This window comes from Hemitrygon akajei, chromosome 4 (assembly GCF_048418815.1).
Source record: "Hemitrygon akajei chromosome 4, sHemAka1.3, whole genome shotgun sequence".
Lineage (NCBI taxonomy): Eukaryota > Metazoa > Chordata > Chondrichthyes > Myliobatiformes > Dasyatidae > Hemitrygon > Hemitrygon akajei.
This window is the reverse complement of record NC_133127.1, coordinates 103,452,708-103,513,655: the sequence shown is the minus strand read 5'-3', so window position 1 is coordinate 103,513,655 and position 60,948 is coordinate 103,452,708. Positions and strand designations below refer to the sequence as shown.

The 60,948-nt window shown below is 43.7% G+C and overlaps 1 protein-coding gene across 1 annotated transcript; it reads right to left on the bottom strand.

Annotated features, from left to right (window-relative positions):
- Positions 1-541: 541 nt before the first annotated feature.
- On the bottom strand, positions 542-32,138 carry fgg (fibrinogen gamma chain). Its single transcript, XM_073043141.1, has 9 exons — positions 31,980-32,138; positions 31,838-31,879; positions 31,553-31,736; positions 31,366-31,450; positions 19,881-20,011; positions 10,499-10,632; positions 10,236-10,420; positions 2,523-2,803; positions 542-1,101 (listed from the first exon to the last, which is right to left on the bottom strand). The coding sequence occupies exons 1-9, from the start codon at positions 32,049-32,051 to the stop codon at positions 923-925; spliced, it is 1,293 nt and encodes a 430-aa protein (XP_072899242.1). The 5' UTR covers positions 32,052-32,138; the 3' UTR covers positions 542-922.
- Between the last annotated feature and the right edge of the window lie 28,810 nt (positions 32,139-60,948).

Here is a 60,948-nt window from a genome sequence, read left to right as displayed (position 1 = left end):
CCAGCCATTGCTTTCTTTAGACAGAACTCACGGACCTAACAAAGGGTGATTATCAAGGTATGAGGGAGGTAACACTGAACATTTCAAGATCTGTTCAACATTGTGTGCAGATTGTTTTGTTTAGTGCTATGTTCTCTGACTGAGTATATAAGCTAAGAGACAAGTGTCAAATATTCAAATCATCTGGCCTATAGTGCTCAGCAAGGGTTGATCCCAATCACAAAGAGGGATTCCATGAAAAAGAGGTACAATCTGTGGTTAACAAATGAAGTAAAGAATAATGTCAAATTGAAAACTAGGGCAGATACAGTGGCAAGACTAGAAGACTAGTAGGTCCATAAGCGAGAAAATTAACTTTGAGAGAAATATTAATATAATATGAAATCAGGCAATAGAAGTTTCTATGGACATATAAATAGGAAGAGGGTAGCTAGGGTAAATGTGGGGTTTCTAAGGAATGAGACTGCAAATAAAAGCAAACAAACAAATGGGAAAAATGATGAATAAACTTTTGCATCAGTCATCCCAATCAAGGGCAAGATTTACAATTGAGTCTTTTATTTCTGAAGAAGTTACAAAATGAAGAATGTATCATTAAAGACAGCTAAAGGTTGTCAATAGTAAGAAAAGTGGCAGTGAGTTGCATGAGATATAATCGCATGATTTATTACTTTGCTTCAAAAAGTTGTCAAATCAGTGAAAGATGATAGATTCCCGAAATGTACAAAAACAAAGTTATTAACAACCCAGAGTAAAGATTTTGAATTGGAATCCAATTTGTTCGTTATTCTACCTTCAGTCAGAATAATGATTACCACAGTATATCTTTCTATTTTGAGTGCTCTTCAAACTTAAGACATTCAAATGGAAACGCAGTAGCCATATTATGTCTCTCTATGAAATTTAATTATGCTTGAAGCCATTAAATATCACCTCTGTCAAATTGACCCTGTACAATTTGGGATCTCAATTGTACATATTTCTTGTATGGTATGATTTTCATTGTGGTCTCTTTAAGAGAATACCAGCGGTCATGCCATGTTGCCCAGATAATTCCATTGTCATATCCACCTGTAGTTTCATCAACCGTATAAATTCCACCTGAAATAAAGTAAAAAGTAAACAGCATTCAGTAATAATTCCCCAATAATCTGCAGAGAGAATTATGAAAACTGATTTCCAAATTGGAGAAAGGCTGATTTTGATGGTGTCAGAAATGATCTGCTAAGTGTGGATTGAGGCAGGTTGGTAAGTGTGAGGCCTTCAAAAGTGAAATTTGGAGAGTACAGGGTTTGTATGTTCCTGTCAGAATAAAAGGCAAGGATAACAGGTTTAGGGAACCTTAGCTTTTGAGAGATTTTGAACACCTGCTTAAAAAAATAAGGTGTATAGCAGGTATCAGCAGAAAGGAGCAAATGAGACACTGTCACCTCCCCTGGCAGCAAGCTCAACTACAGTACTTTTAACCACTCTGTGTAAAAGCCATTAGGCTTCCTTCCTCCTCCCACAGATGCTGTCTGGCCTGCTGAGTTCTGCCAGCATTTTGTGTTTTTATTTAATTCCAGCATCTGCAGATTCACTCGTGTAGGCTTCTTTTGAAACTGTTTACCCAGCTGCACTTCTATTGTCACTTTCAGTCTCCAGGGAAAAGAAGCCCAGCCTTTCGAGTTCTCCTGAAGTCCTCCAATTCAAGCAAGATCCTGATCCTCCAATTCAAGCAAGATCCTGATCCTCCAATTCAAGCAAGATCCTGATCCTCCAATTCAAGCAAGATCCTGATCCTCCAATTCAAGCAAGATCCTGATCCTCCAATTCAAGCAAGATCCTGATTAATCTTCCCTGTACTCCCTTCTATACTGTGGTAACCAGAAATGTACACAGTAATCACAAGTGTGGCCTAACGGGCATTTTATAAAGTTGCAACATAATATCTTAAATTTTATATTCTAGGCCCTGATCTATGATGACATGCTTTCTTCCTTACCTTTGTCATTGAATTTATAAGCCTCTGAGATTGGAATTCCCCTGCTGATTTTGTACCTCAGGCGGTCTGCTGAGAACAAGTGTGTGCTATAGCTCATTTGGCACAACCCCTGACACTGATAAGGGTGGTTCAAGCCTTACCCCAGAGGCACAGCAAAAAAGGACACTGAATGACAATATTAAATTGTTGTTTGTTTTCTCACCTTCTGGCACATTGGGCAGCAGCTTTGCTGTTTCCATAGCATTTGTCTGTTTTTTACTAGCTCAATGATCAACCCAGCACAGATGGAAAGAGTGCAAGGAGCTGGACAGATTCAAACCTGAGACCGCTAGCCTTGAAGTCCAGTGCTGATGCCTCTACACCACTGGCCAGCTGATAACATTGCCTACCTCTTTGTACATTTGGGACTTAGTTGTTCATGCACAGTCTCTGAGCTCTGATGCAAGGATGGTAATATTAACTTTACAAGTTTCTGTTTAGTGAAATGTTGTCTGTTTGCATTGCTGGTGGCATTGTAATTATGTATGAGGACCATTACCTTGGTAATATTTGCCATTAAGATTTGCTGCATGGCATCTGTTCATCCACCAGCCAGACTGATCCTGTTCAGCACAGTTGGCCTCATCGTATTTATCATTGTCAGCATCTGGTGTACTGAACTGCATTCCATTGTGTGCTGTTAAGAATACACTGCTGGAGTCACCTTCAAAGTTGTAACCTTCAAAAGCATTTCCAGCATCTCCTCCTTCAAAATAACTATAACGTAAACGATATTTGTCCTCTTCAGTTCCCACTTTAAAATCCATATACTGAGCAGTTCTGGATGGAGAGAAAGTAACGGTAATGCAGAATGTAAAACAAAGAACATAGAACATTACAGCACGTTACAGACCCTTTGGCCCACCTATTACCTACTCTGAGATCAATCTAGCCCTTCCCTCCTACATAGCCCTCCATTTGTCTATCATCAGCTGCAGCCAACATCCTGGTGAATCTCCTCTGTGCTCTCTCCAGAACAGTCCTACGGTGTGGCAATCAGAACTGCCAACAGTGCTCCAATTGAGGTCAAACTAGCATTTTCAATATTTACAGTATGTACAATAACTGTCTTGCTTCTATATTCTACATCCAGCTAATGAAGACAGCTCAACCTATCCCTCCATAACCTCTTAACCTACTGTGTGTCTGCATTCAAAAATCCTCCAATGTGTACTCTGTTCATCAGTATTTCCTAAGTTGAAGAGACACATTTTAAACCATGGTAACTATTTCTAATTGGGCCTTGACTTCCCAAATGCAGATAAACCATATCTCTCAGAACCCCTTCTGTTAATTTTCCTACTAATAATGTAAGGCTCCCTAGCACTTAATTTGTTGGTTTAGTGAAAACACAACCTTAGCTATCCTAAATCTTCTGGTGCTTCACCTGTGGCTAACAAAGATATAAAAATCTCTGCCAGGATCACAACAATGCTTGCTTCTCATACCTCCTGGTCAGGTCCAATGTACTTATCCACCATTTTTGTTTCAGTACCTGCAACATATCCTCCTTCATGAAGCTGATTTTTCAAGGGCTGTTCTCTTTCCTTAATTTGCGAGCTTTCAAGTCCTTCTCCAAGGCATATACAAGAATTAATCATTTAAGATCTTGCACATATCTTCTGTGGCTCCACTAACAGATTATCACGCTGATGTTTTAATACATTAACAGAATCTTTTGTGGATTCTCCTTCAACTTTTCCATCAGATAGATCACATGGCTCTTTCTTGTCCTCTCAGCTTACATCTTGTGTCCTCCCACAACTCCTATACAAGACATATGTCTACACACGAGGGATTCTGCAGATGGTGGAATTCTTGAGCAACACACACAGAACGCTGGAAGAGCACAAGTCAGGTAGAATATATGGAGGGCAATAAACATCTATGGAAGGGAATGTACTGATTAAGGGTCTTAGCTGGAAATATGGGTTTTCTATTCCTCTCTACAGATGCTACCTGACTTGATGAGTTTTTCCAGCGTTTTGTGTGTGTTCTTCAAAACATATGTCTACCTCTTTTTCAGGATCAGGTCCTCATATCTCTCACTAACCAAGGTTCCCTAATCTCCCCAGCTGTGCCTTTCACTCAAACAGGAGCATGCCAGCTCTGAACTCTCCCAACCTCAGTTTAAAAAAACTATCACTTACCAGATGTCCCTTTAAGTGCAAACAGCCTGCCCCAAACAACTTTTGAGATTTCCTATCTGATGCTACAGAAGTTAGCCTTCTCCTAGTTTAGGACTTTAACTTGAAGACTAGACTATTTTTTCCATGACGATCTTGAAACTGGTCCTAACTAGAGACCCCACTTACAGACCAACCACTTACCAGGCCTCGATCCCTCGGAGGAAATAGTGTTTCACACTTAACAACATTCTACCCTCTACACCATCTAAACCATTAGCATTGAGACAGCCCTAGTCAATATCTGGGAAGCTAAACTTACTTACTATTATAACTCTATCATCCTACATGCATATGTGATCTCCCTACATTTTAGCATCAGATTAACATCAACATCTGATAATTCAACTAAAACATGAACCATCAAGACCATGGATTTATTTTCAAGACTACCAAGTTACCGTATAGTCACATGGTTAAAAAAGAGGAGTCTACTCCTGGAGAGCTTCAGGCACATTAGCCTTAAATCAAACTACTAAGGAGTTGTAGACCTGCTGAAGAGCAGCAAAGAATAGTTGAATTTTTTAAAAAAAAGTGCAGCACATATTCTTCAGGAGGAAAGACATGACCAGGTTTTAAAAAAGTCAGAAAATAGGATTCACAGGTTACAAAAAGTGAGTATCAGATGATAACAAACATTTTAAAAATCAGAAATTGCTGGCTTCATAAGAAAGATTGATGCATTCAATTGCTCAACAGGTACCTGGTTCGTGTATACTGAGCTGATTGAACAGTATTTTGAAGCAAATGAAACAGCCACTGAGAAACAAGTACCAATTTTCAAGTCAAGTCAAGTCAAATCACTTTTTATTGTCATTTCGACCATAACTGCTGGCATAGTAAAAAAGAGACAACATTTTTCAGGACCATGGTGCTACATGAACAATACAAAAACTACACTGAGCTATGTAAACCAACACAAAAACGACACTAGACTACAGACCTACCCAGGACTGCAAAAAGTACACAGAACAGTGCAGGCATTACAATAAATAATAAGTAAGACAATAGGCACAGCAGAGGGCAGTAGGTTGGTAGTCCAATGACTTGGGGGAAAAACTGTTACATAAGTAAACAGATGAATGGTGGCGTCCGGGATTCCGTCCATTTCTGTACTCCCGCCGAGTATTTCATTGCCACAGATGTAGTCCAATTTAATGTCCATTGGAGAGCAGAATGGACGGGAGAGCCGGCCAACTAGGGCTTGCTTTTTTCTTAGCACGAACTCCTACCAGCTCGCCTCGCTTCCGCTTCCACACACACCGCTTATGACATCCCCACCTCCAGCCACAGGCATCAGGCGACTCCGAGGACTGCAGGCCCGATTCCCTCAGCAAGCCGAGGTCACGCAATCTAACTAGCAGGTTTTCATGAAGGTTTGTTTTTGGGCAATCTCTGTATTGTAGCAGTATCTGGCGATGGTAGATAGTCGCTCTGTTATCCATTGCCCTAAACCTTAATTGTGCCTTGAAATTAAAGTAAAAAACTAAATTAAAGTAGCACCAGATCCAAAAGGCCACTGCTGCCGTTTGCCGCACTGCCTAGTTCATTGGGTTTAAAGGCATCCAGTTTGGTTTGAAGTTTGACTGCTACAACCAAACCTGCAGAAATGAGCTTTGCTGATATTGTGAAGTTAATAAAGGAACATTTGAACCACCACCATTGTCGATGACAGAATGCTTTAGGTTTCATGAGTGGAATCAAAAACAAGAGTCCATTTCACTGTACATGGCTGAATTGAAGAAATTGAACATTGTCAGTTCAGTAATGGACTTAATTATACAAAGAGATTATTTAATTTGTGAAAATTTACAAGAAAGCATTCAAATATGCCTCCTAGCTGAAGCACAACTTACATTACTCCCCAATGCCATTAGGCTTTACAATTCTACTGCCAGGACTTAAGAACTTTTTAAAAGCTATTATTAATGCTTTTTGAGATAGTGATTTAGATGCATATCATATTTTTTTACTGAGTTAAGTATTGTATGTAATTAGTTTTGCTACAACAAGTGTATGGGACATTGGAAATAAGTTGAATTTCCCCATGGGGATGAATAAAGTATCTATCTATCTATCTATCTATTTGAAACAGCAGTTGAAATTGCTGTATCAATGGAAACAACAGACTGAGGTATAATTGAGTAGCAGTCAAGAATGAAAGTGAGAGTAAACAGAGATAGGAGCAGACAAGTTGGAAAAGCATTTAATTGGAGTAAGGGAATTATGAGGCTATCAGACAGGAAATTGGAAGTTTAAATTGGAAACAGATGTTCTCAGTAAAAAGTACGGAAGAAATGTGGTAAATATTCAGGGGATATTTGTGTAGAGTTCTGTATAGGTATGTTCCAATGAGGCAAAGAAGTTATGGTAGGGTACAGGAACCATGGTGTACAAAGACTATAATAAATCTAGTCAAGAAGAAAAGAAAAGCTGACATAAGTTTCAGAGAGTTAGGTAATGTTAGAGATCTAGAAGATTATAAGCCTACTAGGAAGAAACTTAAGAAGGAAATTAGAAGAGCCAGAAGGGGCCATGAAAAGGCCTTGGCGGGCAGAATTAAGGAAAACCCCAAGGTATTCTACAAGTATATGAAGAGCAAGAGGATAGGATGTGAAAGAATAGGACCTTTCAAGTGTGACAGTGGGAAAGTGTGTATGAAACCGGAGGAAATAGCAGAGGTACTTAATGAATACTTTACTTCAATATTCACTATGGAAAAGGATCTTAGTGATTTCAGTGATGACTTGCAGCAGACTGAAAAGCTTGAGCATGTAGATATTAAGAAAGAGAATGTGCTGGAGCTTTCAGAAAGCATCAAGTTGGAAAAGTTGCCCGGACTGCATGATTGCTGAGCCTCTGGAGATGATCTTTGCATCATCAATGGGGACGGGAGAGGTTCCAGATGTTGTTTCTTTATTCAAGAAAGGGAGTAGCGATAGCCCAGGAAATTATAGAACAGTGAGTCTTACCTCAGTGGTTGGTAAGTTGATGGAGAAGATCCTGTGAGGCAGGATTTATGTACATTTGGAGAGATATAATATGATTACTAATAGTCAGCATGGCTTTGTCAAGGGCAGGTTGTGCCTTACGAGCCTGACAGAATTTTTGAGGATGTGACTAAACACATTGATGAAGGAAGAGCAGTAGATGTAGTGTATATGGATTTCAGCAAGGCATTTGATAAGGTACCCCATGCAAGGCTTATTGAGAAAGTAAGGAGGCATGGGATCCAAGGAGACATTGCTTTATGGATCCAGAACTGGCTTGCCCTCAGAAGGCAAAGTGTGGTTGCAGATGGGTCACATTCTGCATGGAGGTCAGTCACCAGTGGAGTGCCTCAGGGATCTGTTCTGGGACTCTTACTCTTTGTGATTTTTATAAATGACCTGGATGAGGAAGTGGAGGGATGGGTTAATAAGTTTGCTGATGACACAAAGGTTGGAGGTGTTGTGGATAGTGTGGAGGGCTGTCAGAGGTTACAACAGGACGTTGATAGGATGCAAAACTGGGCTGAGAAGTGGCAGATGGAGTTCAACCCAGATAAGTGTGAGGTGGTTCATGTTGGTAGGTCAAATATGATGGCAGAATATAGCATTAATGGTAAGACTCTTTGCAGTGTGGAGGATCAGAGGGATCTTGGGGTCTGAGTCCATAGGACACTCAAAGCAGCTGTGCAGGTTGACTCTGTGGTTAAGAAGGCGTAGAGTGCATTGGCCTTCATCTATCGTGGAATTGAATTTAGGAGCCAAGAGGTAATGTTACAGCTACATAGGACCCTGGTCAGATCCCACTTGGAATACTGTGCTCAGTTCTGGTCGCCTCACTACAGGAAGGACGTGGAAACCATAGAAAGGGCGCAGAGGAGATTTACAAGGATGTTGCCTGGATTGGGGAGCATGCCTTATGAGAATAGGTTGAGTGAACTCGGCCTTCTCTCCTTGGTGCGAAGGAGGATGACAGGTGTCCTGATAGAGGTGTACAAGATGATGAGAGGCATTGAATGTGTGGATAGTCAGAGGCTTTTTTCCAGGGCTGCCACAAGAGAATACAGGTTTAAGGCACTGGTGAGTAGGTACAGAGGAAATGTCAGGGGTAATTTTTTACTCAGAGAATGGTGATTGTGTGGAATGGGCTGCCCAGCAATGGTGGTGGAGGCGGATACAATAAGTCTTTTAAGAGACTTTTAGATAGGTACATGGAGCTTTGTAAAATAGAGGGCTATAGTTACCTATACTAATTTCTAAGGAAGGGATATGTTCGGCAGAACTTTGTGGCCGAAGGGCCTGTATTGTGCTGTAGGTTTTCTATGTTTCTATGTAAACAAAATTACAGCATCTAAATAGAATGGGCCTAGCTGTTTGTTACTGTTGTGGCAAGGGTTTACATACAGCAGATCAATGGAGATTTCAAAGTAAAAGCTTGCAGAAATGAAGACATTGAAGTGACAATGGTCAGACAATCTCTCATTACTAAAGTGACAATGCTCAGACAATCTCTCATTACTGAGGTGACAATGCTCAGACAATCTCTTCACTTGAAGTGACAATGGTCAGACAATCTCTCATTATTGAAGTGACAATGCTCAGACAATCTCTTCACTTGAAGTGACAATGGTCAGACAATCTCTCATTACTAAAGTGACAATGCTCAGACAATCATTACTGAAGTGACAATGGTCAGACAATCTCTCATTACTGAGGTGACAATGCTCAGACAATCATTACTGAAGTGACAATGGTCAGACAATCTCTCATTACTAAAGTGTCAATGCTCAGACAATCTCTTCACTTGAAGTGACAATGCTCAGACAATCTCCAGTTTGGTCATGTAAGCTGAAATGAACTCCCATTCCTTTTGATTTTACTTATGAAACATAAAGTGTTGTGCAATCAGCAACAGTTTCAGCTTGAAATATTCTTGCATTACTTTCATGATAGCAGCAAAGCTCATTTTAGCTGGTTTGTTTGGAGCAGTTAAATTCTAAGTAAGTTGTACGCTCCTCTGCCTTTTACACGCAGCAAAACTGGCACTCGTTTCTCATTTGCTTTAAAATGTTGCTCAATTCACTCAGTATTTATCACCCATTTTATCTTTGTGCAACCGAATGCATCTATCTTTCTGATGCAGCCCGCTATTTCTACTTTTTTATTTATTAGCATCCAGTATTCATTGTTTATGAACCTGTGAAATTTGTCTGTTTTCTGCCTTTATTTTAACTCAACCATCTTCCCATGCAAAGAAGAAAATGTGCTGCACTTTATTTTGTAACTTGAATGTCTCCCTGTGCTTCAACAGGTACTGTAGGTAGTTCTCTCGGGTTCATTTCAAAATTACTCATCACCACTGTTACGTTTTGTAACTTTATAACATAAAACTAGTCAAAAGAAAAACATGGAGTCAGGGATAAAGTGTCCTTAGTTCGTTTTACTTTTACATATAACCCGTATGTAAACAAACAGAGAATGCTTAATCAAACAATATATTTGCAATATTACTCAGATATTAAATACACAACAAGGAGGGCTATGGTCCAGGTGCAGATTGATGAAACTAGGCAGAGTAATTGTTTAGTACAGACTAGATGGGCCAAAGGGTCTGTTTCTGTTCTCTGTGACTCCCCATGACTCTATGCCTCATGTTATTTGCCAAACTTTGTATGCCATTTGCTTGATGTATCATTGATTACACTGACCTCAATACAAACACAAAGCATACAACGACTTTACAAAATTTGTATCAGGCCGAACATATCAGTTCTGTTTAAGGATATCGAGTAGGGACGGGCCCTTCCAAGGGGGAAGATAAAGATAAGCAGAAGGGGAGTGCCAATCAAAACCCGATGGCAAGAATGTAAAGAAGCATCTTCATCAGAAACTGAAAAGTTCTACAAATGTGTCGATCAAATTAAATAGCAAATAGTTTAAAACATCAATTAAACACTGACACTGTACAGTATTCGGTTTACTTCTTATGAATGATCGCACATTATACATTATGCTGAATAGAATATAATCAAACATTACCTGCGTTCATTTGACCAGTCCTTCAGGACAACTTCGAGCAGATAGGGCCCACCACTCTGTGTAGTTAAAAAATGTATCTTCTCATTGCCAAGCCAGTATTCTGTGCTATCATCAGGTGACAAATATCCAAATCCTTCTTTATAAGGAATCCAATTTTGAGCAAAGTTCACACTGCCATCGACCCTCTAAAAGACATTAGATCAAAACTCTCAGTGGTCTTACAAAACACCTACTGATCAATACTGAGCTGTGATGTAACATACCCTCTGCAGCACTGTCCAGCCTCTTCCAGTGGCATCTATCTCACAGTACACCAAGAACTGTCGACGGGCTCTTAGTGGTTTGACGTAATAAAGACCATTTGTTCTTTCACCCTGATCGGCAATGTCTTGGCAGTCTGAATAGGATCACATTATAGTTCAATAATATCAACTCCATATTTTTCAAAGGCAAAAATCAGAAAATTCAACAATGGCTAAATGCATAGTATCTTCCAATAATACATTCAGATAATGCAACATTGTAAAATGACAAAACTTTTTATTAGGCACAATTTGATTTCAAACTACTTAAGAAGATAAAAAGAAAGGTTTCAAAGAATGAGTGGAAACATTGTGAATTATATGAACATTTGGGAAGGAATTTTAGATTTCTTAGACAACTGAAATTATACTTAAAACATAGTAGAGTACAGTGCCTCAAAGCTCTCTGGTTATTTCTAGACACCAGACCCAACCAGATCCCCTCCACCAGCATTCTCTTCTGCCTAGCAGAACTTGCCTTCACTCTAAATAATTTCTCCTTTGGCTCCTCCCACTTCTTTCAAACAAAAGGAACTCAGCTATGCTTGCCTTTTTGTTGGCTATGTGGAACAGTCTATGTTGCAAGCCTACACTGGTGACTACAACACGTCAATTTCATCCAATTTGTTTCCAACTTCTACCTGGCCCTCAAATTTACCTGGTCCATTTCCGGCACCTCCCTTCCCTTTCTTGACCTCACTGTCTCTATCTCTGGAGACAGCTTATCCACTGATGTCTATTATAAATCAACAGATTCTCACAGCTACCTGGACTATACCTCATCTCACCCTGTTACTTGTAAAAATGCCATCCCCTTCTCTCAATTCCTCATCTCCACTGCATCTGCTCTCAGGATGAGGCTTTTCATTCTAAAATGAAGGAGATGTCCTCCTTTTTCAAAGGAAGGGGCTTCCCTTCCTCCACCAGCAATGCTGCCCTCAACTGTATCTCTTCCATTTCACACATTTCTGCTCTTACCCCATCCTCCTGCCACCTCTAGGTTCCTCTTGTCCTTACCTACCACCCCACCAGTCCCTGTGTCCAGCACATAATTCTTCAGAACTTCTGCCACCTCCAACTGCATCCCTCCACCAAACACACCTTTCCCTTCTCCCTCCCACTTTCTGCTTTCCGCAGGGATGTCTATCTACATGACTCCCTTGTCCATTCGTCCCTCCCTACTAATCTCCCCCCTGGCAATTATCCTTGCAAGCAGAACAAGTGCTACACCTCCTCCCTCACTATTATTCAGGGCGTCAAACCGTCCTTCCAGGTGAGGCGACACTTCATCTGTGAGTCTGTTGGGGTCATATACTGTGTTCAGTGGTCCCAATGTGGCCTCTTGTATATTGGGAAGACCCGATGTAGATTGGGAGTCCATTTTGCCGAGCATCTACCCTCCATCTGCCAGAACAAGTAGGATCTCCCAGTGGCCACCCATTTTAATTCCACTTCCCATTCCCATTCTAATATGTCCATCCATGGCCTCCTCCATTGTCAGGATAAAGCCACTTTTAGGTTGAAGGAACAACACCTCATATTCTGTTTGGGTAGCCTCCAATCTGATGGCATGAACATCGATTTCTCAAACTTCCAGTAATGCCTCCACCACTTTCCCATCCTCTTGTCCCTCTCTCATGTTATCTCCTTCCCTGTCCTTCATCTGGTTGTATTATAGACCACCCAATAGTCAGCAAGAATTGGAGCAGCAAATCTGCAGAGAGACAGAAACTGCAGGAGACAAAAAGTTGTGATTGTAGGGGATTTTAATTTTCCACACATTGATGGGGACTCCCATACTGTTAAAGGTCTAGATGGGTTAGAGTTTGTGAAATGTGTTCAGGAAAGTTTTCTAAATCAATATATAGATGTCCCAACTAGGGAAGATGCAATATTAGATCTCATATTAGGAAATGAGTTAGGGCAGGTGACGGAAGTGTGTGTAGGGGAACACTTTGGTTCCAGTGATCATAACGTCATTAGTTTCAACTTGATCGTGGATAAAGATAGATCTGGTCCTCGGGTTGAAGTTCTAAACTGGAAAAAGGCCAAATTTGAAGAAATGAGAAAGGATCTAAAAAGCGTAGATTGGGACAGGTTGTTCTCTGGCAAGAATGTGATTGGTAAGTGGGAGGCCTTCAAAGGAGAAATTTTGAGAGTGCAGAGTTTGTATGGTCCTGTCAGGGTTAAAGGCAAAGCGAATAAGAATAAGGAACCTTGGTTCTCCAGGGATATTGGAACTCTGATAAAGAAGAAGAGAGTGATGTATAACATGTATGGGCAACAGGGAGGAAATAAGATGCTTGAGGAATATAAAAAGAGTAAGAAAATACTTAAGAAAGAAATCAGGAGGGCAAAAAGAAGACATGAGGTAACTTTGGCAGTCAGGGTGAAGGATAATCCTAAGAGCTTCTACAGGTATGTTAAGAGCAAAAGGATAGGAAGGGATAAAATTGGTCCTCTTGAAGATCAGAGTGGTCGGCTATGTATGGAACCAAAAGAAATGGGGGAGATCTTAAATGGGTTTTTTGCATCTGTATTTACTAAGGAAACTGGAATGGAGTCTATGGAAACAAGGCAAAACAAGTAGGGAGGTCATGGAACTTATACAGATTAAAGAGGAGGAGGTGCTTGCTGTCTTGAGGCAAATCAGAGTAGATAAATCCCCAGGACCTGACAGGATATTCCCTTGGACCTTGAGGGAGACTAGTGTTGAAATTGCAGGGGCCCTGGCAGAAATATTTAAAATGTCGATATCCACGGGGCAGGTGCCGGAGGATTGGAGGATAGCTCATGTAGTTCCATTGTTTAAAAAAGGCTCAAAAAGTAAGCCAGGAAATTATAGGCCATTAAGTTTGACATCGGTAGTAGGTAAATTATTGGAAGGAATACTAAGAAATAGGATCAACAAGTATTTGGATAGACAGGGACTTATTAGAAACAGTCAGCATGGCTTTGTGCGTGGTAGGTCATGTTTAACTGATCTATTAGAGTTTTTCGAGGAAGTTACCAGGAAAGTGGATGAAGGGAAGGCAGTGGATGTTGTATACATGGACTTCAGTAAGGCCTTTGACAAGGTCCCGCATGGGAGGTTAGTTAGGAAGATTCAGTCGCTAGGTATACATGGAGAGGTAGTAAATTGGATTAGACATTGGCTCAATGGAAGAAGCCAGAGAGTGGTAGTGGAGGATTGCTACTCTGAGTGGAGGCCTGTGACTAACGGTGTGCCACAGGGATCAATGCTGGGTCCATTGTTATTTGTCATCTATATCAATGATCTGGATGATAATGTGGCAAATTGGATCAGCAAATTTGCTGATGATACAAAGATTGGAGGTGTAGTGGACAGAGAGAAAGGTTTTCAAAGCTTGCAGAGGGATTTGTACCAGTTGGAGGAATGGGCAGAAAAATGGCAGATGGAGTTTAATGCGGACAAGTGTGAGGCATTGCACTTCGGAAGGTCAAACCAAGGTAGAACATACAAGGTAAATGGTAGGACACTGAGGAGTGCAGTAGAACAGAGGGATCTGGGAGTACAGATACATAATTCTCTAAAAGTGGCATCACAAGTAGATAGAGTTGTAAAGAGAGCTTTTGGTACATTGGCCTTTTTAAATCAAAGTATTGAGTATAAGAGTTGGAATGTAATGGTGAGGTTGTATAAGGCATTGGTGAGACCGAATTTGGAGTACTGTGTGCAGTTTTGGTCACCGAATTACAGGAAGGATATTAATAAGGTTGAAAGAGTGCACAGAAGGTTTACAAGGATGTTGCCGGGACTTGAGAAACTGAATTACAGAGCAAGGTTGAATAGGCTAGGACTTTATTCCCTGGAGCGTAGGAGAATGAGGGGTGATTTTACTTCCAGCGCCTTTACTTCCTGAGAAAACTGAAGAAATTTGGCCGGTCCCCTAAAACCCTCACTAATTTTTATAGGTGCACCATAGAAAGCATTCTTCTAGGGTGCATCACAACCTGGTATGGAAGTTGTCCTGTCCAAGACTGGAAGAAGCTGCAGAAGATCATGAACCTAGCCCAGCACATCACACAAACCGATCTTCCATCCTTGTTTGTACTCACTTTACACCACACGCTGTCGGAGCAGTGCTGCCAGGATAATCAAGGGTAAGTCCCACCCAGCCAACACACTTTTTGTCCCATTTCCCTCCGGGAGAACAGCCAGATTTGCGAACAGCTTCTTTCCAACTGTGATAAGACTGCTGAACAGATCCTGATATGGATCTGGGCCGTACCTTCCAAATATCTGGACCTGATTTGCACTATCGTACTTGCCCTTTTCTATTTTCTAATTATGATTTATAATTTAAATTTTTATTATATTTACTTTGATTTGTACTTCAGGGGGCGCTAAGCGCAGAAACAAATATCACTGTGATGATTAAACACGAGGAAATCTGCAGATGCTGGAAATTAAAACAGGCAGCATCTATAAGGAGATGCTGCCTGGCCTGCTGTGTTCCACCAGCATTTTGTGTGTGTCACTGTGATGATTGTACACTCTAGTATCAATTGTTTGGTGACAATAAGGTACTTGTATTGTATTTGATAGAGGTGTATAAAATTATGATGGGTATAGATAGAGTGAATGCAAGCAGGCTTTTTCCACTGAGGCCAGGGGAGAAAAAAACCAGAGGACATGGGTTATGGGTGAAGGGGAAAAGTTTAAAGGGAACATTATGGGGGGCTTCTTCATGCAGAGAATGGTGGGAGTGTGGAATAAGCTGCCAGATGAAGTGGTGAATGTGGGCTCACTTTTGACATTTAAGAAAAACTTGGACAGGTATATGGATGAGGGGGGTTTGGAGGGATATGGCCCAGGTGCAGGTCAGTGGGATTAGGCAAGAAAAATGATTCGGCACAGCCAAGAAGGGCCAAAAGGCCTGTTTCTGTGCTGTAATGTTCTATGGTTGTTCCATGCATCTATCTTTTCTCACTGTATCTCCTTTCTCACAGTATCTCTACCATTACATGAAGATGCTAGAGTCCATTATTAAAGATGAAATAGTGGCATATCTAGATAGCAGTGATAGGATTGGGCTGAGCCAACATGGATTTACCAAGGGCAAATCATGCTTGACTAATCTATTGGAGTTTTCTGAGGATGTAACCAAGAAGTTAGACAAGAAAGATCCAGTGGATGTAGTGTACCTCGATTTTCAGAAGGCATTTGATAAGGTCCCACATAGGAGATTGGTGGGTAAAATCAAAGCTCATGGCATTGGGGGGAAGATATTGACATGGATAGAAAACTGGTTGGCAGATAGAAAGTAAAGGGTAGCGGTGAATAGGTGTTTCTCGGAATGGCAGGTGGTGACTAGTGGAGTGCCACAGGGCTCGGTATTGGGACCACAGCTGTTTACGATTTACATCAACGATTTAGATGAAGGCATTGAGAATAACATCAGCAAGTTTGCTGATGATACTAAGCTGGGTGGCAGTGTGACATCTGATGAGGATGTTAGGAGAATTCAGGGTGACTTGGATAGGCTGAGTGAGTGGGCAGATACTTGGCAGATGACGTTTAATGTGAATAAGTGTGAGGTTATCCACTTTGGGAGTAAGAACAGGAAGGCAGATTATTATCTGAATGGTGTAGAGTTAGGTAAGGGAGAAATACAAAGAGATCTAGGAGTCCTTGTTCATCAGTCACTGAAGGTGAATGAGCAAGTGCAGCAGGCAGTGAAGAAGGCTAATGGAATGTTGGCCTTTATTACAAAGGGAATTGAGTACAAGAGCAAGGAAATCCTTTTGCATTTGTACAGGGCCCTGGTGAGACCACACCTGGAGTATTGTGTACAGTTTTGGTCTCCAGGGTTAAGGAAGGACATCCTGGCTATAGAGGAAGTGCAGCGTAGATTCACAAGGTTAATTCCTGGGATGTCCGGACTGTCTTACGCAGAGAGGTTAGAGAGACTGGGCTTGTACACGCTGGAATTAAGGAGATTGAGAGGGGATCTGATTGCAACATATAAGATTATTAAGGCATTGGACAAGATAGAAGCAGGAAATATGTTCCAGATGCTGGGAGAGTCCAGTACCAGAGGGCATGGTTTAAGAATAAGAGGTAGGTCATTTAGGACAGAGTTAAGGAAAAACTTCTTCTCCCAGAGAGTTGTGGGGGTCTGGAATGTACTGCCTCGGAAGGCAGTGGAGGCCAATTCTCTGGATGCTTTCAAGAAGGAGCTAGATAGGTATCTTATGGATAGGGGAATCAAGGGATATGGGGACAAGGCAGGAACCGGGTATTGATAGTAGATGATCAGCCATGATCTCAGAATGGCGGTGCAGGCTCGAAGGGTCGAATGGTCTACTTCTGCACCTATTGTCTATTGTCTATTACACCAACTTCTCCGACATGTAAAATCGTAAATATAACCATATAACATTTACAGCATGGAAACAGGCCATCTTGGCCCTTCTGGTCCCTGCCGAAAATGTCACTCCATTATTCAAGAATGGAGGAAGGCAGAAGAAAGGAAATCATAGACCAGTTAGTCTAACTTCAGTGGTTGCGTAGATGTTGGAATCGATTGTTAAGGATGTGGTTTTGGGTACTTGGAGGCACACGATAAGATAGGCCATAGTCAGCATAGTTTCTTTAAGGGAAAACCTTGCCTGACAAATCTATTGGAATTCTTTGAAGAAATAACAAGCAGCATAGACGAAGGAGAATCAGTGAATGTTGTTTACTTGGATTTTCAGAAGGCCTCTGACAAGGAGATACATATGAGGCTGCTTAACAAGTTAAGAGCCGATGGTATTATAGGAAAGATACTAACATGGATAAAGCATTGGTTAACAAATTTCACTACATATGCTGGTGATAGTAAACCTGATTCTGATTGGCAGGAGGCAAAGAGTGGGAATAAAGGGAGCCTTCCTTGGTGTTCCATGGGGGTCGGTGCTTCTTTTTATATGTCAATGGAATTGATGGCTTTGCGGCAACGTTTGCGAATTATACAAAGATAGGTGGAGGGCAGCTGGTTTTGAGGAAGGAGAGTGGGCAAAAAAGAGGCAGATGGAATACAGTGTCAGGAAGTGTATGGTCATGTCCTTTGGTAGAAGAAATGAAAGGGTGGACTATTTTCTAACAGGAGAGAAAATTCAAAAATCTGAGGTGTAGAGGGACTTGGGAGTTCTTATGCAGGATTTTCTAAAGGTTAATTTGCACGTTGAGTGAGTGGCGCGGAAGGTAAATTCGATGTTAACATTCATTTCAAGAGGACTAGAATATAAAGCAAGGATGTAATGCAAGGATGTATAAAGCACTAGTGAGGCCTCACTTGGAGTATTGTGACCCTTATTGAGGGAAAGGATGTGCTGACATTGGAGAGGGTTCAAAGGAGGTTTATGAAAATGATTGTGAGATTGAAAGGCTTGTCATATGAAGAGTGTTTGATGGGTCTGGGCCTCTACTCACAGGAATTCAGACAAATGAGGGGTGACCTCATTGAAATCTATTGTGGGAGAGGGATTTGGGATCAATGTGCCTGATCTATTATGTTTGTTTTTTTGTGCGGGAGGAGGGACTTGGGGGTTGATAACAGTGCTACCTTTCTTTTCATTCTTGGTTTCATGGCTATCTGGAGAACTGAAGTATTTCAGAGTTGTATAATTTAATAATAAATGAACTTTTGAACATATTGAATGTTGAAGGGCCTCAATAGAATGGCTGAGGAGAGGATGTTTCCTAGAGGGCAAAGCTTCAGAATAGAATGGCATCTATTTAGAACAGAGTTGAGGAGGAATTGCTTTAGCCAGAGAGTGGTGAATCTGTGAAGTACATTGCCACAGGCAGCTGTGGAGGCCAGGTCATTGGGTATATTTAAGACAGAGGCTGATAGATTTTGATTAGTCAGGGTATGATGGGAGAAGGCAGGAGATTGGGGCTGAGAGGGAAAATGGATCAGCCATGATGAAATAGCAACACAGACTCAGTGGGTCAAATGCCTTAATTCTGCTTCCATGTTTTATGGTCTTATGTATATCCTCTTGCTCTTCATGTATAGTATGTATGGAAAGCCTTGGGATTCCCTTTTGTCCAACTTGCCAAAGACTTTTGACGGTGTCTCCTGGCTCTTTTTGACTTCTTTACAGTATATTTATCAAAGGTTCAATTTGACTTTAGATTCCTAAACCTTGCATATATTTCCTTTACCTTGACTAAATTCACCACCTCTTTTGATATCTAAGGTTCCCTTATTGCTCTTTCTTCTGACTGGAACATACCTGTCCTGTACTTTGTGCAGTTGGTCTTTAAACCCCCTCCACCTGTCAGATCTGGTCTTGCCTAAAAACAGTTGCTCCTGATTAATTCTCACCAGCTCTTGCTTAATTCCTTCCTAAATGTTCTCCCACTGAAAGGACAGTCAGCTGGCCAGGCTCATTACCCAACACCATGTCTACTATAGCCCCTCCTCTTGTTGGCATATCTAACGATTTATGAAATCCTCCAGGACACACCTAACAAATTCTACACCATCTAGACCTCTTGCACTAAGGAGGTTCTGGTCTACATCAGGGAAATTGAAGTCACCTACACCAACATCCCTATCGTTTGTAAACGTTTCCCTCATCTGTTTGCATGTCTGATCCTTAATGGTTGCTATTGAGCTGACAGTAGTATCATCTCATCTGAATGATTATTTTTGAGTTCTACCCATGTAGAGTCAGCAGATTAGCCATCTATTTTGTCCCCTTTAAGTGTAGTTATGATAATATCCCTGATTAATAATCCAACTCTTGATCTGACAAAATATTGCAAATCAAAATGGAGTGCACAGAGTGCAAAGAGGGTGGAATAGTTGGAAAAAGGAAAGAAAGACATCCATTGGAAATGGGACAGGTAGATAGGATTTTATATTTGGACAGGAATTTACTATGCTTCAGACATTTTTGGAGTGCTGATCCACAGGATTTAAACAAGTTAGGACAAAATAAAATAAAATATTAAACCAACTAACTAAGAAATGAGTTCTGAGTGACCTTTGAAATACAAATAGCAGTTGCTTCATCAATGGCATTCGTTCTACCATAAGGTCAGAGGTGAGGATGTTCACTGATAATTGCACAAAGTTCTATTCCATTCCCAGTTCATTAGAAAAACAGTCCACAGAAATCTACACTGTACGTGCAGTGCATGCCCAGAAAGTACCATTTCTACTGTAAGAGTGCCAGTCACTGATCATCTCCAACAAGAGAGGATCTAGCCATCGTCCCGTGACATGCAACATAAATGCTACACTTACTAACAACATCCATATTCATAAATATAAAAAACAAAAGTATTTCAATACACAATCTCTTAAACTGAGATGCTAACCTCGGCCTGTAATTTCACTAATTTGAACTCTGTCTTGACATGACGCACTGCATCTGTCATGAAGCTGTTGGGTAAGTTTCTTTAAATGTCTTACTTTCTCATTGTTCATTGATACTATGTTTTCCAGATCCCTGTTGAAAATAAGGGGAAAATTAAACATATAATTTATGCAGAGACCACTGGTAATAATATTTAACAACCAAGAAGAGGTGCAGCGTGATTTGGGTATGGATTGTGCACCCCTTTAGAAGAGTTCAGGCATAATGACATCCTGGTAAATTAAGTCAGTCAGTCATGTAAAAGAGAGAGCCACTTCCCTGCTGTTTGGCCAAGAACACTAGATTTCTAAACCCAATCGGTGTCATTTTTCTCAGGCTGTGATCCCATGCTCACTTCTGTTTTGACTTTCAGCCAAAGGACACCCTCCATCACGCTTACACAAACCCAGGCACAGTTCATCCTACTGTTAGGCACAGGTAATAACCCTCAGACCTGCCGCTGCGAACACTCAATCAGAAATAAGATGCTGTAAGATAAGGGAGAGTGGTGACAGAGAGGAATGGTGGTGAGAGAGGGAGGAGAGTGGTGAGAGAGGGAGGAGAGTGGTGGGGAGGGAGAGAGGAGAGTGGTGGTGAGAGAGGGAGGAGAGTGGTGAGAGAGAGAGGAGAGTGGTGAGAGAGGGAGGAGAGTGGTGGTGAGAGAGAGAAGAATGGTGGTGAGAGAGGGAGGAGAGTGGTGGAGAGAGGGAGGAGAGTGGTGGAGAGAGGGAGTGTGGTGGTGAGAGAGGGGAGTGTGGTGGAGAGAGAGGGAGGAGAGTGGTGGTGAGAGAGGGAGGAGAGTGATGAAGAGAAGGGAGTGTGGTGGTGAGAGAGGGAGGAGCGTGGTGGAGAGAGGGGAGTGTGGTGGTGAGAAAGGGGAGAGTGGTGGTGAGGGAGGAGTGTGGTGGTGAGGGAGAGAGGAGAGTGATGAAGAGAGGGGAGTGTGGTGGTGAGAGAGGGAGGAGAGTGGTGGAGAGAGGGGAGTGTGGTGGTGAGAGAGGGAGGAGAGTGGTGGAGAGAGAGGAGTGTGGTGGTGAGAGAGGGAGGAGAGTGGTGGAGAGAGGGGAGTGTGGTGGTGAGAGAGGGAGGAGAGTGATGGAGAGAGGGGAGTGTGGTGGTGAGAGAGGGAGGAGAGTGGTGGTGAGAGAGGGGAGAGTGGTGGTGAGAGAGGGGAGAGTGGTGGTGAGGGAGGAGTGTGGTGGTGAGGGAGAGAGGAGAGTGATGAAGAGAGGGAAGTGTGGTGGTGAGAGAGGGAGGAGAGTGGTGGAGAGAGGGGAGTGTGGTGGTGAGAGAGGGAGGAGAGTGGTGGTGAGAGAGGGGAGAGTGGTGGTGAGAGGGGAGAGGGTGGGAGGAGGCGTGGGTGGTGAGGAAGGAGAGTGTTGAGAGAGGGGAGTGTGGTGGTGAGAGAGGGGAGGAGAGTGGTGGAGAGGGGAGTGTGGTGGTGAGAGAGGAGAGGAGAGTGTGGAGAGAGAGGGTGGTGAGTTGGTGGAGAGGGAGGAGAGTGGTGGAGAGTGGGGAGGGAGGTGGTGAGTGAGGGAGGTAGTGTGGGGTGGAGAGGTGGAGGAGAGTGAGGGAGGTGAGGGGTGGAGAGAGGGAGGAGAGTGGTGGAGAGAAGAGTGAGAGTGGTGGAGAGGGGGGTGAGTGGGGAGAGAGAGGAGAGGGTGGAGAGAGGGGGTAGGAGAGTGGTGGAGAGAGGGGAGTGTGGTGGTGAGGAGGGAGGAGAGTGGTGGAGAGAGGGGAGAGTGGTGGTGAGAGAGGGAGGAGTAGTGGTGGAGGTAGGTGGAGTGTGGTGGTGGGATAGAGGAGAAGGGTGGTGAAGTAGGAGGAGGTGGTTGAGTGGTGAGGGGTGGTGAGTGGAGGGGGAGGGAGTTGTGGTGAGAGGGGGGGTAAGGTTGTGGTGAGGGGGGAGAGTGGTGGGAGGGGTGTGAGTGGTGGAGAGGGGGGAGAGTGTGTGGTGAGAGGGGGAGTGTGGTGGTGAGAGAGGGGGGATGTGTGGAGAGGAGGAGAGTGGTGGTGAGAGGGGGAGGAGATGGTGGTGAGGCGAGGAGGGGTGAGAGAGGTGGGGAGGTGGAGTGTTGGTGAGAGGGGGAGGAGAGTGGTGGTGTGAGGGAGAGCGGAGAGTGGTGGAGAGAGGGGTGTGTGGTGTGAGAGGGGGAGTTGTGGTGGGGGGGTTGGTGGAGGGTGGGGTGTGGTGGTGGGGAGAGGGTGGAGGTGGTGGTGAGGGGGATTGGAGGGAGTGTGGTGGGGAGGTGGTGGAGTGTGGGGTGGTGTGGTGAGGGGGTGGAGAGTGGTGGTGAGGGAGGAGTGTGGTGGAGGGGGGGGAGAGAGAGGGGAGTGTGGTGGTGAGAGAGTGGTGGGAGGGAGGAGTTGTGGTGTGGAGCGGGAGGGAGTGGTGGTGAGGAGAGGGAGAGTGGTGGTGAGAGAGGGGAGAGTGGTGGTGAGGGGAGGAGTGTGGTGAGGGAGGAGTGTGGTGGTGAGAGAGAGGGGAGTGTGGTGGTGAGAGAGGGAGGAGGAGTGATGGAGAGAGGGGGAGTGTGGTGGTGAGAGAGGGAGGAGAGTGGTGGTGAGAGAGGGGAGAGTGGTGGTGAGAGAGGGGAGAGTGGTGGTGAGGGAGGAGTGTGGTGGTGAGGGAGAGAGGAGAGTGATGAAGAGAGGGGAGTGTGGTGGTGAGAGAGAGAGGAGAGTGGTGGAGAGAGAGGGAGGAGAGTGGTGGTGAGGGAGGAGAGTGGTGGAGAGAGAGGAGTGTGGTGGAGAGTGGGGAGTGTGGTGGTGAGTGAGGGAGTAGTGTGGTGGAGAAAGGGGAGTGTGGTGGTGAGAGAGGGAGGAGAGTGAAGGAGAGAGAGGAGAGTGGTGGTGAGAGAGGGAGGAGAGTGGTGGAGAGAAGGGAGTGTGGTGGTGAGGGAGAGAGGAGAGTGATGAAGAGAGAGGAGAGTGGTGGAGAGAGGGGGAGGAGAGTGGTGGTGAGAGGGGAGTGTTGTGGTGAGAGAGGGAGGAGAGTGGTGGAGAGAGGGGAGTGTGGTGGTGAGAGAGGGAGGAGAGTGGTGGAGAGAGAGGAGTGTGGTGGTGAGAGAGGGAGGAGAATGGTGGTGAAGGACAGAGGAGAGTGGTGGAGAGAGGGGGAGGGTGGTGGTGAGAGAGGGAGGAGAGTGGTGGTGAGGGAGAGAGGAGAGTGGTGGAGAGAGGGGAGTGTGGTGGTGAGAGAGGGAGGAGAGTGGTGGAGAGAGAGGAGTGTGGTGGTGAGAGAGGGAGGAGAGTGGTGGTGAGGGAGAGAGGAGAGTGGTGGAGAGAGGGGAGTGTGGTGGTGAGAGAGGGAGGAGAGTGGTGGTGAGGGAGAGAGGAGAGTGGTGGAGAGAGGGGAGTGTGGTGGTGAGAGAGGGAGGAGAGTGGTGGTGAGGGAGGAGTGTGGTGGTGAGAGAGGGAGGAGAGTGGTGGTGAGAGGGAGTGTGGTGGTGAGAGAGGGAGGAGAGTGGTGGAGAGAGAGGAGTGTGGTGGTGAGAGAGGGAGGAGAGTGGTGGTGAGGGAGGAGTGTGGTGGTGAGGGAGAGAGGAGAGTGGTGGAGAGAGGGGTGTGGTGGTGAGAGAGGGAGGAGAGTGGTGGAGAGAGAGGGAGGAGAGTGGTGGAGAGAGAGGAGTGTGGTGGTGAGGGAGAGAGGAGAGTGGTGGAGAGAGGGAGTGTGGTGGTGAGAGAGGGAGGAGAGTGGTGGTGAGGGAGGAGTGTGGTGGTGAGGGAGAGAGGAGAGTGGTGGTGAGAGGGGAGTGTGGTGGTGAGAGAGGGAGGAGAGTGGTGGTGAGGGAGGAGTGTGGTGGTGAGGGAGAGAGGAGAGTGGTGGTGAGAGGGGAGTGTGGTGGTGAGAGAGGGAGGAGAGTGGTGGTGAGGGAGGAGTGTGGTGGTGAGGGAGAGAGGAGAGTGGTGGAGAGAGGGGAGTGTGGTGGTGAGGGAGAGAGGAGAGTGGTGGTGAGGGAGGAGTGTGGTGGTGAGGGAGAGAGGAGAGTGGTGGTGAGAGGGGAGTGTGGTGGTGAGAGAGGGAGGAGAGTGGTGGTGAGGGAGGAGTGTGGTGGTGAGGGAGGGAGGAGTGTGGTGGTGAGGGAGAGAGGAGAGTGGTGGTGAGAGGGGAGAGTGGTGGTGAGGGAGAGAGGAGAGTGGTGGAGAGAGGGGAGTGTGGTGGTGAGAGAGGGAGGAGAGTGGTGGTGAGGGAGAAGTGTGGTGGTGAGGGAGAGAGGAGAGTGGTGGTGAGAGGGGAGTGTGGTGGTGAGAGAGGGAGGAGAGTGGTGGTGAAGGAGAGAGGAGAGTGGTGGAGAGAGGGGAGTGTGGTGGTGAGAGAGGGAGGAGAGTGATGGAGAGAGAGGAGTGTGGTGGTGAGAGAGGGGAGTGTGGTGGTGAGAGAGGGAGGAGAGTGGTGGTGAGGGAGGAGTGTGGTGGTGAGGGAGAGAGGAGAGTGGTGGTGAGAGATAGAGGAGTGTGGTGGAGAGAGAGGAGTGTGGTGGTGAGAGAGGGAGGAGAGTGGTGGAGAGAGAGGAGTGTGGTGGTGAGAGAGGGAGGAGAGTGGTGGAGAGAGAGGAGTGTGGTGGAGAGAGGGGAGTGTGGTGGTGAGAGATAGAGGAGTGTGGTGGAGAGAGAGGAGTGTGGTGGTGAGAGAGGGGAGTGTGGTGGTGAGAGAGGGAGGAGAGTGGTGGGTAGAGAGAGAGGAGAGTAGTGGAGAGAGAGGGAGGAGAGTGGTGGAGAGAGAGGAGTGTGGTGGAGAGAGGGGAGTGTGGTGGTGAGAGAGGGAGGAGAGTGGTGGAGAGAGAGGAGTGTGGTGGTGAGAGAGGGAGGAGAGTGGTGGAGAGAGAGGAGTGTGGTGGTGAGAGAGGGAGGAGAGTGGTGGAGAGAGGGGGAGTGTGGTGGTGAGAGAGGGAGGAGAGTGGTGGAGAGAGGGGAGTGTGGTGGTGAGAGAGGGAGGAGAGTGGTGGGTAGAGAGAGAGGAGAGTAGTGGAGAGAGAGGGAGGAGAGTGGTGGAGAGAGAGGAGTGTGGTGGAGAGAGGGGGAGTGTGGTGGTGAGAGAGGGAGGAGAGTGGTGGAGAGAGAGGAGTGTGGTGGTGAGAGAGGGAGGAGAGTGGTGGAGAGAGAGGAGTGTGGTGGTGAGAGAGGGAGGAGAGTGGTGGAGAGAGGGGAGTGTGGTGGTGAGAGAGGGAGGAGAGTGGTGGAGAGAGGGGAGTGTGGTGGTGAGAGAGGGAGGAGAGTGGTGGGTAGAGAGAGAGGAGAGTAGTGGAGAGAGAGGGAGGAGAGTGGTGGTGAGAGAGGAGTGTGGTGGTGAGAGAGAGAGGAGAGTGGTCGTGAGAGAGGGAGGAGAGTGGTCGTGAGTGAGGGAGGTGAGTAGTGGTGAGAAAGGGAGGAGAGATGCATTGGAAGCAGAGGTGATGAGCATAAGGGCAAAGTTAAAACCTCAAAGGTCTTGAGGGTGAGAAGGAGCCAGGTGTAGGCAAGGAGAACGGAGGAAGAGGAAGCACATAGTGAGAGAGGGAGCAGAAGTGTTGGAGGGGAGGGAGAGAAAGTGTGATTACAGGAGAGGATGGAGTCTGGAGGGAGGAAAGAGAGGGAGGTAGGGATGTAGATTATGGGAGAGAATGAAAGACAGTGGAAGCTAAGTTGAGTGAGGGTAGATGGTGACACGAGAGACTGCAGATGCTAGAATCTGAAGTTTAACTCAAAGCACTGGAAGAACTCTGCTACATCCGTGGGGGAAATGGACTGTTGATATTTTGGTTTGAAAATGTAGTTCTGGTGATAATGAACCTGAGGTTCTTTCAAAGTCCAGAATGAGGCATACATGTGGTGGTTATGGTTGTATTTAAAAATGTTACAAGAACAAATAATGAACAAAGAAAAAGAAATTGTGGTCAGAGTAGACAGAACAACATTCCAGTAATAAGAATTAACATATTAAATTAGCCATTTTCAGTGGCAGATCCCTCCTACAGAAAATACTGTGAAGCTTCTAGAAAATACATAATCAGCAATACTACTATTTCAGTGGAGGCTGATTAATTGGGACAGAACTGGACCACTATATTTTGGCCCAATTGATGCAATAGGCTAGGTTGGAGGAATGACAGGGAAGGAGTGAGGAAGAAAATAAGGTTAGGAAAAAGAGAGGTAAATGAAACTGAAATTGGTGTTGCCAAAATGATTTTGCAAAATGATTTTGGTCATTTGGTAGCAACAAACAATCTGCCAAAGGAATTCAATAGTTAAAGCAGCATCTGTGGGAGGAGGGGAATTGCTGATTTTTTGAGTCAAAACTTTGCATCAGAACACTTACAAGAAAAACCTGCATTGAATCTTGATGCAGGGCTTTAATCTCACGTTATAACAATTCCTTTCCTCCCATATATGGTGTTTGCACAATTAAGTTCCTCGAGAAAATTGTTTGTTGCTCCAGATTCCAGTATCTGTGATCAGCAGGTTACAGGACAATGGCAGAGGTAACTCAATCTAATAAGCATGAGACGAAGAATTGAGGAAGGGTCGAATATAGATATTACACATACCATGAATGGTAGGGTCCTTCCAAGTACTGAGGAACAAACCTTGCATGTCCAAAGACCCCTGAAGGTGGCAGTGTACGTAAATGGGGTGAAGACCGCATGCAGGAAGCCTAACATCATAAACTGGGTAGTACAGAATGGGATCAGGTAGGTATTCATGCAAGTTTATAAAGCATTGATAGCTGGAATATTGTGTACAGTTAGTTGTCACACTATAAGAAAACTGTGACTGCAGAAGATATTCAGCAGGATATTCTCCAAGATGCAATGTTTGAGTTATGAGGAGAGATTGAATGTCTGGGTTTGTTTTACTTGCAGTTAAGGTCACTCAGGGCTGGGATGTGGGGTGTGCTGTGGAGACTGAGGGAGTATGAACAGTGATGTACTAAACTATGAGGTTAGGTCATAAGATGTGCATAAGACCGAAGAGCATAGCAATAAGAAGCAAGGGGTTTAGATGAAATAAAATAACTATACATATTTATTTTATCTAGAGGGTTCTTGCAATTAGAAACACACAGCCTGAAATGTAGTGAAGGAAGAGACTCTCACAATGCTGAAGAGGCATCTGGGAAAGCATTTAAATCACCAAGGCATAGTAGCTGCTCCATGAAATTGGTATAGATTGATATCTATGGTCAGGATGGACAAGATGGGCTAAAATACCCTTTCTATGCTGTATAATTCAATGACACCATGACTGAGGGATAATGGAAGAGAAACAGAAGCAAAGCAGAGAAGGGAAGAGTTTAAGGGGTAGGGTGGGGTAGGGTGATGACATTGCCAGGGTGACAACCCCTCCCATGAGAAAGGGAGTCAATCTGGTCATGAACTTTAGCTGAAGAACTGCCAGCATGAAGCTACATTTATGAGCACTACTGAATAAAGTTATGTTGAAAATATATTTGCAATGTGCAATCTGGGGCTCTCTTCTTGCTGCACAGAATCTGTTTTTTTTATTTGTGTCCTCAATATGCCATCTGTATTAACGTAGATAAGTGCTTTGACATGTGGAGCAGTGTCCAAAGCAAACCTAGCTGACACTGCCCTTATTTCATACATGAACTTGTGATCGAAGAGCAGAGCAGCTTTCCAGGAGCCTGATCTACATAATACAAGAGACATGTGCTTCTGTGTAAACAGGAGGAAGTCTGCAGAGGCTGGAAATCCAAGCAGCACACACACAAAATGCAGGAGGAACTCAGCAGGCCAGGTAGCATCAATGGAAAAGAGTAAACCGTTGTCTTTCATAGAAACATAGAAAACCTACAGCACAATCCAGGCCCTCCGGCCCACAAAGATGAGCCGAACATGTCCCTACCTTAGAAATTACTCGGCTTACCTATAGCCCTCTATTCTACTAAGCTCCATGTACCTATCCAAAAGCTTCTTTAAAGACCCTATCATGTCCGCTTTCACCACAGTTCCCGGCACTCACCACTCTCTGAGTAAAAAACTTACCCCTGACATCTCCTCTGTACCTACTCCCCAGCACCTTAAACCTGGTCCTCTTGTGCCAACCATTTCAGCCCTGGGAAAAAGCCTCTGACTATCCACACGATCAATGCCTCTCATCATCTTATACACCTCTTTCAAGTCACCTCTCATCCTCCGTCACTCCAAGGAGAAAAGGCCGAGTTCACTCAACCTATTCTCATAAGACATGCTCCCCAATCCAGGCAACATCATTATAAACATGAGGAAATCTGCAGATGCTGGAAATTCAAGCAACACACACAAAATGCTGGTGGAACGCAGCAGGCCAGGCAGCATCTATAGGGAGAAGCACTGTCGACGTTTTGGGCAGAGACCCTTTGTCGGGACTAACTGAAAGGAAAGATAGTAAGAGATTTGAAAGTAGGAGGGGGAGGTGGAAATCCAAAATGATAGGAGAAGACCGGAGGGGGTGGGGTGAAGCTGAGAGCCAGAAAGCTGATTGGCAAAAGGGATACAGAGCTAGAGAAGGGAAAGGATCATGGGACAGGAGGCTTAGGGAGAAAAAAGGGGGAGGGGAGCACCAGAGGGAGATGGAGAACAGGCAGAGTGATGGGCAGAAAGAGAGGAAAAAAAGGAGGGGGGGAAAACAAAATTAACCAGGGATGGGGTAAGAAGGGGAGGAGGGGCATTAACAGAAGTTAGAGAAGTCAATGTTCATGCCATCAGGTTGGAGGCTACCCTGCCGGTATACAGTATACCATTTCGCTGAAGCCTTTTATATATATATATATATATATCTATTTTATATATTGGTGAGACCCGACGCAGACTGGGAGACCATTTCACTGAACACCTATGCTTTGTCCGCCAGAGAAAGCAGGATCTCCCAGTGGCCACACATTTTAATTCCACGTCCCATTCCCATTCCGATATGTCTATCCATGCCCTCCACTACTGTCAAGATGAAGCCACACTCAGGTTGGAGGAACAACATCTGATATACCGGCTGGGTGGCCTCCAACCTGATGGCATGAACATTGACTTCTCTAACTTCCGTTAATGCCCCTCCTTCCCTTCTTACCCCATCCCTGATATATTTAGTTCTTTTCCCCCTCCTCTTTTTTTCCTCTCTCTCTGCCCATCACTCTGCCTGTTCTCCCTCTGGTGCTCCCCTCCCCCTTTCTTTCTCCTTAGGCCTCCCGTCCCATGATCCTTTCCCTTCTCTAGCTCTGTATCCCTTTTGTCAATCACCTTTCTGGCTCTCAACTTCACCCCACCCCCTCTGGTCTTCTCCTATCATTTCGTTTTTTCCCCTCCCCCTCCTACTTTCAAATCTCTTACTATCTTTCCTTTCAGTTAGTCCTGACGAAGGGTCTCGGCCTGAAACATCGACAGTGCTTCTCCTTATAGATGCTGCCTGGCCTGCTGCGTTCCACCAGCATTTTGTGTGTGTTGTTTGAACATCCTTGTAAATCTCCTCTGCACCCTTTCTATGGCTTCCGCATCCGTCCTGTAGTGAGGCGACCAGAACTGAGCACAGTACTCCAAGTGGGGTCTGACCAGGGTCCTATATAGCTGCAACATTACCTCTCGGTTCCTAAATTCAATTCCATGATTGATAAAGGCTAATACACCATACGCCTTCTTAACCACAGAGTTAATCTGCGCAGCAGCTTTGTGTGCCTAATGGACTCGGACCCCAAGATCCCTCTGATCCTCCACACTGCCAAGAGTCTTACCATTAACACTATATTCTGCCATCATATTTTGGGGTATTTTGTGTGTGTTGCTTGTGCTTCTGTATATTTTAATTGAAAATCATCTGAACAAATCTCATCCAATGGCTGCTTTGGTCCAATCCTCAATATTCCTGCTGGCTACCCACGAGTAATCTGCAAATTCACTTCTCCAGGCTCCTCCTCTAGGGTGTGAGGTTATCCACTTTGGTGGCAAGAACAGGAAGGCAGATTACTAAGCATGCAGGTACAGCAGGCAGTGAAGAAAGCTAATGGCATGCTGGCCTTCATAACAAGGGGAGTTGAGTACAGGAGCAAAGAGGTCCTTCTGCAGTTGTCATGGGCCCTGGTGAGACCACACCTGGAGTATTGTGTTCAGTTTCGGTCTCCAAATTTGAGGAAGGACATTCTTGCTATTGAGGGAGTGCAGCGCGGGATGGCGGGACTGTCGTATGTTGAAAGATTGGAGTGACTGTGCTTATATACACTGGAATTTAGAAGGATGACAGGGGATCTGATTGAAACATATGAGATTATTAAGGGATTGGACATGCTAGAGGCAGGAAACATGTTCCCGATGTTGGGGGAGTCCAGACCCAGAGGCCACAGTTTAAGAATAAGGGGAAGGCCATTTTGCACAGAGTTGAGGAAAAACTTTTTCACCCTGAGAATTGTGGATCAATGGAATACTCTGCCTCAGAAGGCAGTGGAGGCTAGTTCTCTGGATGCTTTCAAGAAAGAGTTAGATAGAGCTTTTAAAGATCGTGGAGTCAAGGGACATGGGGAGAAGGCAAGAACAGGGTACTGATTGTGGATGATCAGCCATGATCACATTGCTGGCTCGAAGGGCCGAATGGCCTACTACTGCACCTATTGTCTATTGTCCTCTAAGGTATTATATTCTGGATCAACATTCCCACCAACTAACTATTTCCTTCCTTAATCATTGCAATGGCAATGATTATGAGGATAAAGTTAATGTGTGTTAATTTTGGGTGGCTTCTTTTATTGCACACAAAGTCTTAGGCCTCAATTGCAACTGAATTTTGCAGCAGCAGACAAACAATATTTACTTTACCAAATCAAGGAATTCAGTTTTAAGGAGAGAATAGAGCAACAGATTGGAGCAGAGAAATGTTGCCGAGGTGTTCTTATTTATAAACAATTTAATGAAGGTAATTGAGAAAAGGATTTTTTTTCAGAAGTAAAAGGGTGAATGACCAAAAGATTTACAGCAATTAGCAAGAAAATTGACATGAGGAAATTCTTTGTATGTCATCAGATGTGCTCCAAAATAAATTGTTTGAAATGGTGATGGCACAGGATTTACAAGAGAATACAATTGTTAGGCTACATAGAAAATGGGGAAGTGAGCCTACTTTGATAGTCCTTTCAAACACTCAACACACGCAAAACAGACTAACAGCTTCATTCTACATCATATAATTTTATAGTACAATGTGACTTTTTCTTTTCTTAATATAGTTTCTGTTAGTTCTATTGCAAAATCTGCCTGTGGTAAAACTGGCAGATTAGAAGCAGTTAGTAATTACATTTCTCTTCAGAAGGAACTGACAGTCATTCCAAAGGATTCTGCTTGTAGTTGACCCCTTTTCATCAGGCTTTGGAGAAAACAACTCAGAAAATTAAATAATTTTTGACACAATTAGTCATTATTTATCACATGCAAACATATTAAATTCTTTCTCTTAATCTCATTATTATCACAATAGAGCGATGTTGGACTTACAGTATTTCCATATCTGTTTCTCTACTGCTTTTTTCATATACCAGAATCTCTGACTGTATCTCTGTTAACTTTTGGATGTAAATATCTATAAAAATAAGAGCACATTAAGTATCATGTAAAAAGGTAGGAAAGTCATTCTGCAAGTCTTTCAAGAAAATAATTTGACATTTACTGCATATATTGTTACCTGGTGATTGTTTCTTCACGATAGTATTTGTCTGTACAATATTATCAATATTATTCTTGGTTAGAGTGGATACATTATGAATCATACTCAATTCTCTTTCAATATCCTGAAGATCTTTGTTAACAGTGCTTTGGAAATCTTGATAGAATTGACCAACTCCACATGTCGTTGGGCAAAATTCTCCCTAAATTGTCACAAAAGAATTTTTAAAAGTATGATATTTTGAAAGTTTCTCCTCAAAAGATTGCAATATTAAATCAAGGAACATCGTAGAGCTTGACTTACAAAGCGCTTGTCTAAGATACAGCAAGGTTCTTCATATGCACTCTGCGATTAAATACAAATTAAAATATTATCACATGCTCTCTGAAACAAAATGCACCTTAAACAAATTGTGCACTAATGTCAACCCCAGAAAGTAACTTACAGCCGTAAATGATGGAAATGCAAGGAGCTGAACAAGCAGGAAAAGTAAAGATGTTCTCTTTGTTCTTGTCATGATATGATCCAAAAAAGATGCTTTCACTGCACCAAATTAATGAACTAGGTTTCCAGAGCAGCTTTATCTCAATGAGTCGCTGAATTTATGTTGATAAAGGCTCTCGTTGATTGTGAAATAAAGTCATGACCTCTGACTCACAGATATTTACTGCAAATAATCAGTCAGATGGAAGTGTTCATCAAGGATTGCTCAATTAAATTCTAATCCCCAGTTTACTTATTCATTAACATGTGCTGTCATCAAAATGAAATGTATGAAATTATGAACAAAAGTGAAAAGTTTTCATTTATTTGTACACTGGATAACAGCAGTGAAATGGCATTCATAGTTCTCTGATGAACTGAGTAGCTGGGCCATTTCAGGAAAAAGTTCACATGGAGAACAGACCAGAGATGGGTGGCCGAGGTTAATGATCAGCTTGATTGATACTAGCTGTTCCTTATTCTAGGTTTATTTAATTATTTTGAAGTTAACTTCCGCTGTTGCCTTTTTGGCAGTGAAATACACCTAGATTTCTGCATGCTTCTTAAATAATATAACTATGATGATCTGGTTAAGTTATAGCTGCCAAAAATTACCTTACTACCAGTGAAGCTCTGTAACAATTCCCATTGGAAACTGTGACTAGAGAAAGCATAGCAGACTAGTGTCAATGACAGCGTTAAGGTTTGTGATGGGAACTAGAAATTATGGGAACATGGAATGAAGATGGGACCAGCAATGAAGTGGTTTTGGTGAATTGTTGTTGGTGATCAGTAATGCAAGTAATAAATTAATATTAATATTGAAGTAGTAAAATGGATTCAACAGTGGCTGGATGGGAGATGCCAGAGAGTAGTGGTGGATAACTGTTCGTCAGGTTGGAGGCCGGTGACTAGTGGTGTGCCTCAGGGATCTATCTGTACTGGGTCCAATGTTGTTTGTCATATACACTAATGATCTGGATGATGGGATGGTAAATTGGATTAGTAAGTATGCAGATGATACTGAGGTAGGTGGCGTTGTGGATAATGAAGTAGGTTTTCAAAGTTTGCAGACAGATTTAGACCAGTTAGAAGAGTGGGCTGAATGATGGCAGATGGAGTTTAATGCTGATAAGTGTGAGGTGCTATGTTTTGGTAGGAATAATCCAAATAGGACATATATGGTAAATGGTAGGGCATTGAAGAATGCAGTAGAACAGAGTGATCTCAGAATAATGGTGCATAGTTCCCTGAAGGTGGAATCTCATGTAGATAGGATAGTGAAGAAGGCTTTTGGTATGCTGGCCTTTATAAATCAGAGCATTGAGTATAGGAGTTGGGATGTAATGTTAAAATTATACAAGGGATTGGTAGGCCGAATTTGGAGTATTGTGTAAAGTTCTGGTCACCGAATTATAGGAAAGATGTCAACAAAATAGAGTGCAGAGAAGATTTACTAGAGTGTTACCTGGGTTTCAGCACCTAAGTTACTGGGAAAGGTTGAACAAGTTAGGTCTTTATTCTTTGGAGCGTAGAAGGTTGAGGGGGGACTTGATAGAGGAATTTAAAATTATGAGGGGGATAGATAGAGTTGATGTGGATTGGCTTTTTCCATTGAAAGTAGGGGAGATTCAAACAAGAGGACATAAGTTGAGAGTTAAGGGGCAAAAGTTAAGGGTAACACGATGGGGAATTTCTTTACTCAGAGAGTGGTAGCTGTGTGGAATGAGCTTCCAGTAGAAGTGGTAGAGGCAGGTTCGGTATTGTCATTTAAAGTAAAATTGGATAGGTATAAGGACAGGAAAGGAATGGAGGGTTATGGGCTGAGTGCGGGCCAATGGGACTAGGTGAGAGTAAAGGTTCGGCACTGACTAGAAGGGCCGAGATGGCCTGTTTCTGTGCTGTAATTGTTATATGGTTATAAGTGATGGTGAAAGAATGATAGAATCATACCGTATGGAAACAGGTCTATCAGCCCAGATTGTCCATGTCATACAGTAAGTATTTGGCAATATTAATACCATCCCTTAGTACTTGGCCCATAGTCTTCAATGTCTAAGCAACTTAAATCTTTATCTAAACAGTTATTATATGTTGTCAGTGACCCAACTTCAGCCTCTTTGTTTGACAGAGCATTTTAGGAACTTGGAACGCTTTATTCTCTGGGAGAAGATGGTTCTCTTCATACCCCCTGTAATTAACTTCCTCCTAATTCTAAATTTATGTCTCATAGTTTTATCTGCATCAACTATGGGGAAGAATTCCCTGCAGTCTATCCTGGCTGCACTGCTCCTCATTTCACAAACATTGGTCATGTTCCTTCTTCACTTCCTCCATTCCTAAAAGAACTAACCTTGCTCTTCCAGAGCAACACACACAAATTGCTGGAGGAACTCAACAGGTCAGGCAGCATCTACGGAAACGAATAAACAGCAGAAGGTTACAGCTCAGACCATTCAATGGGACTGGAAAGGAAGGGGAAAGATGCGAGAATAAGGTGGCGGGGGAGGGAATGTGTTACAAGCTAGAAGGTGACAGGTGAAGCCTGGTGGGTGCAGGAGGGTAGACGAAATAAGAAGCTGCATGGTGATAAGTGGAAAGAGCCAAGGACTGGAGAAGAAGAAATTGGAAAGTTGAGGAGAGTGGGCCATGGGAGAAAGGGAAAAAGGAGGGACACCAGGCTTGGTGAGGAGAAGAGGTGAGGGGCAGTGTGTGAAAATAAAAGAGAGAAGGGAGCAAAATTAACAGAAGTTGGAGAAAATCAATATTCATGCCATCAGGTTGCAGGCCACCTAGATTGAATATGAGGTGTTGCTCCTCCACCCTGAGAGTGGCCTAATTGTGGCAGAAGAGGAGGCCATGGACTGACATGTCAGAATGGGAATGGGGATTGGAATTAGAATGGTTAGCCACCAGGAATAGAATGAAGATGTTCAACTAAGCGGTTTCCTCATCTACATTGGATTGCACCAATGTAGGGAAGGGCACATCAGGAGTATTGGATACAGTACACAACCCCACCAAATCTGCAGTTAAAGTGGTGCCTCACCTGGAAGGACTGTTTGAGGCTCTGAAGGGAGGTGAGAAAGGAGGTGACCGGGCCGGTGTAGCACTTTGACTGCTGCTTGCAGGCAAAAGTGCTGGGGGGGGGGGGGGAATTATTGGGGAGGGACAAATGGACAAGGGAATCACAGAGTGAGTGATCTCTGCGAAAGTGGAGAGTGGAAGAAGGTAAAGATATGTTTGGTACAGGGTCCCTTTGAAGATGGTGGAAGTTGTGAAGAAGGATGTGTTGGATCTGGAGGCTTTTCTCCAGCTTCTCCGTATAACTGAACTGCTCCACCCCAGGCAACATCCTGCTGAATTGACTCTGCTCCAGTGTCACTGAAGACAAATATTCACTTAGGACCTAACCTATACCTTCTGGCTCCATGCACTATTTTTCAATGTTATTGATAATGAGTCCTAATACTTCCCTGGTTATTCTTTTGCCTTGACTGTGCCTCTATCCTTGTCCACAACCACTTTGAAGTATATGAAGTTATGGTCACTATCTTCAAAATGATACCCCATTGGCTCTCCTCCACTGGAACAACTACATTCCCTAAGGAAAAGTCCAGTAATGGTCTGTCTACTTACTGGTTAAAAAGTCTCCTGAACAATTCATCAAGAACTCTGCCCTCTGAGCTTAATCCCAGTTGATATTTGGAAATTTGAAATCCCCCAGTACATAACACTACTTTCATTGCGTCCCTCACATATCTGCTCCCCTGTCTCATGTTGATTGTTGGGAAGTCTGTAACACACATAGAGCAAATTGAAAACAAACATTTTGTTTTGAATCTTGACCCATATGGCCTCATTTCAGAAGCCTTCTCAAATATCCTTCCTAAAACTTAAGTAATGCAATCTTTCACTAACTGTTTAATGCCTCCTCCCTTTTCTCATCAGAAAATTCCACAACCTGGGAAATTGAGGCCAGTCTTACTGCTCTTAACCATGACTCAGTGATTACAACAATACACTCTTGTGTTAATTAAAGTACTTAATTCATCTCCTTTTCTTGTGATATTCTTACTGAATTTACCTTCTCTCAGTGATGGTACCACTCCATCCCCTTTCTTTACATACTCAGTAGTGCAAACAAATCTTCCAGTATGGTAAGGAGCAACATGCTTCACCCATACTGGTCCCACTTTCTCCAGAAAGGGTCCTGATGATCCTCGAACCTCAAAATTATTCTCTTGCACCATCCCTTTAGTCACACATTCACTTAACCTATCCTTTTATTCCTATACTCACCAGCTGGTGGTACCAAACAAGCCAGATGGAATAACCATTGAGGTTCTGGTCTTTGAACAACCACCTGTTGCAGGATATCATCTCCTACCAATATAGTTGCACAACATCTGGTTGTTCACCATCCACTTTCAGAATGCTGAGAAGACATTCAGAGACATCCTTGGAGGCAAAATAGCCAACTGGAGTTTCTTTTGTAGCCTCAGAAACCACCTCTCTGTTTCACTTATAACAGAATCTCCTGTCACTGTTGCTCTACTCCGTATACCAAGGGGCTCCACAGGGGACCACCTTTCCCACCTACATAACCTTCAATTATTCTTCCCTCTATGTGCCTATCTATGAGTTTCTTAAATGCCCCTAATGTATCTGCCCCTAGCACCATCCTGGAAGGGTAAACCATGCATCTCCCACTCTCTGTGTAAAGAACTTACCTCTGACATCCCCCCACTACATGCTACTGCAATCACCTTTGCAATTTCTGGGAAAAAGTCTCTGGCTATCCACTCGATCTACATATTTTATCATCCTGTACACCTCTTTCAAGTTGCCTCTCATCCTCTTTCACTGCAAAGAAAAAATCCCTAGCTCACTCAACCTACCTTCATAAGATATGCTCTCTAATCCAGGCAACATCATAGTAAATCTTCTCTGCACCCTCTCTAAAGCTTTCACATCTTTCCTATAATGAGGCAACCAGAACTGTACATGATATTCTAGATGTGGTCTAACCATGGCTTTATAAGCTGTAACATTACCTTATAATTCTTATCCACCCCCAACTTATAATGGCCAACACGCCATACTCCTTCTTAACAACCCTATCTACTTTCCTGGCAAATGAGGGATCTATGGACATGAACCCCAAGATTCCTCTTTTCCTCCACAATGCTAAAAATCCTGTCATTGACCCTGTATTCTGCCTTCAAATTCAACCTTCTAAAATGTATCATTTCACACTTTCCTGGTTTGAACTCCATCTATCACTGTTCAGACTAGTTCTGCATCCTGTCAATGTCCCACACAGAGGAGGGGTCCAGACCAGATACTTTCCTAACACCATTGGTCACTGGCCTCCAGACAGAATATGCTCCATCTAAAACTACCCTCTACAGACAAGCCATTACTGAATCCAAGTTTCCCAGGATCCCATACCTCCTGACTTTTTGAATGATCCAACCATCCTAATTATCCACTCTATTTTATTTCAAACAGCAAGAACCTCATATTTTATAATCTGGTTACAGTCCATGTCCTCACTACAAATTTGCTTCAGCTCTATAGATTTTGTGTCCACCTCCCAAGTAAATACAAATGCAAAAAATCCATTTAAGATCTCCGACATTTCTTTCAGCTTCTTGCAAAGGTGACCACACTGATCTTCAAGTGAAGAAATGTTTGCTTCCTTTTGCTCTTAGTACAATATATATTTAGCTTGGGATTCTCCTTCATCTTATCTGCTAAAGCAACCTCATGCCAGAAATAACCCACATGGGCACAGGGAAACATGAAAACTCCTTACAGATAGCGGCAGCACTGGGCCTGTGTCACTGGTGCTGTAATAGTGTTACACTAACCACTATGCTACCAATTATCTTCCTATTTCTAGCCTCACAAGCACAAGACATAGGTAGTAATCCTGACACGAGGAAATCTGCAGATGCTGGAAATTCAAGTAACACACACAAAATGCTGGTGGAAAGCAGCAGGCCAGGCAGCATCTATAGGAAGAAGCATTGTCGACGTTTTGGGCAGAGACCCTTTGTCGGGACTAACTGAAAGGAAAGATAGTAAGAGATTTGAAAGTAGGAGGGGGAGGTGGAAATCCGAAATGATAGGAGAAGACGGTGGGGGGGGGGGGGGAGGAGTGAAGTTAAGAGCTGGAAAGGTGATTGGCAAAAGGGATACAGAGCTGAAGAAGGGAAAGGATCATGGGACGGGAGCCTAGGAAGAAAGAAAGGGGAAGGGAGGACCAGAAGTAGATGGAGAATAGGGAAGGAGTGATTGTGAGAGGGACAGAGAGAAAAAAAAGAGAGAAAAAAGGGGGGAGGAGAGAATAATAAATAAACAAACAAACAAACAAGCAAACAAACAAATAAATAAGGGATGGAGTAAGAAGGGGAGGGGGCATTAATGGAAGTTAGATGGATGGGTTTACTATGGAGTCTCTCAAAAGCAGAGGTGGAGGAGTATGCCTCATGATCAACTCTTCTTGGTGCAGAAATGTATCAGTGCTGTCCCAATTCTGTTCACCAGACCTGGAATATCTAGCAGTAAAGTGTCAGCATGGAAGTTCTCTGGGGTAATTTTCAAGTCAAGTCAACTTTTATTGTCAGTTTAACAATATGCACTGCCGGTACAGTGCATAGTAAAAATGAGACAATGTTTTTCAGGACCATGGTGTTACATGGCACAGTTAAAAAAACTAGACTGAACTACGTAATAAAAAAAACAACGCAGAGAAAGCTACACTAGACTACAGACCTACACTGGACTGCATAAAGTGCACAACAACAGTGCAGGCATTACAATAAATAATAAACAGGACAGTAGGGCAAGGTGTCAGTCCAGGCTTCAGGTATTGAGGAGTCTGATAGCTTGGGGGAAGAAACTGTTACATAGTCTGGTCGTGAGAGTCTGAATGTTTCGGAGCCTTTTCCCAGACGGCAGGAGGAAGAAGAGATTGTATGAGGGGTGCATGGGGTCCCTCATAATGCTGTTTCCTTTGCGGATGCAGCGTGTAGTGTAAACGTCTGTGATGACGGGAAGAGAGACCCCGATGATCTTCTCAGCTGACCTCACTATCTGCTGCAGGGTCTTGTGATCCGAGATGGTGCAATTTCCAAACCAGGCAGTGATGCAGCTGTTTAGGATGCTCTCAATACAACCCCTGTAGAATGTGATGAGGATGGGGGGTGGGAGATGGACTTTCCTCAGCCTTTGCAGAAAGTAGAGATGCTGCTGGTCTTTCTTTGCTATGGAGCTGGTGTTGAGGGACCAGGTGAGATTCTCCATCAGGTGAACAACAAGAAATTTGGTGCTCTTTACTATCTCTACCGAGGAGCCATCGATGTTCAGCGGGGAGTGGTCACTCCGTGCCCTCCTGAAGTCAACAACCATCTCTTTTGTTTTGTTCACATTAAGAGACAGGTTGTTGGCTCTGCACCAGTCCATTAGCCGCTGCACCTCCTCTCTGTAAGCTGACTCGTCGTTCTTGCTGATGAGACACACTACGGTCGTGTCATCGGCGAACTTGATGATGTGGTTCGAGCTGTGTGTTGCAGCACAGTCATGGGTCAGCAAAATGAACAGCAGTGGACTGAGCACACAACCCTGGGGAGCCCCCGTGCTCAATGTGATGGTGTTGGAGATGCTGCTCCCAATCCGGACTGACTGAGATCTCCCAATCAGGAAGTCTAGGATCCAGTTGCAGAGGGAGGTGTTCAGGCCCAGTAGGCTCAGCTTTCCAATCAGTTTCTGAGGGATGATTGTGTTGAATGCTGAACTGAAGTCGATGAACAGCATCCGAACGTACGTGTCTTTTTTGTCCAGATGGGTTAGGGCCAGATGGAGGGTGGTGGCAATGGCGTCATCTGTTGAGCGGTTGGGACGGTATGCAAACTGCAGGGGGTCCAGTGAGGGGGGCAGCAGGGTCTTGATATGCCTCATGACAAGCCTCTCGAAACACTTCATGATGATGGATGTAAGTGCAATGGGACGCTAGTCATTTAGGCAGGACACTGAAGACTTCTTTGGCACAGGGACGATGGTGGTGGCCTTGAAGCACTTTGGAATGGTGGCGCTGCTCAGGGAGATGTTGAAGATGTCAGTGAGAACATCTGCTAGCTGGTCTGCACATCCTCTGAGCACTCTGCCAGGGATGTTGTCTGGTCCAGTAGCCTTCCGTGGGTTGACCCTGCACAGGGTTCTTCTCACGTCGGCCACAGAGAGACACAACACCTGATTATTTGTAGGAGGAAAATGACGTCATTTTCCGCCTTAAACCTCAAATTTTGGTAGCAGTTTACATTCCACCTCAGGCCAATGTCAAGCAATCTTTAGATGATCTGAGTAATGGGATCAATGTACCTGAAACAGCGCATCTTAATGCCTTCACCGTCATTTTGAGAGATTTTAATCAGGCCAGTCTGAAAATATCACTAAGCAACCACCATCAACAGATCACTTACAATACCAGAGGAAACAACACACCTGACCATTGCTACACCACCATCAAGAATGCCTACCGTGCTATTCCATGCTCTCACTTCGGGAAGTCTGATCAGCTGCTGTACTTCCACTCCCTGAGTATAGGCAGAGACTGAAGACTGCAGCACCAGTGTGAGGACCAAGAAGGTATGGACGAGGGAAGCACAGGAGCGCCTACAGGACTGCTTTGAATCGGTGGACTGGACTATATTCAGGGATTCATCTTTGAATCTGGATGAGTATGCTGCATTTGTTACCAACTTCATTAAAATCTGTGTGAATGAGTGTGTGCCTACAAAGACTCACTGTACATTCTCAAACCAAAAGCCATGGATGGACCAGGAGGTATGTCGGCTGCTGAAGGCTTAGATCTGTGGCATTCAGGTCCTGCAGCCCAGGCCTGTACCAGAAAACCAGGTATGATTTGTGAAGGGCTACTTCAAGGGCGACGAGACAATTCTGTATGAGGTTAGAGGCGACATCAGATGCATGGCAGCTCTGGCAGGGACTGCAAGACATTACTTCCTACAAAGCAAAACCTTATAGTATGAATGGCAGCGATGCTTCACTACCAGATGAACTCAATGCCTTCTATGCACGCTTTGAAAGGGAGAACATAACTATAACCGTGAAGATCCCTGCTGTACCTGATGACCTTGTGATCTCCGTCTCAGAGTCCGATGTTAGGCTTTCTTTACAGAGAGTGAACCATCGTAAGGCAGAAGGTCCCTTAGGAGTACCTGGTAAGACTCTGAAAACCTGTGTCAACCAACTCGCACAGGAGTATTCAAGGACATATTCAACCTCTCACTACTACAGGGAGAAGTTCCCACTTGCTTCAAATAGGCAACAATTATACCAGTGCCTAAGAAGAATAATGTGGGCTGCCTTAACTATTGCCTGGTAGCACTCACATCGACAGTGATGAAATGCTTTGAGAGGTTGGTCATGACTAGACTGAACTCCTGCCTCAGCAAGGACCTGGACCCATTGCAATTTGCCTAGTGCCACAATAGGTCAATGGCAGACGCAATCTCAATGGCTCTCTAGACAGCTTTAGACCACCTAGACAACACAAACACCTATGTCAGGAAGCTGTTCATCAACTATAGCTCAGCATTTAATGCCATCATTCCCATAATCCTGATTGAGAAGTTGCAGAACCTAGGCCTCTGTACCTCCCTCTGCAATTGGATTTTTGACTTCCTAACCGGAAGACCACAGTCTGTGCGGATTGGTGATAACATATTCTCTTCGCTGACAATCAACACTGGCACACCTCAGGGGTGTGTGCTTAGTCCACTGCTCTACTCTCTGTATACACATGACTGTGTGGCCAGGCATAGATCAAATACCATCTATAAATTTGCTGCTGATACAACCATTGTGGGTAGAATCTCAGGTGGTGACAAGACGGCATACAGGGGTGAGATATGCCAACTAGTGGAATGGTGCCCCAACAACAACCTGGCACTCAACGTCAGTAAGACGAAAGGTTGCGGATGTTGTTCCCTTACTCAAGAAAGGAAGTAGAGATAGCTCAGCAAATTATAGGCCAGTGAGTCTTACCTCAGTGGTTGGTAAGTTGATGGAAAAGATCCTGAGAGGCAGAATTTATGAACATTTGCAGAGGCACAATATGTTTAGGAACAGTCAGCATGGCTTTGTCAAAGGCAGGTCGTGCCTTGTGAGCCTGATTGAATTTTATGAGGATGTGACTAAACACATTGATGAAGGTAGAGCAGAAGATGTACCCCATCTTAGCAAGACATTTGATAAAGTACCCCATGCAAGGCTTATTGAGAAAGTAAGGAGGCATGGGATCCAAGGGGACCTTGCTTTATGGATCCAGAACTGGCTTGCCAACAGAAGGCAAAGAGTGGTTGTAGATGGGTCATATTCAGCATGGAGGCTAGTGACCAGTAGTGTGCCTCAGGGATCTGTTCTGGGATCCCTTCTCTTCGTGATTTTTATAAATGTCCTGGATGAATAAGTGGAGGGATGGATTAGTAAATTAGCTGATGACTCAAAGATTGGGAATGTTGTGGATAGTGTGGAGGGATGTCAGAGGTTACAACTGGACATTGATAAGATGTAAAACTGGGCTGCGAAGTGGCAGCTGGTGCTCAACCTAGATAAGTGTGAAGTGGTTCATTTTGGTAGGTCAAATATGATGGCAGAATATAGTATTAATGATAAGACTCTTGGCAGTATGGAAGATCAGAGGGATCTTGGGGTCTGAGTCCATAGGACACTCAAAGCAGCTGCACAGATTGACTCTGTGGATAAGAAGGCATACAGTGCACTGGCCTTCATCAATTGTGGGATTGAGTTTTGGAGCCGAAGGTAATGTTGCAGCTATATAGGACACTGGTCAGACCCCACTTGAAGTACTGTGCTCAGTTCTTGTTGCCTCACTATAGGAAGGATGTGGAAACCATAGAAAGGGTGCAGAGGAGATTCACAAGGATGTTGCCTGGATTGGGGAGCATGCCTTATGAAAATAGGTTGAGTGAACTTCGCCTTTTGTCTTTGGAGCAACAGAGGATGAGAGGTGACCTATAGAGGTGTACAAGATGATGAGAGGCATTGATCGTGTGGGTAGTCAGAGGCTTTTTCCCAGGGCTGAAATAGCTAGCATGAGAGGGCACAGTTTTAAGGTGCTTCGAAGTAGGTACAGAGGAGATGTCAGGGGTAAGTTTTAACACAGAGAGTGGTGAATGCATGGAATGGGCTGCCCATGGTACTGGAGGCGGACACAATAGGGTAATTTCAGAGACTCCTTGATAGGTACATGGAGCTTAGAAAAATAGAGGGCTATGGGTAAGCCTAGGTAGTTCTAAGGTAGGGACATGTTCGACTCAACTTTGTGGGCCAAACGGCCTGTATTGTGCTGTAGGTTTTCTATGTTTTCTATGAAAGAGCTGATTGTGGAATTCAGGAAGGGTAAGATGAAGGAACACGTACCAATCTTCATAGAGGGATCAGAAGTGGAGAGAGTGAGCAGCTTCAAGTTCCTGGGTGTCAAGATCTCTGAGGATCTAACCTGGTCCCAACATATCGATGTAGTTACAAAGAAAACAAGACAGCAACTATACTTTGTTAGGAGTTTGAAGAGATTTGGCATGTCAACAAATACACTCAAAAACTTCTATAGTTGTACCATGGAGAGCATTCTGACAGGCTGCATCACTGGCTGGAATGGAGGGGCTACTGCACAGGACCGAAAGAAGCTGCAGAAGGTTGTAAATCTAGTCAGCTCCTTCTTAGGCACTAGTCTACAAAGTATCCAGGACATCTTTAGGGAGTGGTGTCTCAGAAAGGCTGTGTCCATTATTGAGGATGTCCAGCACCCAGGGCATACCCTTTTCTCACTGTTACCATCAGGTAGGAGGTGCAGAAGCCTGAAGGCACACACTCAGCGATTCAGGAACAGCTTCTTCCCCTCTGCCATCCGATTCCTAAATGAACGTTAAAGCTTTGGACACTACCTCAATTTTTAAATATACAGTATTTCTGTTTTTGCACATTTTGAAAAATCTATTCAATATACACAATTGATTTACTTGTTTATTTATTATTATTATTTTCTTTTTTTCTCTCTGCTAGATTATGTATTGCATTGAACTGCTGGTACAAAGTTAACAAATTTCACGTCACCTGCCGATGACAATAAACCTGATTCTGATGGATGACTCTCGGCCTGTACTCTCTGAAATTCAAAAGAATGAGGGGCATCTCATTGAAACCTATTTAATGTTGAAAATCCTAGATAGACTGGATGTGGAAAGGATATTTCCTATGGTGGGAGAGTCTAGGACCAGAGGTACATCCTCAAAATAGAGGGTCACCCTTTTAGAATGGAGATGAAGAGGAATTTCTTTAGCCAGAGGGTGGTGAATCTGTGGAATTCATTGCCACAGGCTGCTGTGGAGGCCAGATCATAGGGTATATTTAAGGCAGAGATTTATAGGTTCTTGAGGTGGTTGATGAGATTGTGGGGGCAATAGTAATGATCTTTCAAGGATCAATTGATTTTGGCCTGGTTCTGGAGAAATGGAATATTGCAAATGTCACACCACTCTTCAAGAAGGGAGAGAGGCAGAAGAAAGGAAACTTTAGGTCAGTTGGTCTGACGTTAGTGGTTGGGAAGATGTTGGAGTTGATTATTAAGGATGAGGTCTTAGGTACTTGGAGGCACATGATGAAATAGGCCATGGTCAGAATGGTTTCCTCAAGAGAAAATCCTGCCTGACAAATTTGGACCAGCTGGAAAAATGGGCTGAAAAATGGCAGATGGAGTTTAATACAGACAAGTGTGAGGTATTGTACTTTGGAAGGAAAAAACCAAGGTAGAACATACAAGGTAAATGGTAGGACACTGAGGAGTGCAGTAGAACAGAGGGATCTGGGAATACAGATACAAAATTCCCTAAAAGTGGCGTCATGTGTAGATAAGGTCGTAAAGGGAGCTTTTGGTACATTGGCCTTTATAAATCAAAGTATTGAGTATAAGAGTTGGAATGTTTATGCTGAGGTTGTATAAGGCATTGGTGAGGCCGAATTTGGAGTATAGTGTGCAGTTTTGGTCACCGAATTACAGGAAGGATATTAATAAGGTTGAAAAGGTGCAGAGAAGGTTTAGAAGGATGTTGCCGGGACTTGAGAAACAGTGTTACAGAGAAAGGTTGAATAGGTTAGGACTTTATTTCCTGGAGCGTAGGAGAATGAGGGGTGATTTGATAGAGGTATATAAAATTATGATGGGTATAGATAGAGTGAATGCAAGCAGGCTTTTTCCACTGAGGCCAGGGGAGAAAAAAACCAGAGGACTTGGGTTAAGGGTGAAGGAGGAACAGTTTAAGGGGAACATTAGGGGGGGGGCTTCTTCACACAGAGTGGTGGGAGTGTGGAATGAGCTGCCGGATGAAGTAGTAAATGCGGGCTCACTTTTAACATTTAAGAAAAACTTGGACAGGTACATGGATGAGAAATGTATGGAGGGATATGGGCTGGTTGCAGGTCAGTGGGACTAGGTAGAAAAATGATTCGGCACAGCCAAGAAGGGCCAAGGGGCCTGTTTCTGTGTTGTAATGTTCTGTTGTTCTAAATCTGTTGGAATTATTTGAAGAAATAACAAGCAGGAAAGACAGAGGGGATCAGTGGATTTTCAGAAGGCCTTTGACAAGATGCCACACAAGGCTGCTTGACAAGATAAGAGCCCATGGTTTTACAGGAAAGTTATGAGCATGGATAAAGCATTTGTTGTTTGGCAGGAGGCAAAAAGTGGGAATAAAGGGAGCCTTTTTTGGTTGACTGCCTGTGACTAGTAGTGTTCCACAGGGGTCTGGGACTGATTCTTTTTATGTTATATGTCAATGATTTGGATGAAGGAATTGATGACTTTGTAGCCAAGTTTGCAGACAATAAGAAGACAGGTGGAGGAATAGGTAGTTTTGAGGAAGTAGAGAAACAACTGAAGCACTTAGACAGATTAGGAGACTGGGCAAAGCAGCAGCAGGTGGAACAAAGTGTTGGGAAATGTACTTTAGAAGAAGAAATAAGAAGGTAGTCTATTTTGTAAATGGAGAGAAAATTCAAAAATCTGAGGCACAAAGGAGTCCCTGTGCAGGATTCCCTAAAGGTTAATTTACAGGTTGAGTCAATGGTGGAAAAAGGCAAATGCAATGTTAGCATTCATTTCGAGAGGACTAGAATATAAAAGCAAGAATGTAATGTTGAGGCTTAATAAAGCACTGGTGAGGCCTCACAGAGTACTGAGAGCAACCTTGGGCCCCTTAGGTAAGAAAGGATGTGCTGATAATGGAGAGGGTTCAAAGGAGTTTCACAAAAAATAATTCCAGGATTGAAAGGATTGCCATTGGAAGAGCATTTGATGGGTCTGGGCCTCTACTCACTGGAATTCAGAAGAGTAAGGGGTGACTTAACTGAAACCTATTGAATATTGGAAGGCCTTGATAGAGCGGATGTGGAGAGGATATTTCCTATGGTGGAGTATCTAAGACCAGAGGACACAGCCTCAGAACAGAGGGACATCCTTTTAGAATGGAGATGAGGAAGAATTTTGTTAGACAGAGAGTGGTGAATGTGTGGAATACTCTGCTACAGGTGGCTGTGAAGGCCAAGTCATCGAGTATATTTAATGCAGAAGTTGATAGTCATGGCATGAAGGCAGGAAATCGGGGCCGAGAGAGAAAATGAATCAGCTGTGATGAAATTGCGCAGCAGATTTGAGAGGCCAAATAGCCTAATTCTGCTCCTATATCTTATGGTCATATATTCTTTCTCAAGTGAGGTCCCCAAATCACAACACAATGCTCCTGTAGAGAGCTGGCCAATAATTTACATAACTTCCTACATGAAGCTCTTTTATAAAGCTAAGGATCTCATATCTCTTTTTAATAATCTTTTGAATGACATGGAGTCAATCAGCATAAAAATAGGTCTACCGTGTCCATGCTGGCCATCAGGTAAGCATCTATATCCATTCCATTTACCAGCACTTGATTGGTAGGCAAATTTGCCTTGGCAAATCAAATGCTTGTTCAGATTTATTTTCAAACCAGCAGCACTCAGGCAGTGTGCTCCTGACTGCAGTTACCATATGGGTGAACAAATCTTACCGTTGATTCTCTTTTGCTGCACCCCATAAATCTATGCTCTCTGGCTTTAGAAATGTCTCTGTTACCGGTAAAATTTCTTCACTATCCACCTGTTAATACCCCTCATAATTTTGGACACCTCCATCAGGTTCAACCCCTTCAGCTGTCATACATTATAGAACATAAAGAAGTACAGGCCTGGAGCAAGCCCTCAACCCATTATGTCTACACCAGCCATGAAACCAAATTAAACTAATCTCATCATCCTATATAAGATCTGCCCTCTAGTCAGGAAGAAAAGAAAAGCTTAGGAAAGGATAAAAAAAGCTGGGTAATGATAGAGATCTAGAAGATTATAAGGTTAGCAGGAAGGAGCTTAAGAATGAAATTAGCAGAGTCAGAAGGGGCCACTAAAAGGCTTTGGTGAGCAGGACTAAGGAAAACCCCAAGGCATTCTACAAGTATGTAAACAGCAAGACGATAAGATGTGAGAGAACAGGAGTGGAAAAGTGTGTATGGAACTGGAGGAGATAGCAGAGATACTTAATAAATACTTTGCTTCAGTATTCACTACAGAAAAGGATCTTGATGATTGTAGGAATGACTTATGGCAGATTGAAAAACGAGCATATAGCCATTAAGAAAGAGGATGTGCTGGAGCTTTTGGAAAGCATGAAGTTGGATAAGTCTCCAGGACCAGACAAGATATATCCCAGGCTACTGTGGGAGTCGAGGGAGGAGATTGCTGAGCCTCTGGCGATGATATTTGTATCATGAATGGGGACGGGAGAGGTTCCAGAGGATTGTAAGGTTGCAGATGTGATCCCTTATTTAAGAAAGGGAGTACAGATAGCCCAGGAAATTATAGGTATATATTGTAAGTTGATGGAGAAGATCCTGAGAAGCAGGATTTATGAACATTTGGAGAGGTATAATATGATTAGGAATAGTCAGCATGGCTTTGTTAAGGGCAGGTCATGCCTTACGAGCCTGATTAAATTTTTTGAGGATGTGACCAAACACATTGATGAAGGTACAGCAGTAGATGTAGTGCATTTGACAAGGTACCTCATACAAAGCTTATTGAGAAAGTAAGGAGGCATGGGACCAAAGTCCCTACATTTTTTACTCTCAAGTTTCTATTAAATTCTTCCCTCTCGTTCCTGATTCCCTAACCCTGGGAAAAAGGCTGAGCACATTTACCCTATCTATGCCCCTCATGATTAAATACACCTCAATAATATCACCTCTCAGTCTACTACACTTCAAGGGAAAATGTCGTAGCCTGTCCAACATCTCTCTATAAGTCAGTCCCTCAAGTCCTGCCAACATCTTTGTACATCTTTTCTGAATCAGAATCAGGTTTAATATCACTGGCATAGGTCCTGAAATTTGTTGTCTTTTACAGCAGCAGTACATTGCAATACATTATGATAGAAAAGATGTAAATTGCAATAAATATATATAATAGTTAAATAGTTAAGTTGTACAAAAATAGAAATAATGAAGTAGTGAAGTTCATGGATTCAATTCAGATGGCAGAGGGGAAGAAGCTGTTTCTGATTCATTGAGTGTGTGCCTTCAGGCTCCTGTATCTCCCACCTAATGGCAGCAATGAGAACAAGGCATGACCTGGGTGATGGGGGTCATTAATGATGGATGTGTTTTTTTGAGGCCTCACTCCTTGAAGATATTCTGGATACTATGGAGGCTAGTGCCTGTGATGGAGCTGATTAAATTTACAGTTCTGCAGCTTAATTCAATTCTATGCTGTAATCCTGCTCCCCCATACTAGATGATGATGCAGCCAGCTTGTATGCTCCATGGTACATCTGTAGAAATTTGGAAAGTGTCTGTGGTGACATACCAAATCTCCTCAAACTCCTAATGAAGTATAGCCACTGTTGTGCCTTCTTTGTAACTGCATCGATATATTGGGTCCAGAATAGATCTTCAGAGAGATTGACACCCGTGAACTTGAAATTACTCACTCGTTCCACTTCTGACCTTTCTGCGGACATGTGTGTGTTCCCTCATCTTAGCCTTTCTGAATTCCACAATCAGTTCTTTGGCTTTACTGACATTGAGACATTCACAAAGCGGCTGTGTCGGAGGGGATGGTCGGAGGCTTGAAGGTTCGATGGACTCGGAGTTCGCAGGGGTCGGGGTGCTTTCACTGTGTGCTGTGTCTGTGAATCTGGGTCCGGTGGTGCCCATTGTGTGCTGCGTCTACAAGGCTGAGTCCGGCGGCGCCGTGGAACTCCATAGCAGGGGTATTCCCTTCTGCCGCCTGCGTGGGATGACGAGTCTTTCAGGACCCTGAGGACCTGTGGAAACTGTGTGGTGGTTTCTTTCAGACTTTTAGTCTTTTAACATCTTTGGACTATTTTTACTGTGCCCATGGTCTATTTTTTATCAATTATGGTATTGTTTGCACTGTTGTAACTATATGTTGTAACGATGTGGTTTTGTGTAGGTCTTGTAGCTTTAGTTTTTGGTTTGTTGGGTGGTAGAGTTGGTCTCCTGACTTGATGTGTCTGGGTAGTCTTGTTTCGTCTGGTGGATTTGGAGCTTCTTTCCAGGGAACGTACTAAGATGGTAGTGCGATATTAATACGCAGCAGCCTCAACGGACTCTGGATTTGGGGATTGCCAAACGTTATGTGGATTTTCTAGTGTAGTCTGTTTTGTCGTGTGCTTTTGTGATATCATTCTGGAGGAACGTTGTTTCATTTTTTAACTGCATTGCAGTTGTGGTTTCTAAATGACAATAAACCGAAATTCAATTCAATTCAATTGAATGCAAGGTTGTTGCTGTGACACAATTCAACTGACTGATAAATCTCACTCCTGTACACCCGCTCATCACCATCTGAAATTCTGCCAACAATAGTTGTCAACAAATTTATAGATGGCATTTGAGCCATGCCTAGCCACACAGTCGTAGGTAGAGAGAGTAGAGCAGTGGGCTAAGGACATATCCCTGAGGTGCGCCAATGTTGATTGTCAGTGAGGTGGACATATTATTTCTGATCCACACAGATTGTGGTACTCTGGTTAGAAAGTCAAGGATCCAGTTACAGAGGGGGGTATAGAGGCCCAGGTTCTGGAGCTTTTCAATTAGAACTATAGCAACGATTGTGCTAAACGCTGAGCTACATAGCCTTCTAACTTCTATTTTCAGTGCCCTGACTGATGAAGGCTAATGTGCTAAAAAAAAATTTATCCTTCTAAATGTTCTCTAAGAGACCCAACACTATACCTTTCTTTATTACAAAATAGCCTAGCATATTATAATTAATCTCATCATCCACTTGTTGATCACTTATTTTTCAGAGAGAAACACACAGCTAACCATTGAAAATTCTTTGGAGAGTAAAGGTAAAGACCTAAGAATGAGTTAAAAATAATTGACTGGTACAATGGCGCAAGATTAAGATGTTTTTTGAATAAATGAATTATTTTGGCTCAAATAGCCATTTGACTTGGTGATAAAGCGTAAAATAAACCTCCCACACAATGAACATATTGCGAAATGAAAGTAAACGCAACCTTAATTTCTTCAGATTTTTCATTCTCCATATTTTATGTTGACACAGAAAATATTTCTCAACTATATTACATGTTTCCCTACCACAATGATCATGTTTCTGAAAAGTTTCCTAATGAAATATTAAATACTGAACAATAATATTTAAAAGTTGATCTCTAAGTCAGAATGAAAGACAAGCTTAATATTTTTAGATAAATTTGTACAGTAAATAGACACATTTGGAAACACTCAATTTTGATTGTAAAATCCTGTTTATAAATTTGTCATAATGTTACAACCAATTAGTGTCTTGCTTTTGTATGTATAACTTTATAATACTATCAATAAGCCAAAACAATTATGAGAACTATTTTCATGATACAGACCATTGCAAGAGCATATGCCAAATTAGTGTTGTATTTTGGCAGATCTGAAAATTAAAATTAAAATAGTACAATGGGCTTAGATGGGAAGGAGTTCACAAAATGAACTTAAGGGTTCTCTGAGGCAGTATGCAGAGCGATCCACCAATGAAAGGCTGTACTTGACCTTCTCGTAGGGAATGAGAACAAGCAGGTGAATGAAGGCCTGTGGAGGAACCCCTTTGGGAGCAGAGGCCTGAATTCGTGAAGTGCTGTTGGTTATAGGGAAAGTTAAGACCTTAAACAAGCTTTGTTGGGGGGGGGGGGGGGGGAGATGATATGATAGAGCTTCAGAGAGATAGATTGGGAGATGCTAAGGGGGTTAATAACACATGATTAAACAGCTGTTTAAACACAAGACTGAAAGAGGTCAGAGTCAGTTAAGAGGCAATAGGTATGAGGATTAGTTAATGAACAATATTAAATGTTTGATCAGGGAAAACCAGGAAAAGTATGCTAGGAAAAGGAAATTGATACCTAATGGGCCACTCTACATTTACAAGAGATAGGGGAGAAAAATTAAGAAAGAAATTAAAATATTCTTAACTTCAACAACAAGTTTACAGTTTGATACCACTGCAGTGGGCTGCATCTCAAATAATGATGAGTTGGAGTACAGGAAGCAGGTAGAGAGTTTAGGGACATGGTGTTATAACAACAAACTTTCTCTAAAAGTCAACAAAACAAAAGGAACTGCAGAGAGTTGTGGATATGGCTCAATCGATCCCACATCGGCCTCCAGCCTCCCCTCAATTGATACTTCATCAGCCTCCCCTCAATCAATACTTCATCCAAATCTCCTCAATCGATACTTCATCAGCCTCCCCTCAATCAATACTTCATCAGCCTCCCCACAATCTATACTTCATCAGACTCCAGACTCTGTTGAATCAGTACTTCATCAGACTCCAAACTCCCCTGAATCTATACTACATCAGACTGCCCACAAAAAATACTTCAATAGACTATCCCCAATCAATACTTCATCAGACTCCAGCCTCCCCTCAATCAATACTTCATCAGACTCCAGATTCCCCTCAATCAATACTTCATCAGCCTCCCCTCAATTGTTACTTCATCAGACTCCCCTCAATCAATACTACATCAGCCTCCAGCCTCCCCCAAATGATACTTCATCAGAATCCAGCCTCCCCTCAATCAATACTTCATCAGCCTTCCCTCAATCAATATTATCAGATTCCCCTCAATCGATACTTCATCAGATTCCCCTCAATTGATACGTCATCAGACTCCCCTCAATCAATACTTCAGCAGACACCAGCCTCCCCTCAATCGATACTTCAATAGCCACCCCTCAATCCATACTACATCAGACTCCAGCCTCCCCTCAATTGATACTTTATCAGACTCCCCTCAACTGATACTTCATCAGCCTACCCTCAATCAATACTTCATCAGACTCCAGACTCCCCTCAATCAATACTGCATTAGCCTCCCCTCAATGAATACTTCAGCAGCCTCCTCTCAATCAATACATCATCACATTCCCCTCAATCAATACTTCATCAGACTCCAGACACTGCTCAATCAATACTTCATCAAACTCCACTCAATCGATAATAAATCAGCCTCCCCGCAATGGATAATTCATAAGTATTACCTCAATCGATACTTCATCAGACTCCAGCATCCCCTCAATCAATCATTCAGCAGCCTCCCCTCAATCAATATTTCAACAACCTCCCCTCAATCAATACTACATCAGCCTCTCCTCAGTAGATACTTCATCAGCCTCCACTCAATAAATACTTCATCAGCCTCCACTCAATCGATACTTCATCAGCCTCCACTCAATAGATACTTCATCAGCCTTCCCTCAATCAATATTTCATCAGACTCTATACTCCCCTCAATCGATACTTCATCAGACTCCCCTCAATCAATACTTCATCAGCCTCCCCACAATCAATACTTCATCAGACTCCAGACTCTGTTGAATCAGTACTTCATCAGACTCCAAACTCCCCTGAATCTATACTACATCAGATTGCCCACAAAAAATACTTCAATAGACTATCCTCAATCAATACTTCATCAGACTCCAGCCTCCCCTCAATCAATACTTCAGCAGCCTCCCCTCAATCAATACTTCATCAGACTCCAGATTCCCCTCAATCAATACTTCATCAGAAACCCCTCAATTGTTACTTCATCAGACTCCCCTCAATCAATACTACATCAGCCTCCAGCCTCCCCCAAATGATACTTCATCAGACTCCAGTCTCCCCTCAATCGATACTTCACCTCCCATCAATCAATACTGCATCAGACACACCTCAATCAATACTTCATCAGCCTCCCCTCAATTAATAGTTTATCAGCCTCCCCTCAATCAACAATTCATCAGACTCCAGATTCCCCTCAATCAATACTACATCAGCCTCCCCTCAATTGATACTTCATCAGACTGCCCTCAAATGATACGACATCAGCCTCCAGCCTCCCACAATTGATACTTCATCAGACTCCCATCAATCGATACCTCTTCAGACTCCAGTCTCCCCTCAATCCATACTACATCAGACTCCACTCAATAAATACTTCATCAGCCTCCACTCAATCAATACTTCATCAGCCTCCCATCAATCGATACTTCATCAGCCTCTACCCAATTGATACCACATCAGCCTCCAGTCTCTCCTCAATCGATACTTCTTCAGACTCCAGCCTACGCTCAATTGATACTTCAGCATCTCCTCAATGAATAATTCATCAGACTCCCCTCAATCGATACTTTATCAGACTCTAGCCTCCCCTGAATTGAAACTTCATCAGACTCCAGCCTCCCCTCGATCTATACCATCAGCCTTTCATCAATCAATACTTCATCAGATTCCCGTCAATCGACACTTCATCAGACTCCAGCCTCCGCTCAATCGATACATCACATTCCCCTCAATCAATACTTCAGCAGCCTCCCCTCAGTCAATACTTCAGCTGCCTCCACTCAATCAATACTTCTTCAGCCTCCCCTCAATCGATACTTCATCAGACTCCACTCAATCGATTCTTCATCAGCCTTCCCTCAATCAATACTTCAGCTGCCTCCACTCAATCAATACTTCTTCAACCTCCCCTCAATCGATACTTCATCAGACTCCAGACTCACTTTAATCAATACTTCATCAGAAACCAGACTCCCCTGAATCTATACTACATCAGACTTCCCACAAAAAATACTTCAATAGACTATCCTCAATCAATACTTCATCAGACTCCAGCGTCCCCTCAATCAATACTTCATCAGCCTCCCCTCAATTGATATTTCATCAGACTGCCCTCAATCGATAATAAATCAGCCTCCAGCCTCCCACAATTGATACCATCAGAATCCAGCCTTCCCTCAATCGATACTACATCAGATTCCCCTCAATTGATACTTCATCAGACTCCCCTCAATCGATACCTCTTCAGACTCCAGTCTCCTCTCAGTCCATACTACATCAGACTCCAGCCGCCCCCCAATCCATACTACATCAGACTCCAGCCTCCCCTCAATCAATACTTCATCAGACTCCAGCCTCCCCTCAATCGATACTTCATAAGCCTCCCGTCAATTGATACTTCATCAGCCTACCCTCAATCAATACTTCATCAGAATCCATACTCCCCTCAATCAATACTTCATCAGACTCCACCCTCCCCTCAATCAATACTTCATCAGCCTTCCCTCAATCAATACCAGCAGACTCCGCTCAATCGATACATCATCAACCTCCACTCAATCGATAATTCATCAGCATTACCTCAATCGATACTTCATCAGACTCCAGCATCCCCTCAATCAATCTTTGAACAGCCTCCCCTCAATCAATATTTCAACAGCCTCCCCTCAATCAATACTACATCAGCCTCCCCTCAATAGATACTTCATCAGCCTCCCCTCAATTGATATTTCATCAGACTGCCCTCAATCGATACTACATCAGACTCCAGCCTCCCACAATTGATACTTCATCAGAATCCAGACTCCCCTCAATCGATACTACATCAGATTCCCCTCAATTGATACTTCATCAGACTCCCCTCAATCGATACCTCTTCAGACTCCAGTCTCCTCTCAGTCCATACTACATCAGACTCCAGCCTCCCCTCAATCGATACTTCATCAGACTCCAACCTCCCCTCAGTCGATACTTTATCAGACTCCAGCCTCCCCTCAATCAATACTTCATCAGACTTTCCTCAATCAATACTTCATCAGACTCCAGATTCCCCTCAAACAATACTTCAGCAGCCTCCCCTCAATCAATACTTCATCAGCCTCCCCTCAATCGACACTTCATCAGACTCCAGCTCCCCTCAATCGATACTTCATCAGACTCCAGACTCCCCTCAATCGATACTTCATCAGACTCCAGCTTCCCATCAATCAAAACTTCATCAGACTCCAGACTCCCCTCAATAAATACTTCATCAGAGTCCTCTCAATTGATACTTCATCAGCCTACCCTCAATCAATACTTCATCAGAATCCATACTCCCCTCAATCGATACTTCATCAGCCTCCGCTCAATTGATACTTCATCAGACTCCAGCCTCCCCTCAATCAATACTTCATCAGCCTCCCCACAATTGATACTTCATCAGCCTCTCCTCAATGAATAATTCATCAGACTCCCCACAATCGATACTTTATCAGACTCTAGCCTCCCATCAATCGAAACTTCATCAGAATCCAGTCTCCCCTCAATCCATACTACATCAGACTCCAGCTTCCCCTCAATCGATACTACATTAGATTCCCCTCAATTGATACTTCATCAGACTCCCCTCAATCGATACCTCTTCAGACTCCAGTCTCCTCTCAGTCCATACTACATCAGACTCCAGCCTCCCCTCAATCGGTACTTCATCAGACTCCAGCCTCCCCTCAGTCGATACTTTATCAGACTCCAGCCTCCCCTCAATCAATACTTCATCAGACTTTCCTCAATCAATACTTCATCAGACTCCAGATTCCCCTCAAACAATACTTCAGCAGCCTCCCCTCAATCAATACTTCATCAGCCTCCCCTCAATCGACACTTCATCAGACTCCAGCTCCCCTCAATCGATACTTCATCAGACTCCAGACTCCCCTCAATCGATACTTCATCAGACTCCAGCTTCCCATCAATCAAAACTTCATCAGACTCCAGACTCCCCTCAATAAATACTTCATCAGAGTCCTCTCAATTGATACTTCATCAGCCTACCCTCAATCAATACTTCATCAGAATCCATACTCCCCTCAATCGATACTTCATCAGCCTCCGCTCAATTGATACTTCATCAGACTCCAGCCTCCCCTCAATCAATACTTCATCAGCCTCCCCTCAATTGATACTTCATCAGCCTCTCCTCAATGAATAATTCATCAGACTCCCCACAATCGATACTTTATCAGACTCTAGCCTCCCATCAATCGAAACTTCATCAGAATCCAGTCTCCCCTCAATCCATACTACATCAGACTCCAGCTTCCCCCAATCAATACTTCATCAGCCTCCCCTCAATTGAAACTTAATCAGCCTACCCTCAATCAATATTTCATCAGACTCCATACTCCCCTCAATTGATACTTCATCAGCCTCTCCTCAATGAATAATTCATCAGACTCCCCACAATCGATACTTTATCAGACTCTAGCCTCCCATCAATCGAAACTTCATCAGAATCCAGTCTCCCCTCAATCCATACTACATCAGACTCCAGCTTCCCCCCAATCGATACTTTATCAGATTCCAGCCTCCCCTCAATCGATACTTCATCAGACTCCAGCCTCCCCTCAATCGATACTTCATCAGCCTCCCCTCAATTGATACTTCATCAGCCTACCCTCAATCAATACTTCATCAGACTCCATACTCCCCTCAATCGATATTTCATCAGATTCGCCTCAACTGATACGTCATCAGCCTACCCTCAATCAATACTTAATCAGCCTCCTCTCAATTGATACTTCATCAGCCTACCCTCAATCAATACTTCATCAGACTCTATACTCCCCTCAATCGATACTTCATCAGACTCCCCTCAATTGATACTTCATCAGCCTACCCTCAATCAATACTTCATCAGACTCCATACTCCCCTCAATCGATACTTCATCAGACTCCACCCTCCGCTCAATCAATACTTCATTAGCCTTCCCTCAATCAATACCAGCAGCCTCCGCTCAATCGATACATCATCAACCTCCACTCAATCGATAATAAATCAGCCTCCCCTCAATCGATAATTCATCAGCATTACCTCAATTGATTGTTCATCAGACTCCAGCATCCCCTCAATCAATCTTTGAGCAGCCTCCCCTCAATCAATATTTCAACAGCCTCCCCTCAATCAATACTACATCAGCGTCCCATCAATAGATACTTCATCAGCCTCCACTCAATCGATACTTCATCACTCAATAAATACTTCATCAGCCTCCACTCAATCAATACTTCATCAGCCTCAACTCAATCGATACTTCATCAGCCTCCACTCAATAAATACTTCATCAGCCTCCCCTCAATCAATACTTCATCAGACTCCAGATTCCCCTCAAACAATACTTCAGCAGCCTACCCTCAATCAATACTTCATCAGCCTCCCCTCAATCGATACCTCTTCAGACTCCAGTGTCCTCTCAGTCCATACTACATCAGACTCCAGCCTCCCCCCAATCCATACTACATCAGACTCCAGCCTCCCCTCAATCGATACTTCATCAGACTCCAGCCTCGCCTCAATCGATACTTTATCAGACTCCAGCCTCCCCTCAATAAATACTGCATTAGCCTCCACTCAATGAATACTTCAGCAGCCTCCTCTCAATCGATACATCATCACATTCCCCTCAATCAATACTTCATCAAACTCCAGACTCTGCTCAATCAATACTTCATCAAACTCCACTCAATCGATAATAAATCAGCCTCCCCGCAATGGATAATTCATAAGTATTACCTCAATCGATACTTCATCAGACTCCAGCATTCCCTCAATCAATCATTCAGCAGCCTCCCCTCAATCAATATTTCAACAGCCTCCCCTCAATCAATACTACATCAGCCTCTCCTCAGTAGATACTTCATCAGCCTCCACTCAATAAGTACATTATCAGCCTCCACTCAATCGATACTTCATCAGCCTCCACTCAATCGATACTTCATCAGGCTCCCCTCAATCAATATTTCATCAGACTCCAGACTTTGCTCAATCAATACTTCTTCAGAAACCCCTCAATAAATACTTCATCAGCCTCCACTCAATCAATACTTCATCAGCCTCCACTCAATCGATACTTCATCAGCCTCCACTCAATAAATACTTCATCAGCCTCCACTCAATCAATACTTCATCAGACTCCAGTCTCCCATGAATCAATACTACATCAGCATCTCCTGAATCAATACTTCATCAGCCGCCCCTCAATCAATAATTCATCAGACTCCCCTCAATTAATAGTTTATCAGCCTCCCCACAATCAACAATTCATCAGACTCCAGATTCCCCTCAATCAATACTTCATCAGCCTTCCCTCAATTGAAACTTCATCAGACTGCCCTCAATTGATACGACATCAGCCTCCAGACTCCCACAATTGATACTTCATCAGAATCCAGCCTCCCCTCAATCGATACTACATCAGATTCCCCTGATTCGATACTTCATCAGACTCACCTCAATCGATACCTCTTCAGACTCCAGTGTCCTCTCAGTCCATACTACATCAGACTCCAGCCGCCCCCCAATCCATACTACATCAGACTCCAGCCTCCCCTCAATCAATACTTCATCAGACTCCAGCCTCCCCTCAATCGATACTTTATCAGACTCCAGCCTCCCCTCAATTGATACTTCATCAGCATCCCCTCAATTGATACTTCATCAGCCTACCCTCAATCAATACTTCATCAGAATCCATACTCCCCTCAATCAATACTTCATCAGACTCCACCCTCCCCTCAATCAATACTTCATTAGCCTTCCCTCAATCAATACCAGCAGACTCCGCTCAATCGATACATCATCAACCTCCACTCAATCGATAATTCATCAGCATTACCTCAATCGATACTTCATCAGACTCCAGCATCCCCTCAATCAATCTTTGAACAGCCTCCCCTCAATCAATATTTCAACAGACTCCCCTCAATCAATACTACATCAGCCTCCCCTCAATAGATACTTCATCAGCCTTCCCTCAATCGATACTTCATCAGACTCCAGCCTCCCCTCAGTCGATACTTTATCAGACTCCAGCCTCCCCTCAATCGATACTTCATCAGCCTCCACTCAATAAATACTTCATCAGCCTCCGCCCAATCAATACTTCATCAGACTCCAGATTCCCCTCAAACAATACTTCAGCAGCCTCCCCTCAATCAATACTTCATCAGCCTCCCCTCAATCGACACTTCATCAGACTCCAGTCTCCACTCAATCGATAATTCATCAGACTCCAGCCTCCCCTCAATTGATATTTCATCAGCCTCCCCTCAATTGATACTTCATCAGCCTACCCACTATCAATACTTCATCAGACTCCATACTCCCCTCAATCGATACTTCATCAGACTCCCCTCAATCGATACTTCATCAGAATCCAGCCTCCCCTCAATCAATACTTCATCAGACTCTCCTCAATCAATAGTTCATCAGACTCCTCTCAATCAACACTTCATCAGACTTCCCTTAATCGACAGTTCATGAGACTCCAGACTCCCCTCAATCGATACGTCATCAGACTCCAGCTCCCCTCAATCGATACTTCATCAGACTCCACTCAATAAATACTTCATCAGCCTCCCCTCAATCAATACTTCATCAGACTCCAGATTCCCCTCAAACAATACTTCAGCAGCCTACCCTCAATCAATACTTCATCAGCCTCCCCTCAATTGATATCTCATCAGACTGCCCTCAATCGATACTACATCAGCCTCCAGCCTTCCACAATAGATACTTCATCAGAATCCAGCCTTCCCTCAATTGATACTTCATCAGACTCCCCTCAATCGATACCTCTTCAGACTCCAGTCTCCTCTCAGTCCATACTACATCAGACTCCAGCCTCCCCCCAATCCATACTACATCAGACTCCAGCCTCCCCTCAATCGATACTTCATCAGACTCCAGCCTCGCCTCAATCGATACTTTATCAGACTCCCCTCAATTGATACTTCATCAGCCTACCCTCAATCAATACTTCATCAGACTCTATACTCCCCTCAATCGATACTTCATCAGACTCCCCTCAATTGATACTTCATCAGCCTACCCTCAATCAATACTTCATCAGACTCCATACTCCCCTCAATCGATACTTCATCAGACTCCACCCTCCGCTCAATCAATACTTCATTAGCCTTCCCTCAATCAATACCAGCAGCGTCCGCTCAATCGATACATCATCAACCTCCACTCAATCGATAATAAATCAGCATCCCCTCAATCGATAATTCATCAGCATTACCTCAATTGATTGTTCATCAGACTCCAGCATCCCCTCAATCAATCTTTGAGCAGCCTCCCCTCAATCAATATTTCAACAGCCTCCCCTCAATCAATACTACATCAGCCTCCCATCAATAGATACTTCATCAGCCTCCACTCAATCGATACTTCATCACTCAATAAATACTTCATCCGCCTCCACTCAATCAATACTTCATCAGCATCCACTTCATCAGCCTCCACTCAATAAATACTTCATCAGACTCCACTCAATCAATACTTCATCAGACTCCACTCAATCAATACTTCATCAGACTCCAGATTCTCCTCAAACAATACTTCAGCAGCCTACCCTCAATCAATACTTCATCAGCCTCCCCTCAATTGATATCTCATC

Bases quoted from the DNA above. Each gene is read 5' to 3' on its own strand.
- fgg (XM_073043141.1), bottom strand. From the start codon at position 32,051: ATGACAAGAACAAAGAGAACATCTTTACTTTTCCTGCTTGTTCAGCTC. The intron at 31,451-31,552 runs GTAACAATATAT...TTATTTTTATAG, and splicing joins CGTGAAGAAACAATCACCAG to ATATTTACATCCAAAAGTTA. The intron at 10,421-10,498 runs GTATGTTACATC...AATGTCTTTTAG, and splicing joins GCTGGACAGTGCTGCAGAGG to AGGGTCGATGGCAGTGTGAA.